Source organism: Glandiceps talaboti, chromosome 11 (assembly GCF_964340395.1).
Source record: "Glandiceps talaboti chromosome 11, keGlaTala1.1, whole genome shotgun sequence".
Taxonomy (NCBI): Eukaryota; Metazoa; Hemichordata; class Enteropneusta; family Spengelidae; genus Glandiceps; species Glandiceps talaboti.
The window spans coordinates 10,730,553-10,786,258 of record NC_135559.1 but is presented as its reverse complement, the minus strand read 5'-3'; the positions used below and the strand labels follow the sequence as shown (position 1 = coordinate 10,786,258).

At 34.8% G+C, this 55,706-nt stretch overlaps 2 protein-coding genes and 1 long non-coding RNA gene across 3 annotated transcripts; 2 read left to right on the top strand and 1 right to left on the bottom strand.

Moving 5' to 3' along the window:
• Positions 1-9,237: 9,237 nt before the first annotated feature.
• Positions 9,238-12,617, top strand: LOC144442011 (fucolectin-6-like). Its single transcript, XM_078131283.1, has 3 exons — positions 9,238-9,250; positions 9,973-10,188; positions 12,376-12,617. The coding sequence occupies exons 1-3, from the start codon at positions 9,238-9,240 to the stop codon at positions 12,615-12,617; spliced, it is 471 nt and encodes a 156-aa protein (XP_077987409.1).
• Positions 12,618-22,882: 10,265 nt separating this feature from the next.
• Positions 22,883-24,362, top strand: LOC144442252 (uncharacterized). The gene is made up of 3 exons (XR_013481622.1): positions 22,883-22,933; positions 23,931-24,001; positions 24,320-24,362. It is a non-coding gene; the product is annotated as an uncharacterized LOC144442252 (long non-coding RNA).
• Positions 24,363-31,145: 6,783 nt separating this feature from the next.
• On the bottom strand, positions 31,146-53,221 carry LOC144442010 (ATP-binding cassette sub-family C member 5-like). Its single transcript, XM_078131282.1, has 22 exons — positions 52,434-53,221; positions 51,484-51,642; positions 50,815-50,962; positions 48,773-49,006; positions 47,869-48,045; positions 45,996-46,143; positions 44,849-45,105; positions 43,474-43,824; positions 41,802-42,071; positions 41,261-41,464; positions 40,421-40,688; positions 39,418-39,602; positions 38,893-39,039; positions 37,992-38,121; positions 36,980-37,262; positions 35,891-36,077; positions 35,029-35,118; positions 34,151-34,340; positions 33,395-33,554; positions 33,024-33,216; positions 32,142-32,306; positions 31,146-31,346 (listed from the first exon to the last, which is right to left on the bottom strand). The coding sequence occupies exons 1-22, from the start codon at positions 53,219-53,221 to the stop codon at positions 31,236-31,238; spliced, it is 4,845 nt and encodes a 1,614-aa protein (XP_077987408.1). The 3' UTR covers positions 31,146-31,235.
• Positions 53,222-55,706: the final 2,485 nt, after the last annotated feature.

Below are 55,706 nucleotides of genomic sequence, written 5' to 3'. Positions count from 1 at the left end.
CTGCCTGTACATGTGTGTGGCTGTATACCAAATTGAAAAAAAAATGTTACATTGCAAATTGAATGTGTATTCAATTTGTCTGTGAAAAAATTACAGAAGAATGACCAAAAATCGAGAACATGACAACTCATTTAATTTATTCAGGTCCGATCGCAAATTGTTGATTTTTTTTTATTAGGATGGCCTTATTTAGTATAAGGCCAAATTTGAGACATTATCAATGATGGAAAATAATATGAGGGAAAATGAAAGTGACTGGTGGGGGCGCTGTTACAATAAATTGTGACATCCGAGCGTGAATCCGATCATGTGCAAGGGTCACACTTTCGATCGCGAAGGTCACGCCATACGATGTTTTCGGCCGTGTGCTTGCTTGGGACTCAGTAAAGGGTAAGGAATTTCATTCCTGGTAATATGCTCCCATTTTTCTGGTTTAATGCGATGAATAGCATTTTGGAGACAGGGTGCGGGTTGAAATGTTCAGAATGAATTTTATGATGTTTATCAGTTCGTCGTTCACAGTTTCCCTCAAGTTTCAGACACATTGTATCCCAAACATGATACATGTGATAGTGCCAGTCTATATAATTTAAACCTGACATATGAGCACATTATTGACAACAGTAGACGCATCTGATAGTCTTCAGGAGTGACTGCAAAAACTTGATGAAATTTGTTGAGATTTAATTAAAAGCAACACAAGCTGTGAACAATAACTGGCTAATTCGACTGGAGGTTCAGAACTGAACTGGGTCAAAGTTCACAGTGAAGTTACCTCAACTAATTACCCCCTCTGGTTGCGCGTTACTAGCACTGCCCTCAACGGTAACATTTGTATTATGATTGAATGCAACTAACTTTCTTTTATATCGAAAAACACAAAGCGGTGGTAACTGCGACGTGGATTCCTTTCCTTGCAAATTAAGATAAGTAACTTATTAATATAAGGGGGCCTTCAGTATTTACAAGAGGGAGGGCCGGAGGAATCAGGGGGTGGGTCACATTTTACAAACCTGTTCTTGGGGGAGGGTCATATTTTGCATTGCAATATTTGGGGGGAGGGTCACATTTTACAATCCGTAGTTTTGTGACCAAATTGACGATTCAATTATTGTCAATCTGTTTTGTATGTTTGAGATGTAAAAGTGAGATGAGCACTAAACATTTACTTTTACGAGTATTTTACATGCCAAAATACAAAAATAAAAATACATATTATTGTAAGAAAATTGTTTAATAAAACTATGCATTTTGTTGAGTGTACAATCTCACCTTATCATTCACACTGTCCGTGAATGTTGTTGTTAAAATATGATTATGATGATGATGATGATGATGATGATGATGATGATGATGATGATGATGATTTAGTTTTGAATGTCATAGAGAACAATGACAGTGATACATGTACAGACTCAAGTAGTAACAGTGAGTTAGATTAGAGTGACACTGATAATGGCAATACTGAAGGCGAAGGTGATGATGATGGCACTGATATCTGGGAACTTTTACAAGTGACCAGATCAGGCAGAGTATGCACAACATGGGAAGCACGTTTTAAATACTAACTAGATTGTGTATGATTATAAGAGAAAGGTCACAAGCCAGGTTTTTTTTACTGTTTCTCACTTTATATGTACAAATATTGCTTCTAATACAGAGTCAAAATCATTTAAATTGTATGTATAAATATAATCGGACTATTGATTAACGTTCAGTATATGCAATTGTCATGGGAGGGTCATGTTTTACAAAATGGGACAAAGGGGAGGGTCATGTTTTTCTTAACAGACCATTTGTGATTTCCTCCGCCCCCTGTAAATACTGAAGGCTCCCTAAACGGGGATGTTCTCATTCACGGATATAAAAAGTCAATCATGTAGTTTGGTCGTTGCATTCTACTCATATTATAGGGCGCACCCTCAACGTGTGAAACAAAGTTAGTGTCATTTAGTCCCTGACAACGATATATTTATTAAGTGATGCATAAATAGGCCATCATGAAGTTTGGTCATTGCATTCTACTCGTTTTATCATCACTAGATCTAGAGGTCGTAACTCAAAGTACGATACACATTTTATCTTCATTCACATCCTTAATTAGTATTAAATAATTTATATCTGGATGATTAGTTTTTTTAAATTGTAATAATGTAGACTAATAAAAATAAACATGAAATATTGATAATATTGTCAAAAATATTAGAGTAAGTGTACGCGAGTACAGCCAAGTGGGTGTACAGGTTAATAGCTATTGAAATAGCCACGACAAGTCATTTAAATTTAATCGTATCTTGTTACATAATGGAAACTATATCAGGTAAACAAATATCCATGTACAGTGTCCTTTTTTCAGGCTGTGATGGATCGACAAAAAACAATAATGGTGTATATTTTGCATCACGATGTCCAGTACATCAGTGTAACAGCTAATAGCACAGATGTTGCATTACAATTCTTTTTCTCCTCCAGTATTTCTTCATGTGGTACTTTCATCAGCATATATCGAAAGCTCTCTTATAAGAAAACACGTGTACGGTCACATACGTTGGTATTCACAAGGAAATGTCGAAGGGGAAGTACACATGTACACTCTTGGGGTGTAATATACGTACCTTGTGATAAGCCGCAGTTGGGACAGGGTACTTTCTGACACCGTACAAATACTGTACCGTACTTTTGAGACTTTACAGCAGGAGATTTCCAGTTCTGTAATGTAGTTTATTACTGGTATGCATTTTCGTGTGTGCTACTCTGTGTATCGCAACACTATAAGCAATATGTTCGAAACTCAACAAAATTGGTTGATCTCAAACAAGGCATTGGTAAGAGTAATTTTCTACAACTCTTTAAGAAGTGTCTTGGTCATTTCGTCATGGTGACAAATAATGCCTAATATCTTATCAAACTTTAGGTACCGTGCCCTGAATCTGGTACAAATACTGAAAGTTTGAAAAGTACCCCCAGAAGAATCTGTACTGTTACAGTACGATAACCTCACACTTCATAACAATATATATGTAATATTATTCTTGCTTGTCGTGCAATTAAATGGTAGCTGTTTTTGCGTTTAAAAGTAATCACAGTACCTTTATCATAATTAGAACACTCTGCTACCCTTTAAAATGAGTACAATGTATTTGCAGAACTTTCTTCCATACATACCATATATACTCACAATCCTCTGCAAATTATGGAACACAACATCCTTGTCTCTAATAGCCTATACAGCGACTCTACATGTGTGCCCAGATCAGAAACGCGTCTTATATTTATAAGCTCTAAGGATATCTGTTTTGACCACTAGACACAGACGAGCTTGTTCTTTGCTAATGAACAAGTAACTTAGCTGAGTAGATTGGGTGTATCCGTTTGCATCGGTGTGAACATGTCACTTCGCAGAGTAGCTTGAGTATATATCATGTATATGTCCATGCGTTTCGGCCAGTGTACTTGTCGATAGGCAAAACATGTATAAAGAACATAAATACAGACAAACACATAGCTATATGGCAGACGCTCGGAGGGCAAAATAGGCAAACATTTTCATTAATACTTTCTTCAGTTTTTACCTAACTCTCACTTCACCGTCCAGTTCTGCAAATTAATCACGCAATATTTCTACCAACAGGTTCCATTGAATTGGTATCTTATACATAAAAACAAACTGCTAACATTAGCATGCATGGAAGGAACAACTTAGAAAGTTAGTTGTTGTAAAAGTACGAGCCTATAAGATTAATCTCTCACGGTTCGGCAATTTCAACACATCTGTGAACTTTATATTCTAAGGGGAGCAATCAAGCTTTAAATGACATCTTAATATCATATATATTTCATCGGTATACATATTCTATAAAATATAAATGAATCAATTCTGAATTACAAGATGTAGTGAACCTTAACTTTCTTAGTGTCCTCAAAATGCATAATCCGTCGTGCTTCAGAAATAGTTTGTTTTGCAAATGTTAATAAAATGCGTGAATAATTTAAAGTTCAGCAAAGACTAGGAGTTCATAACAAGAAAGCTTAAACTGCATGATGGTATTCATACACGTATTGAGATGTGATTGGTTGTTTTCTTCTAGTTATATGCATGGTCATTCCACATTCAAATCATATCTGAAAGGATATTCAGACAGTGTAGGTACTGGACAGGATCAAACTCTGTTTTTTTTTGCACACTGTCACTTGACGGAAACGATTCATGTCGAGAAACGTTATTAGCCCTCACCAGCCAGAAGGGTTTCATCTTAGTTCGAGGAATGCATGGAGAGTTAAAGATGGAGAACCAAGCACAGATGGAACGACTAGAGATTTGTCTCATTCTCCTCCCCCTCCCCAAGAATCTTTGTTCAAAGACTTTGCATCTTCGACTAGTGCTCACGGTATGGCTCACATAGCTGGAGCTTCTACCATTCAGGCACGCTTTATCTGGATTGCTTTGGTTGTTTTGGCATGTGGAGCACTGTGCGTTCAAGTTGGCTTACTCTTCAAACAGTATTCTGAGTATAACATAAATGTTCAGGTGGGTAATATTTTCTAGTATGTGTAACCCTCAAAATGGGGACTTATCGTGAAAGGGTCATAGTTGTGAAGTTCATATATCAATCTGTTAAACCCTCGTTTACTCTTACGAGTCGAGTACATATTGATATCCAAACCTTTCCTTTTGAGAGAATATATTGGTCAGAATATATTGGCCAAACAAGGCTTTAGCACCATTACAGTTATAATTTGTTTTAGCGAAGCTAGCTGAAATGAAGCAAGCGCTGTTGACAAAACATTTCTTTTCGACGCTCGAATTTCCATCTGTATATGTATATATATATATATATATATATATATATATATATATATGTGTGTGTGTGTGTGTGTGTGCGTGTGTGTGTGTGTGTGTGTGTAGTCTAGTTCCTGACGACCGTATTTCAATTTTACACCACATTATCTCCACACATATTATAATGTGTGAAGATAACGTAGTGCAAAAGTATCAATAAGTATCAATATATGATTCCAATATCTCGGATCATACCAAATTATCAAAACATACATAAAGTAACACGTATTTACATTCACTGGCTATACGTAAACGATCAGTAGTCTCACTGGAGGTACTAGAGAGACAAAAACAGACAGTTCACACAGACTCATTCAGTGAGATTTATCTTCTGTATGAGGACTGCATTACTCAATATCACGGGGTTCAAAACGTGTTACATTTACTCTTTTTCTATATCGTAGGTTGCTCTAGTCACAACAAATAAGCTTGAATTTCCATCCGTAGCGGTGTGCAATACTAATAAACTAAGGCGATCTGCCATAAGAGACTCTGAATACATGGAAATGTTACTTATAGAAAATACTCTCGTAATGCCATACTACGGTAAGTATTAGTATTACAGTAGTGGTATAAATTATTTGAGTGAACATTCATAGCAAATGGAGAATAATTTGAGGATGAGATCATGCTATATTATAATGAAATATGAGATTGTTATTGCAACCTTGTAGGAAAATTAATTTGATAATTTACCTGTGAAGTCATCAAATCAAGCAAAAATGTATGGACGTGCACTTTGAAAACTGAAAAAGTAGATGATACACAGAAATATAGAAAATGATACTTGAACTTGAATATTCACCAAATAAATCTATCTTTAAGCACCGATTATTGAAATTCAATGGGTTTGAAAAGACAGTTTTGTAATTATGGATTTTTGTAAACGTTATCTGACATAATGTATTGTCCTGTTATGGGGACTGTTTCAACCGTGTATATTAAAATGCTATGTGAAACTGTCTTTAGTGGCTAGATCGACAGTTCAGTATAGGATAAAAAAAAACCTAACATCTTTTACTTTGGGGAGGGTTTTGAGCCGTTTTAGTACTCGTCCTACAAAATCTATTTTACATTTAATGGATGTTTTGTACACCTAAATATTCCGTTTATACAAATATTCCGTTTAAAAACGTCAAGGTGAGAAATGGAAGAATGTTTGCTATAGTAAATGCATGGAGCCAAAATAAAGTAAAGTGCCAACAAAAGATCTAGAACTATTCGTTACTCACTACATACTGGATTTATATTCATAGCACTACATACTAATTATACTGATTTGAAATTGATTGAGCGGGTTGAAGCAATTTTCAATTTTGGCCAATTTAGTTAGAAGGGGTGGGGGTGGGGAGGGGAGGGGGGAGGCCTAAGTATAACGATTTTTTTTTTATCCTACATTGAATTATTGATCTCGCCCCTTACTCTGCTATCCTACTTATGTTAACTTGGCGAAGTCTGCTTAAACCCTGTAAGTTTAGGGTTTTGAAAAGCAATATTGTATTGGTTCATGGAGAAGGGGTTCGTGAGCGTCTAATTGACTATTGGTATATCTCTGATGTTTTGTGAAGTACTTGTAATAACTAAATAGGCAAAACTACAAATAGGAAATATATGCTCTCTCACCATCAGTATGAAGCCTCTGTTACTCCCAACAACAAGGCTTCAATACGCATTTTGACTCACTAAACAAATTCTTCTCTGGCAAGATTTGGCACATTGATACAAAACACGTACATAACGAGGAATTTCGTAGGACGTAACTAATGTATCAAAAGGCGACATTCAAACTCTTTGTCAGTGCATTAACGCCATTATTTGTATTGTTTTGACTATTTTTATTGGATAGTGCAATGTTTCGGTAAACACATACATCGCAACTAATTCTAGATATTTGTCAAATCATACTACTGGTCAGAACATTGACGTTATTATTTGTATTGTTTTGGCTAGCCCTGAATAGCTACGGATGGCGCCGTGGAGTGCATGGAAGAGTTGTCCCTATTCGATCCGATGATCAATTCTCGTAATCAACGTTTCTTTAGCTTAGGCTGACATCATAGTGTAAATAATGGTTAACATCTTAGAGAAATAATTATTCTACTAATTTCATTTCCATTTCAGTTCCTTGCATAAAGGGAGATTTCCTTTGTGGTAATCATATACATTGCATCAAATCCTATCTTGTTTGTGATGGAGTCAGCAACTGTAATGACATGAGTGATGAAAGAAGTTGTCACTATCGTAAGTAAAAAGAAAACCGGTGTTTGTACAAATTATGTTTGTTCTAAAAAATTGTATCGGTTGGCTTCGGTGTTAAACAGTCTTTGCATGTGCATAGTTGCTGATATTTGTTTATTTTGAAAGTGTCCTCATTGTCAAATCGTTATTTGTGCAATTAAGTGACTTGGTATCTGACTGTTTATTGTTGGAGGTATGCCATTGTTAGAACAGATCTGGATTTAGAGATGGATGGATGGATGGATAGAGGGAGGGAGAGACGGACGGACGGATGGATGGATGGATGTATGGATAGATGGATGGATAGATGGGTGGATGAATGAATGAATAAATGAATGAATGAATGAATGAATGAATGAATGAATGAATGAATGGGTGGATGGCCGTGGATGGGCAGGTAGATACACGGACGGACTGCAGTATGGTTGAGTGGGAGGGTGAATTAGGGATTTGTTGGATGAATGAGTGGGTCAATTCGTGGCCTGACAGACGAATAGATAAAGATAAATTGGATGTAGGTGGGTGGGCGAGGGCCGGGTAGGTTGGCTGTCTTTTCCTTAGTATATACATTTGAAGTTATCAACTTCACTAACATACCAAACGATAACTTATCCTGATTGAAGTGATTAGAATTTCCTACATTTTGTGAGATCCTCTGCATCTAAATCAAAGAACTACGTTCGTCTGGAATGAGAATGGTTAATTAATATTTTCTCCAACTGCAAGTGAACATGAGGTTAACGTTAACAAGTAACTCTACACATCGGTTCAGAACAAACCAAATTATACCTTTACAGCCGACTGTGGTGACAACCAATTTCGATGTCAATCTGGCAGTGAGTTTGGTAGTTGTATCAGAGACACTCTGTTATGTGATAACAACCCAGACTGCTATGATGGCGAAGATGAAGACAACTGTAGTAAGTTTAAATGCCATTATTAAATTATATATAAATGGATTTAAACATTGTTTTTAAAGGAAAAATATATAAAATATTATTGGACTTAGACTGTATTTATACAATGGTTACATTTCATCTTATTCTTGATTATTTGGTCTTATACTCCAACATGTTATTTGGCAAGAAGTAATTTTCACTGCAGAATCCCTGGATTTTCAGTTCATTTGCCCTTCAATTCCGAGTACGTGTACCCTACAAACGATATTTATTTACCAACAGTCAACAAATAATATTTATAACAGAGGGAGAAATGAGAGATATAGTAATTTGTTTGAAGGTAAAATGGGAATTTGTGAAGTTTAATCGATAGATAAAAGACATTTACTGGTGTTCCAATAGTGCATTACCAAGTATCCAATCCACTAATTCCTTCACACACTGGCTCGTCGCTGTGGGCAGTGATAACACGTCTATTTTGATCATAACCAATAGAGTGTCTTGAAACGGAATTCAAGTGTTTGACGACCTTTGAGTGTCTACTTGACATCAACAGATGTGACGGTACTTATGACTGTAGAGACGGAAGTGACGAGAGTTCATGTGGTATGTATGACAACAGATAACCAACACACATATGTGGCTTCACTTAATGTAAAAAGATTAACGCAAAGAAACATGGTATATTTGATTCCATACAATATCACAACGAATCCATCCTTCAATGTATTATAAAAATAAGTTGTATCCACAATCTTAAGTTCAGCGAATAGGTACAACCATTCATCAAGCAACGATGTATGCAATTTATGTGGGGAAAGATTGGTTATCCAATGGACACGTTAAAATTACCGTTTCCGATCTTATACTTCATCGGTGGTAGATATCATGGACTACACATTCATACATGCATATCTTTTTTGTGAGTCGATCGGCTTACTGGTAGAAGGTAGCATTTGTAAACAAATGTATGAAATGTATCACTGGGATTGCATAAGATAAGTTATCAATTCGTTGTTTGTGGCTCATCCATTATAGTTTTACATCCCAAGGACAATTACGAGATACATTATTAGTACACTAATTCTCAGATTCTGATGCTATTACACGTTTAGGAACGATCATATTATATCACTTTGAACTTTAATAACTTTATCTTTTTGTTCTATAAAGATCCCAAGTTAATCAATGTTGCAGCTTGGAAGCCAACCTATCAGACAGGGCAGGATTCCTTAGGCTTCTTGGAATTCCTCTTTCTCGATGCCTCAAGCTGGTATGCAAATGACGAATCTACACTATCATGCGCAATAACACCAAATGAATGGGAACCTTATTGGAAAGTTGACTTGTTGAAACCTCATTTCGTTTATAAGATAAAGATTACACATAGGAAAACAGAAGACCTTCTGGGTAAGTCTTTTAAAATAAATGTTCTCATATCTTAGATCAAAATATAATCATACAACTTTTGCATGCAAGTGAACACATCTTTAAAGTCTATTTTACGAGTGGAAGTAAATATTTTCCGACTAGTAATGTGAACTGACAATCTTGTAAGAAAATTGAATTTAACATAATGTATATGCTTCTTTACGTTACAAATTTGACAATACGTGGAATATATAAATTTATTTTGCATCACCTTTTTCTTTAAACTTGATACCTTTAGGTATACCTCATTTTAAGACACATCTATATGTTATGGCTGAAGAAAACTAGAAATACATGGTATAAAATCAGTTTTAGCAGATTTCTTTTATAACTTATTTCGACAAAATCATCATCATCATCATCATCATCATCATCATCATCATCATCATCATCATCATCATCTTAATCATCATCATCATCATCGTTGTCGTCGTCGGCGGCATCATCATCATTTTCATCATCATCATCATCATCATCATCATCATCATCATCATCATCATCTCCTTCTTCTTCTTCTCCTCTCCTCCTTCTCCTCATCTTCATTTTCCTCTATATACTCTACAGCACGTCTAGTAGGCGCAGAGATTCGTGTTGGTATGGTTGAATACGAAATCACGGAGAATGCTATCTGTGCTAATAATATAGGTGCAGAAACAACCCTAGCTGAATCGTTTACAGTTGTGTGTGACGCTGCTCCCATCACTGGGAGACATGTCTTTATCCAACTCATAGGCCGGTCTGAAGATATGACCTTATGTGAGGTTGAAGTAATGGTAGCAGGTAGGGTCTCGTGTTTGTTTAAGTTTGTTTAACTTACATTGTTAGCTCCAGTTTCTCCAACACCCGTGCATTGCCGGATGTAGGTGGATTATCAGTCTTTATCCGTCATACATCATCCGTTCGTCAACGTTTCATATTGTCTAATTCTGCTATGATTCATCAAACGCTATCGTATTCCAATAAACAACTCTACTTAGCTTAACTTAATGGATAGACAAGTACAAAATGTCAAAGCAAAGTGACAAGTGATTTTAGTGAGAAAATGGAACGTATCAATTGTTCGTTAGGCCCTGAAACTGGTTGTTAGGCATTGAGCGTGGTATATATACTCTCTTTTCAACTCTATTACCTTGCCCCATAAAACACTTAGTGGCCTCTTTAGAATGTTGCCCCGGATTTTATTGGTTTCTGTAATTTATTACCTAGCTCCTATATAACTCTTAGGGGCCTCTTTAAAAAGTTGCCCTGGATTTTATTGGTTTCTATAAAGTAATTAACACGAATGTTATAACTCACTGATCTTTATTTTCATTCCATTAAATATTAAACATTATGAGAAATTAAATAGTGACATTAATGTGCCTACTTCCATCAATGTCTCTCCAATAGATAGATACTTTTATAATGAAATCCTATGCCTCAATGATCAAAAAGACTTTTGTTACTCAAATGTATATATTTTTGATAAAGTTCATCTTATAAAAGCATTCGATCACACAGACTCTATTCAACGAATGTGGAATAATTCATACTTTATTAACTGATGTCATGGTTACCAAGTATTGTCCTCCTTCAAGGACGTGAATTTGATTAATCAACTGAAGTTGTTGGATACTTAAAATTAATAATTAATGTAATATGTGAGACTCGGATTCAAACATATGAAACTTTTGCTCTGTTTTGAAGAAAATGCAAACCAATTCTCAGAAACAATCAAGTAACAAACTTAGTAATACAGCAACATGATTTTTTAGGGGGCAATTTAGGTATTACTTTCAATACGATTAAATCGTTGTCATGGTTACTGTCTCGCTGTAATAAACAAATAGTTGTTTTCATTAACATAATTGTAATAAATGTGTTTTGGAGATGGTTGCTAAAAAACACAGTACTTAAAATTGATTAAACTTTCGATAAGGCCTAATAAAAAATTATGTAGTTCTCATTACGCTCAATTTAGAATAGGTGGGATAGGTAGATATTTCATTTTATTTTATGCTTTTCATGTTTAAGTGTCTAGTTCAGGTTTCCCATTGTTTCCCAAATGGTCTCTGTGTTATTGATCAGATGTACAGCCATTGCAGATTGTAAGAATAGTTTTATATGATCTTTTTTAAGTTGATGTCAGTTTCCGCATCCACTATTTCTCGTCAGACCACAATTTTTGGGGATTTTGTTATTTTTTTCTCAAATACGTAAACAAAATTTAGGGTCGGCAGTGAAAAACTAGGTGGGGTCGGGTAACTGGAACCAAACAATTATTTGTAGTCATATATCATAATCCTAATTGAAACGGTATCTTGCTCATAGCCCGTGTATAAATCCATTAAAATTGCCTGACTTTAAAAGGTTTATGATCAAATATTGTTGATATAACTTTTTTGTTCAAGTGCTCTATGTGTTCAAATATGTATGTATGTATGTATGTATGTATGTATGTATGTATGTATGTATGTATGTATGTATGCACGTATGTACGTATGTACGTATGTATGTATGTATGTATGTATGTATGTATATATGTATGTATGTATGTATGTATGTATGTATGTATGTATGTGTGTATGTATGTATGTGTGTGTGTGTGCGTGCGTGCGTGCGTGCGTGCGTGTATGTATGTATGTATGTATGTATGTATGTATGTATGTATGTATGCACGTATGTATGTATGTATGTATGTATGTATGTATGTATGTATGTATGTATGTATGTACATGTATGTATGCATGCATGCATGCATGCGATGTAAGTATGTAAGTATGTATGTATGTATGTATGTATGTATGTATGTATGTGTGTGTGTGTGTGTGTGTGTGTGTGTGTGTGTGTGTGTGTGTGTGTGTGTGTGTACAACGCCAGGTACACGTACTTGCACAATAATAAATTGACAAGTGAAGACCTCAAATAGGGGTGTATTCTCATCAGACTTGAATTAGTTTTATTTTAATACTTACCTGCTCTACACAGATTCAAAACTATCGAATTTGGTCATTGACAAGAAAGCTACTCAAAGCAGTCATCATGGTGACGGTAGCGCAATTAGAGCCATAGATGGTGACAAGAGTTCAGACTACGCTGATCGTAGCTGTACACATACCGAATTGGAATATGAACCGTGGTGGAAAGTTGACCTAAATGATGAATATCACGTTATCGAAGTTATTATAACAAACAGGGCAGACTGTTGTGGTAAGAAGCTTCAGCATTGATACAGTACTATGTCCGTGTTTTTCCTCAACGATATCTGTTTAGAGAATACAATATACATATAACACGTGGACGAAAAAAGTCCAGAGACGCGTTCACTTTCTGTCTTCTGTCAACACTTACAAATGATTCAAATTGTGTCATTGATGTACTATAAATCTCCATAACTCGTCATACCACAGGTTGACATTTGCTTCTTCAGACAGACTGTAAAAGGGGCCATCTTTTTCCCTCCATAATTTGCATAGCTTTCTTTTTTTTCCCATTAGCTGAACGTCTTAAGGGTGCCGAAGTTCGTGTAGGAAATAACGAAACATTTGAAATGAATTCTGCTTGCGAGGAAAAAGCTAAATCTGCAGCCAGTCTGGTATTCTTGTGTGATTTAAATGGTCGTTACGTGTCCGTACAGTTGGTTAACAAAACTGAATATCTACACATTTGTGAAGTTGAAGTGAATGGCGAAAGTAAGGTTTATTTATTTATTTATTTATTTATTTATTTATTTATTTGTTTATTTCTAATTAATTGATATACGAGCAACTATTTGAAGGCTACTTCGTCAACAAATTTATTAATTAACATATAAACCTCTGTCACATCATATGTATCTAAATAATTAATTAGATGAGGTAACAAAACGTGTAAATTCTTTAACACTGTGATACTTGTTGATAAGTGTGTAAGGCAAACAATCCCACAAATTGTATCTGTTGACGAAATATCTTTGGGGCTAATTCCTTTGTTACACTGGACCATCATAAACCGACAAAAAAACTTCAGTCAGCTATTATAAATGTGACTGGCATTTATAGTGAAACGAGCTGCGATAGGGAAAATATGAAATACAATTTAGTTGACCTTTTCTGCTTATTTAACCATTATAGTAAAAAAACCTCTATCGATCGAATGTATCTTATTCTGTCTGTAGTTATTGTGGAAAGACTGCCTAATATTGCAGTAGGAAAGCCGGCAGTCCAGAGCACTACATCCTACTCTAACAGTGCAGACAGGGCCGTAGATGGGAACGACAACAACGAGCTCGCAGGGGGGAGCTGTATTCACACTACACCAGAAAGTGGTGCATGGTGGCGTGTAGACTTACTCAAAATATACGATGTTTACAAAGTTGTGATTGTCAGGCTCATTGATTGTTGTGGTAAGGAATATAACACCTATTTCGGATATAAGTAAAACAGGGCGCAAACATGATGCCGTGTGCTGTTTTCCTCACACTCTAGTACGTTCTTATACTTTGTGTTGGGAATAGAGTGATATTTATGAGTGCACTGTATGTGTATGTGCTTTTGATTAACCAACAAATAGAGCAACGCATGATTACCAATCACCAATGGGCAACATGCATTACAACATGGATCACAATGAATGACCACTTCTGGGTGGTAGGGGGGGGGATTTTTGTAACCATATTTCAATAGTAAATGTGATGAATTCGGCATTATTCAATTAGGTTTTGTAAATATTGTCCTTTATTTTCATATAACAATGACTAATCCCTACAACTACCAAGGTAACCAACAAGGGGTTGTGGTCCGAGTTGGTTATAAACCAAACGACATCACAGGTAATCTCCAATGTGGCGAGCAGGTTACAAGCGATCAAGTATTTGATCTAAATATTAAATTTGATTGCGTCGTTCCCATCATGGGCAGATATGTTATAGTAAGCAACGAGGCAGATAGAACAGAAGCATTGACTGCGTGTGAAGTGAAGGTGTATGCCAAAGGTACGTAGTACTGTATGAATATTATGTTAACTTCAGGTATATAATTACAACATTTGCCATTGTGGCAAGTCTGCTGTTACAAAAACGTCCAAGGTGACGGTAGAAATGACTTGTGTACATGTATATGGCTTACACAAACAGTTATAATATATTGGCATCAGTCTCTGGGGAGATTTTTTTATCTCGTACATTTATGATAACGTTACATGTTCACAGCAAGAGAGCAGATACATTTCAACAAATAAATGGCGGTATTCTTTCATTCGTTTGCGGTTTTTTTTTTAGAATTCGTCAAGAATATGATGGATGATTTCATGAAGCGACGATGGTTTATAATGTTCGATATCCAGGTTAACATGCAGTTCCCAATCAATCCAAATGATGTCAGAAGTGATATATCACTTTACAAGTGTATGGAGTTATGTAGGAAATTAAAACGTTACGTTTGTAGAGCTTTCCAGTTTCAACAGTCGACGTACACGTGTATGTTGTTCAAAGAAAGTGTTGTCAGTAGTAATATAACGTTGAGGCGTGTAAAGGGAATAGACTACTATCAGCGTTTGAGAGAGTCTGGTAGGTATACGCGTACGGTTGTGATTTTCTATAATTCACAGCCTCATATATGTAACTGTATGTAAAGAGATCGTAAGAAATAAATGTTAAAACAGTCAGATATTGTATTTCGTGAAATGACGTTGTACAATATTTACATTATATAATTGTATTACATTATTTATTAAAAGATGATATTTTCACAAACTTTAGGTTTGGAAGAGCTATTTCAAGATGTCACAATTATGGCATACATTTGGCGCGATTACCAAGAAACACTTAACAATTTCACCAGTATTCACTGTTGCCTCATGACACTTAGCTGACTTGTATATGTATTAAGTTAACAATGAATATTCATGACTCCAAACTGCGTATTACCTTCACATAAATAGCCATGGATACTATGGAATTTGGTATAGCTTAGCAATCACGCGATATTTATATGATGTGTAATCATGAAATAACTCTCCAGAACCCAAACTTTATGAAACTACATTTCCTGGAGTGGCTTTCCCTTTTAAGACTATTCCCCGTAAGAAATGGATATTATTGTCTGTAGAGTGGCAATTTTACGACGCTTACATAGTCTTCCGAAAATGTTGTTAAAGGATGTTTGCACACACTGTTTTGTAATTGTCTTGAAAGCTTACTAATAGGTATTTTGAAATATTCTAGTTAAAGTTAACAGATTTGCCTCCTCACACAGGGAAATGTTCTTATTTTGTAAAAGATATCTAATAGTCTTGGAAAACATTGTTTTCAACGCAGAGTTCTCCATAACTGTGTAGTTCCCTAGGATTTTACTTGTTTACATTAAGAGTTTTATTTAACCTTACAGTGATCATTCCACCTGACAACAACACGTCCTGTCCAGAGAACTTTAGCAGGTGCACTTCTGGTGAATGTGTGCACTTTTACAGAATATGTGATACTGTTGAAGATTGTGACGATGGGATGGATGAGTTAGACTGTCTGAATTATTATTACAGGAACGGTACGTTAACACAGGTTTTGTATGCATATACATGTATAATAACAAAGTGTTTGCAATACTCGTGTGTGTGTGTGTGTGTGTGTGTGTGTGTGTGTGTGTGTTTTAATTTAGATATGAGGCAAAGCATGGACAAAGTCTCTTTATTTAGTCAATAAAGAGAGGTACAGGGGGAAGAGAGAAAAATAGCTAGGGAAAGAAGAAAACAAGTTTTATATCACCACAAAAATCAATGAGTCATATCACACAAAATAAGTTTTATTTCACCACAAAAAAATCATCGATCACATACATGCTCGCTGATCCCTGTGGTATGTATGTATGTATGTATGTATGTATGTATTTATTTATTTATTCATTCGCGCGCGCGCGTGTGTATGTGTGTGTGTGTTTGTGGGTGGATAGACTGACGGACAGCCAGGCAGGCAGGCCTATGGACGCATGTATGTAATAATGTGCATAACACGAGTATGATTATGTGCGCCTTAAACATTACCATTAAATTTCTTTCAATGATTCTTTCGGCACCCGTTTACATGTATGAAATATATGTACCTACGTTTTCTTTCAGACTCTGAGAGCGTGACCGACTTCTTTTCACCAGGATGGTATGATCCCTATCTGTCCATCACAGACGAAAGATGGCGCTATGACTACTTTCGAGACAACCTTTTCAGAGATTTTGGTTATGGGCGTGTCAAAGGGGAAGATCCGCCGGACTGGCTACGGTTCAAAACATTCAGTATGACTCCCGATTACGATATGATTGGCCCTATTTTCAAACTGAGCCCTGAGAGAGTAGCTGAGTTGGGACACCAAGCTAAAGATTTCATCTTGTTGTGTTCTTATCAAGGAGAAGAATGTGATCCGAGGTATCAAACCAAGCAAATACACTTGTTGCTTCATACTCTGTCTGTCTGTCTGTCTGTCTGTCTGTCTGTCTGTCTGTCTGTCTGTCTGTCTGTCTGTCTGTCTGTCTGTCTGTCTGTCTGTCTGTCTGTCTGTCTGTCAACATAAAATGTGTCCATGGTAACCGTCAATCATTCAATACTTACACGTTGTAGGGTGTGGGTATATGTTTGAATGCTCTAGAGTAGTAGTATGTATATAAATGCAATATTTTGTTTCTTGCATACTATATGTTTAAAATTATATGATATAATCATATCTGAACCTTGAACTCAAGAGGTTTGTAAGTTATTTAGACTGGTACGTGTACATTCTAATATTCCCTCCCCCCAAAAAAACAACAAAAACAAAAACAAAACAAAAACCCCAAAGTATATTACAATTTTGGCAAAATGAATACACGTTGGCATACAACTATACGTATGTCACGTACTAAAACCGGTAATTTAAATTCGGAATTATTATTAATTGCATTAACTTGTACAGTTATTGTGTTTAAGTATGTTAGATACAATCCGCAAGTGTAAATACACTATATTATTCCATTTGTTTTATTTTTCATTAAGTCTTATTTCACATTATATTTTCATTTTATTTTAATAATTTTATTTTAATTTGTGTTTACTTTATTTTACTTTCCCATCAATATCCTCCATAAGGCAGCCACTTACAGATAGTTAAAAGTTACACATAGTTAATATGGCTATATACGGGTATTTAAGTGAAGTTACAGACATGTTAGAGACATATGAGAGATTTGATACATTTTGTCTTATACCTATCTTTTGTTTTTATTCCTAACAGCAAAGACTTCACAGTGTACCAAGACGAAATCTATGGCAATTGTTTTTACTTTAATCACGGAGGAAACAGTACCAGTAACATTCTTTATTCGAATGGAAGCGGGAAAAAACACGGTAATATATGCATGCAACTAAAGAGAACTATTTTTACCTCACATAAGGGGATGTATAAAATGGCGATGTCATTGTGTCCGTCTGTGTGTCCATCCGTCTGTCTGTTTGTCTGTCTGTCCGCCCGTCTCTCTGTGCTTGTATCTGTCTGTGTCATAATTTTCTTAAAAGTGACTGGCTCAATTATAATGAAATGTGGTACATTCAATGTAATGGGGTAATGGCTAGAACCGATTACCTTTGGAGCCAGATCTGTTCATGTTAATTAGGTCAATTAGCATATCAATGAAATCGACTGATGGAGCAATATCTTAAGACTGCATGCTTCAATGTCAATATAATTTAGTACATACGTTAAACATAACAAAGTACACATGTCCTATAAAGTTTGTTGATGTAGCTTATACTTTTAATGAATAATTTACATGATTAATGATTTTCAGTAATTAGGTTATATCTTAAGAATTCGTAGGAATGAGGTGGGAAAATCAAAGAAAATATTGTGTTAGCATATCAAAAGTAAATCGCCAGAGTGTAAATAGAGATTGTTTAGTATATTTATCTTTTTTGCTCACTGTTATTATATTGGTACTCGTTTGAGGTTTACGGTGACACTATTTAGAATGGACTGAGTACATTGTATTGGTTAATGGTGACCATAGTAAAGTGTCCATAGCTTATACTTTTAATGAATAATTTACATGATTAATGATTTTCAGTAATTAGGCTATATCTTAAGCATTCTTAGGAATGAGGTGGGAAAATCAAAGAAAATATTGTGTTAGCATATCAAAAGTAAATCGCCAGAGTGTAAATAGAGATTGTTTAGTATATTTATCTTTTTTGCTCACTGTTATTATATTGGTACTCGTTTGAGGTTTACGGTGACACTATTTAGAATGGACTGAGTACATTGTATTGGTTAATGGTGACCATAGTAAAGTGTCCATATGGATAAGGATTTGGTATTTCTTTCGTATTTTTAATTTATAAAACAATTTTATCATGGCTTCCTACTTGTAAAATCAAACAGAACAACATATGCAAAGTCCTTGTTTGTAACTCAGTGAATTACAAAAGCATGAAAAATGTCTAAAATCTTTGTTATTGAACGTACAATAACAAACTGTTTACACATTTTACACAAATCCTCATCCATATGACCACTTTAAGTACTCAAGTCCTAAATGGAAAATCTTTAACATACATAGACTAATACACATTTATTGCCGTTCGAAATTAGAAATACATTTTTTAAAGCCAAAATATAATAAACAATCATTTCTAATAAATTCTTTTGTCATATTTGCTTCAAAGGCCTGTCTCTGACATTGTTCACTGAACAAAATGAATACCTAAGTTTGTATGGAAGAGATTCCGCCGCTGTTGTAGACATCACACCTAGACATTCCAGGTCCTATCCAACTGAACACGGCTTTTATGCTAAAACGGGAACCAAGACATCGGTAGCACTCGTGACAGTAAGTGAAATCTTACTCTTATCTCGTGAATGTATGTTACATAAATGTCAGTGGCATGTTATCAAACACATTGAAATAAAGTCATTGTGTACCATAAAACAACGTCTTTGTCTCTCTCTCTTTCTCTCTCTGTACATATGTGTGTATCTGAACGTGTGTATACACGTGTGTGTGTGTATGTATGTATGTATGTATGTATGTATGTATGTATGTATGTATGTATTTATTTATTTATTCATTTATTTATTCATGTATGTATGTATGTATGTATGTATGTATGTATGTATGTATGTATGTATGTATGTATGTATGTGCGTGCGTGCGTGAGTGAGTTATTACTTGTTTGCCATTGTGAGTAATTACTACTTACATAACATGTCAGTGTATACACTTATCTGAGTATGTGCTTGGGTGTTTCCTTTATCATTTTATGTCTTACAATTAAAATAACTAAACCCACAAAAAAGTCGTCTGACTCCTCAAAAATCTTATCAACAGTGCTATATCTTATGTTAGTAAGATTTTTGTTAGGCAAGACGATATTTTGTTTCATGTTTCATGTTTCGTGATTATAAAGAAATAAAAAATGTATAATGGCATTCAGAAATATCAATATATATTTCAGAACCAAGTAACTCGCGAAAAGCCACCATATGGACAGTGTAGAGATAAAACTACAATAGACCATGAAACACAGCTTTACGAACAGGATACAGAGCAGGAATACTCAGCAATCGTAAGTCAATATTTATCAAGATTTCGAAATGTAGTTTAATTAGTATTGATACCCTCTGGTATATAAAGAATGTAAGTTATCAATTTCATCTATAACTGACAAAAAATGTTGAAATCGACATTATAAGTAACATGTAAGAATTGTGGTTCTTCAGATGTAAGTTTTAAGTGGGGTATGCTTTGTGCATAACAATATATTCTCACTTTGATATAATAATATAATGTGTGTTTTATTGTTATATATTTTTATACTTTTATTGTTATATACTATTATTGTTACATTGTTATACTAGTACATATATAAAGAAATGTACATTGATATATAGAGACTTGGGAGTGTAGACCGCTGTGATATTAATCTTTAGGCCCGGGTATGGGTTTTAGGGCCGAGGTAGTACAGTGGAAGGTCCCAACATTATGAAGGGGGTGGGGGTTAAGTAAAACCAAGTGGCAAAACCCGGTCTGCAAAACGTTTTTCATACCCCGTGTAGTAATATGGAAACATCACGTAAACCACATAGTCACATCAATTGACAGTGAAATAATATGTTATTCGCAAAAACATAAAATTAGTGAAAAAAATAACAAATCCAAATAGCAGCGAATGCATGGAAAGCGATGGGCGCGCCATTTGACATATTTGGGCAAAGCATGTGCACGGGCGTGATACGGAAAATTATTGCATGGGTTCAATGCGCAATACAGGTTATATGATAAAACAATATACATGTATAGCAATAATCTGTCAACTAGATTAAAATATAATAGCTACGCCAAGAGAAATCGTGATAAAGCTGAGAAGTAAATTACTAGTAATTTGAAGTAATGTCCAGTTTAACAAAACTTAGCTATCAATGAAAAACACACACAAGTGTTGATATAATGTGTTCATGGAACTCGCAACATTACCATATATAGATGTATTTAACTTGATAATTTCTCTATTTATTGTTGCAAACCTAAATGACTGATAACAACAACTTCTTTCCCTCGTTAGGCATGTCGTAAAGATTGTTTACAGCGTGCATTATTGAAGTACTGTGAATGTTCAGACGCCACCAATATCCCATTTCCTCCTTGTAGAATATTGAACGTAACTCAAGGTAACATTTGTCCCCTTTACAATTACTTACACACCATGCTATAGTCAGTCTGAATTAACCTTAACTCAGTATAAAGGTTAATAAAACTTACTATCAAAATCAACCATCATCAATTTGTGTTAGTCATGCAGCATATGTCAGTCATAATTGACATATTCATACACAAGTTCTCTTTCTTCCACTTTGATTGAGAAACAGATATGTTTCGACCAAATCACTTGTCCTTCAGTGTCTAACTAGATCTAACAGAATGATCCAAGTTTGCTGGAGGTGTTGAGTAACCACAGTTAACGTTGTGAAAAGGTTAGCTTCACTATATATAAATTCAGGCATGACAGTACTTCTCAGTTATGTACATCTAACTGTCCACCTTCTGTGTTGATGTTACTGTAGATGTTGAAGTATCACTCATCAATATTTACAAGTATAAAGGTGTCTGGTTGTTTATTTTTTTCGATTAGATGCCTCAAGTACTAAAAACATTCTTGCTATCAATATTTCATAACTAAAACGATTGGCCATTATGTCGGTATTGTTGCAATATTGTGTTAAAGATGTATGACTAACATGCATTTCGTTTTCCTTTTATTTCCTTTCAGCTGTTTGCTATAACCTCATACACTACTTTTATCAGTCAGACATGTTCGATTGCGACTGTCCCCCAGCTTGCAAGTAAGTTGATACGAACAACATGTGTTCCTAGGATCCTAGTTATGACTAAAACAGAGTATACATTTTGTTGTTGTTGTTGTTGTTGTTGTTGTTGTTGTTGTATTTAAATATAAATGCAATTACACAAATCGATTATGTTACATATATTTTAGTACAAGTTAAACCGATCATCACTAATCAGATACTGCAGATGAGACGTAATTGATAGTAAGGGGTTACTACAGTAGAACATTCACCGGGGGCCTAGCCAATCTTTTCAAAAACTCCGAAATAGTTTATATGTTATAGAATATTTACCATGGCATTTGCAGTCAATATTACGTTGTATCTACAGTCTGTACTGTGTAACATCATTATAATATAGAAAGTGGTCAACGTTTTTTCATTATCTATGCCACTTAAATAATAGCGGGACGTCATCAAAATTGTACAATGCATTGATGATAACTATATGTAGTACAGGCAGGCCCTTACAATGTAACACTCAAAGACTTTGTTGATTAAGTGAAGGCGTTGTTTTGAATGATAAGTTTTTCTCATCAGAAATATTGGCTCTGGTACCTTGATTGATTATCACTTGATCACAAATTACAACAATGTTCGACCAACTGTATCTCTTAGCTTGTCTCAAGCTGTCTAAAACTACCTACTAGCAGCAAGTTTCTCTATTGATCACAGTGTAATCTTTCACTCCTTGATGTTTAATTATTAAAGTTGCAATATTGTATTGTGTTGTAGTTGCTAATTTAACATTAAATGTTAGAATTGTTTGTTTTGAGTGAAGTTAGCGAGTGTATGTGAGTCATATTATGTGTAGTGACTAGCCAGTCTTGGTCTTATTAACAATTCGTTTCAATTAAACATCAAGGAGTGAAGATTACACTGTGATCAGAAAGAGAAAACTAGAGAAAGTTGCTGCTAGTAGGTAGTTTTAGTACAGCTTGGGACAGACTTAAGAGATACTGTTGGTCGAACATCGTAGTACGTTGCAAATACTCACATACAAGCAGGCTCTAACTAGTATGTGGTGTTCTCAGTGGCAATATTTGAATCACTATTATACTTTAGACAGTCGACACTGGTATATTCATCACATGCCAACTATTATAACGTTACAGAAAATAACCATTTTATTTTGATTTCATGTTATTTCTAGGGAACGCTCGTACAGCATGACCATTTCACAGTCACATTGGCCTTCTGATGTATACCTGGTAAGTATAGTAATGCATTACCATACTAGATAATTTGAACTAAGGCTGGTGGTGAATTTGTTTGTTTGTGAAACTCCGACAGCAAACTCTACAATATTTTGCCTCTATGTCAATATTTGTCCAAGTGCATATTTTGTTCATCTGTCACGAATGTGTAATTACTGTGTTCGGATTCAGACATAACACTGTATAATATACATGTCGACAAACGCCTGGTTAGAGAAATGAATGGGTGTCAAGACAATAGGTACACTAATATCAAATTAAAGTTTAGTGTTTTTTGTTTTATTTCCATGACGCTCATAATTATGCATGACCTATTGTTATCTTAGGAAGTTTATCTCCTGTGCGTGACTTATTGTAATTTAATTCTTGTAACGACCATAGCGTCGCAGCTAGGTTTGAGGACTTCGATTTTGACCGCGGAGCTGTGAACATCTGCCTCTCCTGACTTTGGAGTGAGCCGTGAGGCTTTGATAAATAAAGACTATGTACAATATCATTATATCTAACAAGACAGTTTCAAACATCAGCTAAGGAAATGTGAGTGATAATCGGTGGATGAGAAGTGACAAAGCCCTTGGGTATAGAATCTTGTCATGTAGGCAATAACAGTTTGCTCATCATTGGAACACTACAGAGCCAAGGACGTGGATGGGAGTTGTCGTGATGTAGCGTATAAACCCACATTTGGCTTGCATGTGATATAATTTATCACATTTATAGTTTGAATAAGTATAATTTGCGGATGGTAAGCTTATAGGTTTTAATGAATGAAATGCACCAATTGAAATAAACGTACTACTCAAACTAGACGCTACTGTTAACGTTGTTGTAAATACAATATCTGTAATGTGTATATCCATGCCACTATTTGTGTAGATGCCATCTTGACTTGAATTGTTGATAAGTCTTTGTAAAGTACTCAAGATTTGTAAATTTTCGTACTTTTTAAAACTTGTTGCTAAAATAATAATTAACCATCCTTGTTTTATAGGAAAATCTCCTAAACCTGATCAATACCAAGAATCGTAAAACTAGAATACTGAATGATATGCAGTCAGCAAGGTAGGGTAAACTTTCACTTACTGTTGTAAAGAGAGAGAGAGAGAGAATACTATACAAAATTTTAGGTCTCTGGGTTAAGATGTTTTTTGAAGTCCTTCACCTTATATCTCCTAATTCTTGCATCTTGTGGTTCATAACTTATCGTAATTGGCTGTAGACACAACGGGACAATTGAAGCTTTACCATCTTTCAATACCAGTGCACGTATTTCAATTCAAACGGTCGGTTTTCAAAACCACGATTTTACACTAGTTTTTTGAATATCTTGATATGGCAAAAGGGACTTAGAGACTTATTGTTAATATTATCTTTCAATAGGACCAATTTAATACAGCTTGATATTTATTTCGAAACTCTGAACTATGGACACACATCAGAGCATCCAGCCTACCAGGTAAAAAAACAACTTTGACTTCAATATTCATTTTCTACGTGATATGAAAATACGTTATTTGGGCCGATGGCCTTGAACTACGAAATAAAGAGACCATTATGTATTATGAAAATACGACTTACAACATATATATTTGTGATGTTTTTTCAGTCAGGTGTTTGTACTTGGGTAATCTTCCCTCTTCTGTTAATTGTTTATTCTAAGAAGCGAGTTATCATGTCTGTGTCTATATCTCTAGAAATCCATCTCTACAACATCGTTGGCTTACATACACAACCTTACATATTAGGCCAGCATGTTATAATTTCCTGCCTTTTCTTTTTAATCATATAGTGGCAAGACCTACTCAGTGATATCGGTGGAACTCTTGGATTGTACATTGGTTTGTCGCTGATAACAGTTTGCGAAATTGTAAGATTTTTTGTGGAGCTTGGAAGAAGGGTTACAAGGAAGAGAAACTAGCTAGTGTTGTGGAACAAATACATAGTAAAATCCTTCTTCTATATAGCACACAAAGCTCCAACCTGCATCCGCGACCTTCTGCGAAGTTAAACATCGACGCGTGCTATAGTCGATTTTCCGGTTCCAAGATGCATTGCACGAGAGGACGTCGCTTATGTTGTCGTTTTGTCCTTATTACGTTCGAACTAACATTTTCGTCAAGAAATGGTGGAAAGACATGTTGACGTCTTTGATTTTATAGAACAAGGACTAAAAACGCCATCATTGACAGACAGTGATTTTACAGGTGAACCCAGGGTACTGTCAGGTGACAACCCCCCCCCCCCCCAGTAGCGCATGCAAACCCCTTAGCGGGTACACAGTACATGGCATTGTATGGAGAGACGCGCAATGCATCTTGGAACCGACATGTCAACTAGCTAACAAGAGACTCCAGCTTTCAGAACAATGTTGAAGACATGCGGTAGCCTCGCATTTTCAAACTGCGCGTCTAGACTTTGAAAATTGTTATCATTGGATATACGGCAATCGTCAAATCTGAACACTTTCAAGTATATTAAATGTCATTGTGTGGATTGACCTTTTTAGGTACATTGAACAATAAGAGACTAATAGATGTTTTTCGTAGGATTAAAATAGAATAGATTAAAATAGATTAGAAATTGATACTTAGTACTTGCCCACAGACAACAATGCATATTGTGTTCGCCAAAGCACCGATTTCAGTTTAAACACACGCACTTGTGTGAATATTAATTATTATGTTTTTAAGAATTTTGCTAAATACTATTTAAATAGTGGTAATATTAAGTGGATTTCTATTTATGGTTAACTATATACTACTGTGTAGTATTATTGTACATTTGTCTGTTTGGTTGTGTGTTGTCTATGATAGCGTTTTATTTGTATATTGGGATTTCTGAGATGCCAGAAGGAAATTTTCCATTATATGTTGAAATTTTAATGGACAATAAAGGCTTTGAATTGAATTGAATTGAATATATCACAATTTTAATCAACTGCCCTAAATGCTTAAGCCTTTATAAGGCTAGTAAAAACTAAGAAAAATAGTTGTACCTCTTAAGTTACCATAGTGAAGATGAAGTAATAAGCAATATTTTATATAATATCAACATACACATTAAATCAAATTAAATTAAACCAAATACCATACCATAGATAGTTGTGTGTTTATGCATTACATGTATATAATCTTTCTAGTTAACGAGTACAAAACTCCAAAGTTGTCTATGTTTACACCTAGTGCAATCATAATATTATTCATAAATAAAGATTGAATAAATAATGAATAAAGATTCACTTCAAATGTTGTTCATGAGTAGAATTAGTTCTATATTTACCAAGCTGATCAAACCTCACAAAGTAGCTGACTCATATACAAAGTAGAATTCAGTTAATACTTACCAGCACTCAGGGGTTAAAACTGTATGTAAACTAAGCTAAGCTAGACACAAACTAAAACCGTTGCTGTGGAATATAGTAGATTACACAGATGGAGGATAGCCCTGCTTTGATGTGTAAATATAATCGCCCTGTAATCAAGATAATATAAGCAATGAATGAGATTAAATTTGCAGGGCCAGTAGGATAGATTGTAATTCGTCTATTCTCTTAATTAATATCATTATGTAATTTGAAATATTTTGTCTTTAAAATGTGAAGTGTCATTCATAATTTCTTTGCAACGAAATATTTGAAACATTAAAGTGTGTACAATGCAAGATGTTGGCTTACTTTAAAGGGCTATATAGATTACATTTGGGTATTTATTTTGAAATTTTAATTTATAAAAGAACTTTATTAGGTTTTTCTACTTGAAAACACAATGTGAAATAATATATACCAAGTCCTTGTTTGTAACTCAATAAATTGTGTAAAAAGTTATTATACATACAATAACAAACTTGTTACACATTTTAAAATGCTTGTGCAATGTATTGGGTTACAAACAAGGACTTGGTATATGTTATTTCATAATGTTTTTCAAGTATTAAAATACTTGTTTTATAAATTAAAAATCCAAAATACCCAATTCTCATGCATTTGGCCACTTTAACTGTAACAGTTGGATTTCACACATCAATTGAACTATAATAGATTTTTCGCTAAGTACATGTTAACTGAATTTACATATGTATTTACATGTACTATAAATGAAATCCTTGTATGTTGCCATGGAAAACTGACAAAAAAATAAAAACCACTTATTTAACATCATGACGTTTGAATATGCAATTTTTTCCTTCATTTTTGTTACCTCTTGATTATTGAGTATTATTTTATTAAAATAATTTTCATTGTCTTCACTCTCTCCGGACAGGCAGCTTATCAATTTTCCGGTTTCAGATTGTTTAGGGTGAAAGCACATACATCCCCATCCCTTGCTCACTCACAATGACAGACTGAGTTACATTGCCATAACATCTGAGAAGAGTAAAATAATATTCAGTGTCCATCAAATACTTAATATACATGTCTGCTGACTCCATTACAGCAACAATTCACCTCTGTTAATGAAAACGAAAAACTGTCTCAATTTGGCGTTTCTTGGTAATGGCGTGAATTCTATGTGATGATAAATCATTAAATGACTTTTGGGAGCCCAAAGTTTATGAAAATACATTTTTATTTCCTGGAGTGAGTGGCGTTCCCCTTTTAAGAGTGATCACAGATATCTCCCCAACACCAGTCTTCCTTATTGATTGTATCTCCTAATTCTTGCATCTTGTTGTTCATAACGTATCATAATTGGCTGTAATTGTTTATTTGATTTAGTTCAGTTCAAAAACTGGAAATATAGATAAAATTTATTACACGATCAATCAATCAAACAGTTTTCAGTCCTAACATATTATCATCGTACTAACTGAGGTAGTTTCAGAGATCAACTAAACACGCTTGCACATAAAATCAGTATACCGGTAAAACATTTATGAACATCACATATCATATTTATTAAGGTATATAAAACCATTTTATATTTTAAGTAGATATATATAATATATATAAGATGTATAAACATTAAATTGTCTATCCATAAAACAGCCCATTTCACAAGCAAGTTTGTAACATCATGACATCCATAACTATGCACACTATAGTCCCTGACATTTGTAATAGGTTTGGTTGAAATTGAGTTATGGCAGTAAGAGATGTGGTTGTCTACAGATAGATGAACAAACATGGGCACTGCGTCATTCATATAGCCCCCTCTGGGCTATACCCATTGGGGCTAATAATTACCTACAGTGTGCACACCTCACAATCCAACATATTTAAATGTACTTTTACAACACAGAAACATATAAATATCACGCATCAAGGAATATTTTGCTATAAAGAAACACACCTTTCAGCCTTTTCACAAAGTTTTACACGAAATCTATATAATTTACATATAATATTCATAACATTACTGCACCGTTTCACGTAGCTTTTTGATGCAACATTTACAGTTTCATTGTTTTTTTTTGTATATATAAATTATAACAGAAATGCAATTGGTGCATGAATGAGCAAAGTCATATTATAGCAAATTGTAAGTAATCAAGACTACTATGTAAACATCAATACAGTAATACTGTATATACAAAATTTCCGAATTCTTGGTACTCCCAAACAGCATTTTACATCATTCCAAATAGTCAATATTGAACAAAGAGGTCAATTACTCTCAAGCCCACCCATAGTAATGCATGTGTAGTGAGCAGAACAGAAATAAATGGGTTGATAAAGAAATTGAATATTTGTTATATTTTTGCAATGCACCTTGGTGTTAAAATTATATTTCGAGTACCAAGAATTTATAATATGTATTTCATTAGTATAACAATCATTGGATAAGATACGATAAGAATATATTATACTGTATACAATATTTCTATAGAAAACAAGTTAACAAAGCTATTTATTTGTCATGCTACAGAACAAAGGCTTGAAAACATAACAACCTTTAAATGTAAATATTATGAAGTTAATGTTGTATTCAGAATCTGAGTGAAGGTCATGGCGAAACAGTACCTGATGCTGACGTCGTAGATGTGAAGTGGGGGTCATTTTCTATACTTTTGATGGTATGTATTTCTTAATTGAATGATTATTCTCAGATGTTACCAAATATTTCAGTTCTGATCCTGAAAAGATGCCCTACTGACACACTGAAAAGAATGTGCATGGCCCTGAATCACTACTGTTTGTAACCATGTATCTATCCCTCCTCAAAAAGTTTCTGATACTGTACTTGTACACATAAAGCTGTATGTTCAAGGTGAATAATTCTCAATACCAGCAATACAATTCTACCACCTAGGTTTTTTTTTTGAGTTGACACCACAACTTCCACTCCACACATGCAAGTTGATCATTTTGTTCAATTTTGACCCTGAAACATATTGAGGTAAAATGCTATTACAGGCACCAAGAATTATACCTTCTTTAAAAGTGAAATAAATTGGCTGCTTTGTATTATATTTTACTTGCTAAAATAAAACATACATTTTTATCTTTACTGACTTAAAAGCTCTGTACCAAATATAATAACACCTGATTTTCACAAAATTAAAGCCTCTTTTACATTTTCTTTGGCAAACAAGAATGTAAATTGTCAACAATGTATAATGCTAGATTGTTTAAGTTTCATACACTTTAATATTACAAACAGCAATTAACAGTAATACTAAACAAGAAATTTTAGAATACTATGAAAAACTAAGTTACATATTGAAATATTTATAAATACAAAATGAAAAATACTGAAACAGAATGATGGAGTTCTTGAAGCCTCTTTCTATGCTAGACAGTTGAATATTGTAAATAATGACTCTGGTAAGGAAAATTAAAAATCTCTTTAGTTCAACAAATTGAGTTGTCAATAATGTGCTCATATATCAGGATATCATAACTACAATATGATGCAAAGCTATGGAAGGTGGGAGCTATGGTAGGTGAACAGCTATGAACGGTGGGAGCTCAGCTTTAATATAGGTAGGTGGGAGCTCAGCAATGGTAGGTGAACAACTTAAGCAGGTCAGAGCCCAGCTTTCATATATTGGGTAGGTGGGAGCTAAGCAAAGGTAGGTGTTTGAACAACTTTGGTTGGTGAGAGCCCAGCTTGGGTAGGTGGGAGCTAATTATCAATAATTTGGAGGTCAGCAATGGTAGGTGAACAGCCATTAAAGGTGGGAGCTCAGCAAAGGTAGGTGAACAAGTAAGCAGGTGAGAGCCCAGCTTTAATATAGGTAGGTGGGAGCTAAGCAAAGGTTGGTGAACAACTCTGGTTGGTCACAGCCAAGCTTGGGTAAGTGGGAGCTAAGCACTAGTAGTTGAGAGTTCACCAATGGTAAGTGAAAGCAAGCTTTACTAGGTGGGCACTGTGGCATCGAATTTTTATACACATGGTATACATATCGCAGTTTCAAAAAAGTGTGGCACCAAATTTTCATATGCACAGTATATAAACTATTATATTGTATAGTCTCTGAAAAGACCGACAACCACTTTTCATACACATGGTATAAATACTACTGCATAGTCTCTGAAAAGAGTAGCACCCAATTTTCAGATGCATGGTACATAAACTATACCGACCCGTGTAGTTTATGAAAGGGGTGACACCCAGTCTTCATACGGAAGGTATATTAACTATACCGTGTAATCTCTGAAAAGAGTGACCCCCAATTCTCATATGCATGGTATATAAACTATATTGCATGTTATGAAAAGAGTGGACCCCAATTTTCATATGCATGGTATATACACTATATTGTATATGCTATGAAAAGAGTGGACCCCAATTTTCATATGCATGGTATATACACAATATTGTATATGCTATGAAAAGAGTGGCCCCCAATTCTCATATGCATGGTATATTAATTATATTGCATATGCTATGAAAACAGTGAACCCCAATTTTCATATGCATGGTATATACACAATATTGTATATGCTATGAAAAGAGTGACCCCCAATTTTCATATGCATGGTATATAAACTATATTGCATATGCTATGAAAAGAGTGAACCCCAATTTTCATATGCATGGTATATACACTATATTGCATATGCTATGAAAAGAGTGACCCCCAATTTTCATACCCACAGTATATAAACTACTATATTGTCTAGTTTCTGAAAAGACTGACACCCAATTTTAATACACAAAGGTATCAAATGTATTGTGTAATTTCATAATTTTTAAGTTTTCAACTTTACTTTACCAAGTATTCACAGACGATAATATTATTTCAACTTTGCATTTTGCCTTAAACAAGTGACAGTGTACACGTAATTGGCACATCAGGAAGTAATCAAATTCAAATGTCTATCACATAGAGTTCCTTGAGAATCTTCATCACATCACAGGAAATCATGTGCCTCTGATTTCATCTTCTCAGCAGCAGCCATCATAGCACTAAATCTGGATTCTGGATTTGCGAGTAATTTTGATGGTGTCTCAAACTCAGCAACCTGTAAGTTCAACAGAAGTCAAGCAATTAGTTTGATATTCTTGAGCAGTACTGAATTCAAAAACCAAAAATGAAACACGAATGCACAAAATACATCATCTCATCTCATGCATAAATAAAATATTCAATACTGCACATTTGTAATAAAGTTACAGAAAATGCTACAGAAGTGCTAAACAATTGGTTTTGGGGATGTGGGGATAATGCAATGAGCCATACAGTTTACAAATATTGCATATAAATTATATCATTTGAACTGTAATTTTCCTACTCAAGGATTGTTTTTGACTCTAAATATTATATACAGAACTTTCCTTTCCATTGTCTGTATCATGTTAAACTATACCCCCTTATCACCCCATCCCCCAGGCAGAATGATGTCATACAGTACACAATTATGCTGACTGTACATTTGGTAATCATAAGGGCAGTGCCCCTATACACTAAGGGCAAGTTTGGTTAGTCAAAAAATGGAAGTCCCGAATCCCTCCCGGGTGCATTTTGATTTCAATGTGGGTTTGCTTTCCATCTTCCATAACTTATGTCCTATTACATGTACATGTCTAAGAATAGTCAAATATAGGGTATACCCCATTCCTCCATCTCCTTGATCGTCATACAGTTACATTATATTCTAAAGGTACATTTGGCTCTCAATGTAAGTTACCTAAAGTTTCCATATCTTCCAAAAGCAATTTACCATGTCATATGTCTTGGCATAGTCACATAAGGGTACCCCTCTCATCCCACCAATTCCTACATATTCATACATTTGTTTGCTCTTAATGCAATTTACCTTTCCATCTTCCATCACCAATACCCTATCACATGCCAGAACAGTATTTAATCTGTGTGCTATTGTTAACATAGTACAATCTTTGAAGGAATCACGGATGGTATTCTGAATAAGAGAATCGGTTTCTGTATCAATGGCTGCTGTAGCTTCATCCAGCATCAAGATCTGAAAAAATAAAAATCATAAGATTCCATTAGTCACTACTGTTACATTTTTGTATGTACATTGCCAAAGTGAACAATAGCTATGCCAGACAGACAAACAAACAAACAAACGAACAAACGAACGAACGAACAAACGAACGAATGAACGGACGGACGGACGAGAAAACCTGGTTCACAAATCAAGTAGTGTGGTAACCAGTTTTACTCCTTAAAATGTGATTGATATTACTGACCAATACAAATGCACATGATCAAATGCTTTCTAAACACAGTCACACAGCCACCGCTTGATGCCTATAGTACTACTGAACGTTATCAGTTCAGTTGTGCTAAAAAAAACTCTGATAATTTTCAGTAGTATACATAAGATTTAATGAGCCATGAATGTGCGAAAAAGTGTACCTTTAATGTGAATATATAATACATTTCATAGGGGTCAAAGATAAACACAAAGGGGCATCATGGCTTATACATTTATGTAAACTAGCTATACAAGGTGAATGACAATAGGTGTTCCCAAAGGTAATGCACACTGAAGCTCACTCTGTGTAAAACTTGATCAAGTTTTCCAACCTTAAATTTGAATAACTAGTTAACTGAGTCCATTTGATTGGAAATGGGTATAGCTATTGAGCAGCATATGCTGGGTAGAATTGAATATATAATATACAATATTCCTAGGATTGAGGCAAATACTTTTTATACATGATATTCTTACCTTACTGTTTCTGAGCAGTGCTCTTGCCATACATATCAACTGTCTTTCACCAACTGAAAAGTTCTCTCCATTCTCAACAACTGGTGCTTCTAACTGTTTATCTAAGGCACTAATGGTATTCTTCATATAAGCTTTCTCCAAAGCACTCCACAGACTATCGTCAGAATGCTCATTAAAGGGATCTAGGTTATACCTGCAAGAAAAAATGGTTACACTCAAAATACTAATATGGAAAGTATACTATCGGCAAACTTCGATACAAACTATGAACCAATATCTTGACATACGCTATCAATAGACTTGATTGTAATTAGACTCATAGTAGGGTGGAGTCTATTTTCTGGATTTGAATATATATAAATCCCACCCACCTTACAGTTCCAACGAATAGAACAGGGTCTTGTGGGATGATTGACAGTTTTGATCTGAGGTCTTGTAATCCAATCTTGCCTATGTCTATACCATCAATTTCAATATTTCCTTCAGCAGCTTCTACCAACCGGAATAAAGTTATTCCAAGGGAAGATTTACCTATAACAAAAAAAAACAAAATAAAAGAAATAATCATAATTATTTTATGATTTATCTTACTATTTCTGGAAAGGAAATCAGCTACAATATCCACACACTGTAAAATACATTTACTTTATTTTCAAGGTATTTTCAATCAAAAGAGAACTTGACTGTTTTAGTTTACCTGGACCAAATTTTCACTTATTTAGAAAGGTATGCATGGTATCTTTGGGTAAAAGTATTATAACAATATTTTAGTTTAGTGGAAACCACACCAACAAAATTACTTAAAATAAATTCAAATAGAAAATTTTGTATTTCAGTCTGGTATAAGGAATTCTGGATTAAATAAACAGTGGGGGTTAAGCACAATGTAATAATAATGTTGCACTTTTTCAGGTTTTACAAATGACCCTTTCAAAGAAGTAACCTCATTTAAAGTTGTGTTTACTCATTAACATGTATGTATCACTTGTCAGCTTTTTTTGTGGTGATTTCAAATCACAGACCATATTTCTATGCCAGCAGAGTTGGTTGTTTGAGCTTATAACATTGTCAGATAGTCAAGCTTCTGGACTATATAATTTCATAAAATAAGGTATCCAAACACTTACCTGACCCAGTTCTTCCAACTATACCAACTTTTTCCATCGGTTTGATATCTATTTTAATTCCCTTCAGAACCAATGGTAACCCATCCCTGTATCTCATTTTGACATCCTGGTACTTCACATGACCCTCATTTGGCCAATCAGCAGGAGGTTCATGATCTTTGACCTTTGCAGGAGCTTCTTCTTCTAAATTCTACAATACAGGAAATGAATGGAGTCAGTACAGGAAATGAATGGAGTCAGTGTGGGTACTCAGATGTATTTGCCATGATTGTGTTTGAAGTGTTTTATGATGCATTTTCACTAACTACACTGAAAGTACGACTGCAGTGACCACTACAAGCATTCATGTGAATGCCCCAAGTACACTCTTCTTGCAATCATGCATCATGGGTTCTGTCATACATTATACCAAAAGAAAATACAAAATATATACTCTGGGTATTCTATGACATGACAATATGTGTCTACGTCATGACAGCATACGTTTACGCCATTGCTTCTGCTGTGTTAGAAATATGAGTCAAAGTGCTCAAAATTGCCAATACTTTCCCAGATTTTTCTGTATTACTGGCGATGGTATAATTATATTATTCCCCAATATTTTTCTTCATTCAGCCCATAAATGCTTATGACTTGTCACTACTCTTCTCACGACTCGTAGTGACAAGGACCCCTCAGGCCACTCAAATTTTCCTCAGCTGAACAAAGGCCAGATATTGTGAATAATGTCTAGTTATATTATTCCCCAATATTTTTCTTCATTCAGCCCATAAATGCTCATGACTTGTCACTACTATTCTCACGACTCGTAGTGACAAGGACCCCTCAGGCCACTCAAATTTTCCTCAGCTGAACGAAGGTGAATAATATCTAGTTACCTCACAATAGTGTGTTAGTCTCTCAACAGAAGTGAATCGTGCTTCTGCTTCAGCACCCATGCTCACACAAAGATTTAACAACCCAGCAATCTGTAGTAAAATAAATGGAAGTCAAATTTAATATTAAATACATATTACAATGAAATTATCAATTGTTACTGTCATTTAAGCCTTTAAGTTTTGCGAAAATGACTGTTCATGGACTCTGGGATCATATTTAGTAATGAAATTTCGACTCACAGTCAAAATATTTCTTGGAAGTAAATCCCAAATTTTTGCCGACGTCTTTTCAGCATCGTCGGGGGTGTATTATTTTAAGTTTTGTTTCTTCACCAAAAAAATCCAATTTGCAAACATAGGATCACATCACTTCTTTGACTAAACATTCATTAAAAAATCAAAGTGATCCACACAGAATGTTTACATGTATTTAAGTCTTCACATCAAGAGTAACATTAACTCGTAAAGAACAAATCTAATGGAAGAGTTACAATTCACCTTATGAACATTACTCCGAAATATCAAAATAACCCAACCAAAATCATACAGTGCAATAGGCCATTTCAGACTGCAAACAGGAAATTGAGAATGATACAGTGCCCTCGCACAAACTGGGGGTATCATCACCTCACAGTATCACTTCATAAGAGCATTGTCCCTTAGTATTCTGGAGAAATGTAAATCAGGGAAGTTTTTCATATTGTTCAGACATTGAGGAAAGTAGCAGTGCTCTATGATTAACCGAGTAACCTATACCAAGTATACCCCCAAGGTACACATAGACAGGAAGTAGAGCGCCACCATGGCAAATTTTGGAAAGGTTTATAGGAAACCAATATATCAACAGTATAACACAACAAACCTGTATAGTGTAAGAGAGGGCTAATCCAGCTAGTGCAGGAGACATATCACCATATGTAAGTACGGATATCAGTGCTGTAACTGTAGTCACGGTCATAGTTAGAAAATCCAGTCTGGTTTGAATCCATCGACCACACATCACGGAATACATGAATGGTACTGAATTATCTTCAATAAGGTGGCCAAACCTGTTGGAAAAAGAAGCCAAGAAAGAGATACATGTAACTTTCACGAATACAATATAATAATAGTTTTTGACCATAACACATTGCTGTATACAAAGAATGAAATTCAACATGGGTATTCTTTGATCATATTCATTTTATAATAAGCAGTGCAATGGATCTCACAAGGAACAAACTGTGTGAAGGACAAGGCTTTTACACTTGTATATCGTAAACTCCATCACATGACATTTTCTATACATTTGTCACCATATAAACTATGACTTTGGCAGTTATACACACATACAAAATAATGCATCATCTAACTGTAAGGCCAAACAAATAATTATTTGGTTTCTGGTGACTCATGATGAAAGTTTATGAAAATACCTCTAAGTCAGTATCATGTCTATTTCCTTAATTGGTGTTCTGCTTTAAAGTCCCAGTACAGATTAAGATTAAAGTTTACATTTGAAAAACTTCAAACTTTTGAACTTTTGGTTTTGTATTTGATCACCCTTTTTCTCTACTTATGCAGTTTTCATTACTCATGAACACTTTAACTTTCTTTCTTTTTCAATGTTTTAGTTTCAATAATTCAGTTTTTTATCTATGGTTTTATCTTTTTTCTTTTGAATATGGTGTGATTTTGAACTTTTTGCATTTGCTATGCTTTTACTGCAGAATTCTTCTCTTGTTTTTTTACTATATTGTATTGCTGTAAAGTATCTCTGAGCAGACTGTGTCTGGATTTATAGGGCTCTATACATTTAGTATTAATTATTATTAAAAACATTTGACTGGCAACGCTACAGAAAAATTTTGGTCCTGATCAAAAGCATGAAATCCTATGCAATCCTAAAGGCTCTGCTGATAGGATAGCACTAATGTGAGAACCTGGGATTGAAACCCTGATATTATCTCACCTGTTTACAAAAACAGTTTCTCTACGATAAGCATGAATGGTGGAGAGTCCTTGGATGGTGGATGTCAGTAAGGACACCCATGGAGAACGGCTCACGTTGTCCAAACGTTTACACTCACGAATACCAGCTCGGAAAAACTTCAAACACAGAATGAACAGGATTACTAGAAAAGCCATCACAATTAGAAACCATGGAAAAACTGCACAAATTGTACCAAAGGCAAATAGTACGTAGACAAAATTCTGTAAAGACATGTCCAATGTAAGTGGTAACCAGACATCAACTGTAAGATGAGAAATAAGACAGATAGAAATACATCATTATAAATGATAAATAAAGATATAAAGATGAAACAATACCTTTTCTTGAAAACTGCTAGCCAGTAATGCTACCCATATGGCTGGTAATATAAGGGGTGGGGGGGGGGGGTGATTAGAAAATTGCATGTGTGTGTATACATATAATACATACATACCTACCTACGTACATACATACATACATACATACATACATACATACATACATACATATATATATATATATATATACATATATATATATATATACACACACACACACACACACATTACTATTAAAGGCCGAATAAAAAATGTTGTTTGGTTCTGGTTACCTAACCCAACCTAGTATTTCACATCGACCCAAAAAAGCTTTTTACGTATTCGAGAAAATAAATGATAAAATCGCAAAAATCGTCAAGTCAAGCAAAAAATAATGGATGCAGAAAATGACATAATTTTAAAAAGACAATATAAAACTGTTCTTCCAATCTGTAATGGCTGTACATCTGATGAGAAGAACCCAATAACACAGAGACCATATGAAAAACAACGAAAAACCTGACCTGGACACTCACATAGGAATAAAAAACAAATTTGAAATATAAATCTACCTACCCCATCTATTCTAAAATTGAATGTAATCAGAACCATACAATTGTTTACACCTAACATAATAACATAGACTGCAACAAAGTTAGGTTTACTTTACTTACTTTCATCCATATCTTTTGAAAACCTGTTGATAATTCGTCCCGTTGGAGTAGTGTCAAAAAATTTCATCGGACTGCGGAAGATTCTGACAAAGACAGTGTCATGGAGAGCAGATGATGCTACCAGGCATACCTGAAGATGACAAATATTTGTACTAAAACATCCTGGTATTCAGTATTTCATGAAGATTCTACCAAAATTTACACAAATATATTTATTTGCTGATAATGTAATTTATTTAAAGGGGAACACTATTAACAGAAAAACAAACATATACTTTGGGAATTTGAGAATTCTTCATGATTTAACATCACATAATTATATAATTTTGTACAACTGCCAAGAAACACCAAATTAAACTACTTTTCACCTACATTGTTCTTGCAGTGGTCTAGTATTCATATGTATGATGAAAATTACAATTGGGGCAAATCATGTATTAATGTTTTACTGCGTGTTACGTGTTGTGTTCCCAAGTCAAGAGAAACAGAACCATTACAATTTGTGCGATAACTGATGTAGATGGACAGTTCTCTGAAGTTTACTAATTCTGTGACTTAGGCTCCAGGACCACAACAGATAAATCTAACTTTTATAGTATCTTGGACAAAATTTGTTTGGTCATTATGATAGTTAAAGCAGATATGACATATACTGTACAGAAGACTTGGCTGAGTTGTGATGGGGTATATGCCCATAAAATGGTGAATAAGGATGTGCTGCTCAAATGTGTCTCACTTTTCGGTGTAAAAACATCCTTAGAAATGGATAAATGTTTGGAACTTGGGCAGTATACAGCATTATCCCCACCCAGCCTGAAGAAAAGTTAAAAACATTTATGAAGATTAACACTATTGTTGAAAATGTTTCAGTTTGATTTGATTAAAACTTGTAGAGTCCTACCTTCATGAAGCTGATTGATCTGACAAAACTCAATAACAGCACTACAAGTATAGTTAGACCATAAATCATTGCATAAAAATCCACCTTAGGGTTGTCTAACATGCTATCACTGATTACTGTTGTATTACCAATGGTGATGGTGGTGTTCTGACCAAAAGAGAGAAGACGCAAAGAATATGAATGTTAACTAATGTATCATTTAAAAGTATGTTGGGCAAAAGCATAAAATAACAAAGAATTCCGCACTTATATGAAGTTACTGGAGGTACAGATTTCATCAGTAGAAATAACATCTCCCCCTGTATTACAATATCCATTTGAAATATGCTTTTCAAAAACTTACTAACTTCAGGTGAAAATAACTGATGGTTGATTTTACTTTAAGACAATTTGGTGAATCCAAATTTCTTACTGTAACATCATTTCAAAAGGACCTGTAACAAGTTGTCCAGGGACTTACTTGAGTTTGAAACTTTATGAATGAGTGCACACATTTATCAAGTTGTCTCAAAACAATAAACTCACCCCACTGCCTTCAGCAATCCAATAACTGAGCCACCAATTATTGAATGTCAGAGTTGCCACAAACACAACAAACACTAGAGCAATCAAGGTGAGCAGTAAGTAACCACCTCCAGCTTTTATGTAGGCATTATATGTGGAGGCTTTCACTGCCCCAGTCTCCATTTCTTCAACTTTAATCAGCTTACCTGAAATTTATAGATGGAAACACAAAGTTTAACTTTTTGACCTGTGAGGGCGCACCACAAGATGAAATTCTTTTGGCAGAGGACAAAACTGGGAGAATTTAAAATGAAAATAAATTTGCCTATGTTTGATAATTTTTTTATGTAGCTTTTGTCCAAATATTGGACAGTTATTGTATTGTTTTAAAATGCTTTTATAGTTGTTCTATAGGGCAGTATTCAGATCAGACTTTTTTATTATTTATTTGTTTTTTCTATTTTTGCTCACGCTTAAAGAGTTCACAATGATTTGTGAAGGTGAAACCCTTGTATGGGACTGGCACCTTCCAGTACACTTAACATGCTTTATCATCGCTTACATTTACAATACACTTCTTTCAATATTCAAGAGTTGCCTGTCATATATAGTGATTTGTCATGAGTTCCTCTCTTTTAAACACTAAAAGATAATCGCACTTTTAAACAAAAATATCAGATAAATCTCCCTATCACAACCCACATGGCTTGTTACATAACACAGAACACCAGAGTGAGTTCAAACTCTTCAGTAAAGTTGTTAGTTTATTGCATGGATGGATGGATGTGTGTGTGTGTGTGTGTGTGTGTCTAATGTAACGTGTGTAATTCCTGTAGTAGACTAGCAAGCAGTTTCAGCTTATCAACAATCTGTTACAATTAAACACCACAAGGAAGGGGCGCCACGGGTCATTGCATATTTTCAGAATGGCTTGAGACAGGTTGTGAAAGGTCATTGCAAGTATTTTTAGAACGGCACGAGACTCGGTATTGCTTTAGTCATACAATATAAAATGTTTTCTAACCATCATCTATAATAGCTTCTTCAGATTCTTCACTTCTAAGACTGGTCTTTGATCCATTTGATATTGTACTTGATTGTCTACTAAGTTGTCTTTGAAATTCCACTGCTTCCTTTTCCTCCTCCTCTTCTTCATCCTTCTCATGCTCAGCATGGAATGTTTTTATCAGTCCTGCATACTCTTTGTCATCTGTCATCAATTCTGTGTGTGTTCCATATTCCTCGATGTTACCTTCTTTCATCAGTATAACTTTATCACACTGATTCAAGTACTGGAATTAAAGTCATTACAGTTAGTATCGTTAAAAATACATATTGTCAAACTGACACCAGACATAATATCACTGATGACAATATTTCACTTGCATGCAATACCCTCCATAAATCTAGCCTGTTTTCGGCACTGCTGAGATACATCGTTAGCTGGTCATACCTCCCTAGCCCTCGCATCGACAGCCTGTTTACGGAGCTGTTGAGATACACGGTTAGCTGGTTGTACCTCTTTAGCCCTCGTATCAAAAGCTTGTCTTGACTACATGTCAAACAGTTAATGTAGCCACATCCCCAAAAGTCGTTATCCACCACCCTGTAGATTTAAATTTACATATTAACCATATGTAAATAATATGTAAATTAACGCATGGCCACTTCAAGTTTTGCCTCACGTCATCATGTAATGTGTATATTTACTTACTGATTCATCTAAAAAAAATGACAGTCAAACTAGTTGTCATGGTAGAAAGGACTGCACATTGTGAATGACCAAGCAAGGTATTGGATGAAGTTGACAACCTGTCAGACCAATGATATTTGATATTACCAAACTAATTTAACTTGTACATACCTGCAGTTGATGAGTTACAAACACAATTGTCTTCTCTTTCAGTGCCTCCTTGAGATAATGTTGAAATATGTGTTGTCCTACATGGGTATCAACAGCACTTAGAGGATCATCTAACAGATAGATATCACAATCAGCATACAGAGCTCTGGCTAGACTTACTCTCTGTTTCTGACCACCACTGAGGTTGATACCCTTCTCACCAATCTATGAGAATCAAGCAGAAACAACATGTTGTATATGACTGAACCCAATAACACTGTGACACGAGTACAAGTGTGACACACTATGGGTATTTCTATTGAGTGATCACAGTATTCTCCATACTTGTACTTTCACGGATACGAATGCAAAAAGCCGTGAGTAACCAAGCTGGCATTATTATGTCCTGGGGTTAAGTGTTATGTTTATATATCCCAAAAAAATTTGCAAAAAAAGTAGCAAAAATATAGCAAAAAGGACACTGACATCTGTTCTGTGAGAACTCAGGGCATTTGTGAAATAAATGCAACTGAATATTCTACATGTTTAATAGTCCACTCACCTCAGTTGTGTCTCCATGGGGTAACATATCAATATCTTGTTGAAGACATGCTGCTTGTACAACACTGTTGTACTTCTCTGCATCAAAGGCTTTATCAAACAGGATATTGTCTCTTAGAGTGGCATTGAATACCCATGCTTGTTGTGCTACATATGCTAAGGATCCATCAACTGCAACTTCACCTTCCACAACTCTCATTTGACTAAGGATGGCAGATATCAGCGAACTTTTACCACTTCCAACAGAACCACATATACCGAGTAATTCCCCCTATAAAAAATATCGAAATCGAGTTAAAAAGCATCTGCTTTTACGAATGAAGAGTAAAACCTTTGCTATTCCTTTGTTCAACCCATCCTCAATTAAATTCAAAGAAAAAATATACTGCCAATGATAATGTGCACAACTGAAGTCCAATGTCAAACATACACATGCAGTGAGAGATACATATTTCAAACATAAAAATACACCTACAGGATGATCGAACATCCCATGGACTTTGACCAAATTATTATGTAACATTATATGACCATACCTCATAGACTTCAACTCTAACAGACTTACTTTTTTGATAGAAAATCAAACAATTTGTCATCTAGACACCCAAAGTAATGTCTCCACCAAATCTCAAGGCAATCAGTCAGACAGTTTTGACTTTGCCATTCACACACACACACACTTCTCTATTATTTAGAGATCCCTACAGCCCTACTGACAACTGACCTACTTAACAGTTCAGTTGTGCTAAAAATCAGGTCTCAACATGCATGCAAACCTTTTGAAATTAGTCAAAATGACATCAAAATGAACCCATTTTAGAATCCAATATGGCTCAACCTCAAATAAATCATTTTCAATTGACTAAACTTAAACCTGGTATTAAGACATATCTGATCTTGTCATGTATACTATCATATTTTTTCTTTCTAATGTAAGTTTCAGTCTTTGTTGACACTGTAAATATATTTAATGTATATCTAATGTATATAAGATGGCAAAATTTACTGCTTTCATTTAACAAGTGTATGTATTCAGGGCCAGAGACTCGATTAGTTCCACTAGAACTACCTCTCTGGTCCTCACCAATCATGTACATGTACATTTATTCTTGGTGAAATAAACTTATTATTATTATTATATATTCAAAAAATGAGGAAATCCCTACCATGCAATCAACCATTCTAACAATGCTAGAAGACTATGTAATGTCATACATAGAAGGCATGTATCCACATAATCGCAGTCTAGAATACTTTAATCAGGGTCTTTAGTTTGTATATAAACTCAGCATGTGCATGGCCTATCATGTGATGATCACATGCTCACCATGATGGATTCTTTGCATTAGAAGTTCAAGTGCAACTTTCCCTGACTTGGTGAGCCAGCAAGTCGGGTGTCATAAAAATTGTTTGCATCTCTAAAGCTATTTGCAATGTCACTGATAATGGGTCAGTAAAACTGATAACAACTGATATGACATTAGGGGCTTCACACTTAGATATTGAGCTTAGCTTTGCCTGATGTGTTATGTAATAGTGCTTTATCACATTTGTAAATATTGCCAACAAACTTTATTCAGTGATAAGAAAGAGAAGAAACCCCACTTCCTAGCTAATGGCTTGATTCTGTAATGCGTGGCATCAATTAATAATATTAACTATTAATTCTTTACCTTGGTCACAACCACATCAATATCAAACAGAGTTTTCACAATTGTTTCCTCTTTGTTGACATCTTCAGGTCTGACATCTTGATTTTCTGTTGTCTTATACACACCACTCTGTCCCCCTGTTATAGCATCTCCGTTAGCATCTTTTTTGTTTAGAGTTTTTTCCTTATTTCCCGTTCTTTTCCTTTTTCTAACTTTTCCAGTTTCATTGACATTTTCTTCTTTCTCTTCGTTCTTTTTGTCATCATTTTTTTCTTTATCCCATGCAAATGTCCCGTTGTTGATAACAATTGCATGGTTTTTGTTAGTTGGGGTTTTTGATGTTGGTTCCAGTTCCTCCATCAGGAGAAGTTGCTGAAATTGAAAAATTGTGTGTCAACTGTGAACAGGACTTCATAACACTGTGTATGTTGTAGGGGTCATTGTTTTTCAAAAACTTAACTAGCATGTGGTTTACTTACCTTTCAATCTCTGTTTGATTTCATCTGATATACTTTTTCACCAGTTTGTGGTTTACTTACCTTTCAATCTCTGTTTGATTTTATCTGATATACTTTTATTGTACAAACTTAGCTAATTTGCCTTCATTTTCAAAACATTTTATGTTTTCCTTTATTTTGCTGTTAGTGACCAGTTGCCACACCCATGTGTTACTTCCGTAAATTCTTCAGGAACCCCAGTAACATTAATATTATTTCTTATCATTGGAGGTGTCAATTGAGCACTTCGTCATTTTTCACTGAATGCTCGATTTAAACTTTCTACACAGAGCTTCACACTAAGTTTGTCTTTTCATACAAAGTGCTCATCAATAACTTTTCTATGCACTTTGTCAATTTCATACATACCTGTTTTAAAGTGGTGTACATCTCAGAAATATACCTTATCTGTGTTTTACAAAATGTATAAACAGGATATTGAAATGCTGACGACACATCAACAGTTTGTTTACTAGTGTTTACATGAAATAAATAGCATCACAGTCGTCTTGTACAAAAAAATACCAAATGGTGGTTAGGCCTACAAAAAATAATTGTTTGGTTCCGGTTACCCACCTAAACTTTTTTTTATGAATTCGAGAAAAAAAAAATAAAATCGCAAAAACTGTGAAGTCTCATGGGAAATAGTGGCTGGGGAACTGGTATCGATTTAAAAAAAAATATAAATCTGTTCTTCCAATCTGTAATGCCAGTATATCTGATAGGAATAAATAACACTAACAGAGAGACCATTTGGAAAACAATGGAAAACTTGAACTAGACACTCACACATGAAATTTTTTTTTCATAAATTGAGCGTAATCGGAACCACACAACGTTTTTTTTTTTATTAGACCTCACTATGATGCACAGAATAATACAAAATGGTGATAATATACCTTAATTCTTTTCTGAGCTACATTAGTTTCCGCTAGTACTTTGATAACCCAAGGAACCACAGCGATTACAACTCTAAGAGTATTAAACACAGAAACCAATGTGAAAGCAGTAGAAGCCGTCAGATTATGACCAGTCTGTAACAGAACAGTGATAGTCAGGACAGTGGCGATGTTTGCCACAATTGGACCCAATGATATGCCAACACTTTGAACATATGCAGCTTTCTCAAGAAACTTTCTCTCTTCTACACGAATACCTGTAATAAAAAGGAATATTGGATTGACATTACTTTGCCATCAAAATCTGATAGAGTAAAAGTAAAAAGCCCAGGAATAATCTCACTGATATCGTGCCAAGAATGAGAGTAATCCAGGAAAATAAACATGCGACTAGAGGGCATTCTGATAAACGTTTAGTGTCTCACTTCAGATAATGCATATGTGTATTCCAAGTTCTTGATCTCGTGAAGATGTCAGATTATATCAACATCATGCACTGCAAACATAATGTAGTCTAGTCAGTAGGGCGTCCTCTATGGTGTGTTTTGTAACTTCCATCTCACTGATCTGATCATTTTCCTGTTAACAATTTCTAATCTACATACTCTAAGTAATAGTCTGTATTCAGACACAGATTATACTTTGATATATTCCTTAAAAAATTCTGAAATATGTTTTATTTATATTCTAATTTGTGCACATACATAACCTATAATATACAATCTAATAGTCAGCATGTACAATGCACAAGAACGCGTGCTACTCATTCACTGAGGATTCCAACACATAAAACATAATCTAGCATCTGTACTATCTCCTCAAATACCCCCTTGTGGTTAACCAGGCATCTGAGTTAGACATTCCATAAATGAGGGCGCATATAAATGAAAGTCCAGTGAGTTAGAACAGTCATCTTGACTTCATGGAATGTCCAACGCACATCATGTTTAATTCTATTAATTTTAGCAACAATAGTATTTAAAGATAAATTACAAAAAAAAGTTGATAGTCCATCGAAGTATTCCCCATTAAATACCACCCCAGTTTTCACTTTTAAGTTGTTTACATATTACACATATACCGCACACTTCACAGCTGTGACAATAAAAGGTAACTTCAACTCAAAAATATATTAAATGTATGTTACCTTCTACTGTTTTTGAGAAGGGTATTTCCCAGGCATACATCTTAATAAGCTTCACACAGTTTAAAATTTCATTCATCAGACGAATTCTCCTGTCAGTCACTTTGATACATTTGGCACGAATCTTCTGGGACCACACTCCTGCTGCTGCCTACAAGAAATTGTCAAGAAATCATACTCACTTTCATATACAATGATGATTGGCCAACTGTGTTGACCAATCTGTCTCAAAGCTGTACTAAAACTACCTCCTAGCAGCAAGTTTCTCTATTGAACACAGTGTAATCTTTCACTCCTGCTGTGGTTCAAATCTTGCCGAAGGAGTTTAGTCACTCATAAACAAATGGCAGTGATGGGGCTCGAACCTACAAGCTGCAAATTCCAAGCTGGCCACTCTAACCATTGGTGTGTTATATGACTCCACATGATGGCAAATGGTTAGCATGGCTAGCTTGGAATCTGCTGGTTGCAGGTTAAAGTACCGTCGCTGCTGTTTGTTTCAGAACACTTCAGCAAATAAGATCTTATTTGTTGAAAAGTTCTGTGAAGAAGTTTAAACTGAAAATTACCATAATTATTATTCAGTTATTGTATTAGGCCCAATAAAAAAATTGTGTGGTTCCAATTACGCTCAATTTTAGAATAGGTGGGGTACATAGATTTTTTATTTTATTTTATTATATATTTTCATTCATGTGTGAGTGTCTACTTCAGGTTTTCCATTATTTTCCAAATGGTCTCTGTGTTTTTATTTCTTCCCATCAGATGTACAGCCATTACAGATTGGAAGAACAGTTTTATTTTGTCAGTTTCCACATCCACTATTTCTCATAAGACTTCCCAACTTTTTGCAAATTTTATTATTTTTTTCTCAAAAAAGTAATAAAAAGTTTAGGGTCGGCAGTGAAAAACTAGGTGGGTGTCAGGTAACCGGAACCAAAGAATTCCTTTTTCCAACTAGACCCTACAGCATTGTGTGATCCATCGTAGTCATTCCTGACTTCTAGGAGCAACAATTTATTCTCAATGAGTTGTTCTGATTTTTTGGAATTTATTGAGTTGCAAACAGAGACTTGGTCTATTTTTAACGATATATTTTACTGTAGAAAAGCACAGTAATGTTATTTTCTAACATTGAATCCAAAATAGATGCCCATTTCTCATTTTAAAATTATAATAATAAAAAAAGTTAAGGTTACGATTGTTTGAGAATGTGTCGAGATTTTTGGCATCGTTTTCTTTTTTGTGATCCTCTCAGCCCTACCACAAAGGTCACTGTCACCTTGCCAATAACTGGCCTTCCCAATTAAACTTCAATTGTCAAAGATAAACCAATTACTTTAGAAAACAGTAATTTTAGGCATTAAAATCTGAGTATTAAGTTTCTTAAGTACAAAGCACTGCGGTTGATCAATCATATTAATAATTCTCTACTTAACATTTGCAAAATTTATATTTCCTGGTCGTAATTTATAACCTAATTGCATTTAAAAACTATTTGACCTGAGTGAAATTAATTATATACAAACATATTTAAGCACAAATGCTTAATATATCAATATATCTTATTATCGCAGAAATGTATATATACATGTACTACATTTTTACATCATTGGTTCTACAATATTCATCAAAATTCAGAATCATAGGTATTTTTCCCAGTTTTTCTTAAATTAAGCTGGCACAAATAAAATCATATTTTTTTCCAATAATTTTCTTCATTCTGCCGGAAAATACTTGTGACATAGAGGTTTGGTCATGTGTTGAAAATATGCAGTAAGACGCCCTTATGTGACTAATATATTTCCCTTAGCAGGATGTAGAAAAATATCAAGAAACTATTATCATAATGTCCAATTTCCATCTATGACCTTACCTGTAGAGGCCAGAACACAAAGAAAGCTGACAACGACCCAAGTAAAGCAGCTGGTCCAACCAATACTGATGAGTAGATAACAACAAAAATTCCAAGAAGAAGTGTAGAATTCAATATGGGCACAAACATCATTAGTTCCATGTATCGCTGGGCATCATTGGTACACAAATTGACCAGCTGAAAACAATAAAGATCAAAAGATTACTGTAACACAATTTCACAATATTGTATTAAATTGTCTTGTATTGTGTTTTGTACCAACATGGAAAAGATACATTTACAGCCATGCAATAATTTACATTATAATAATACATCACTTTCATACACCCATCTGTGATTGGCTTAGATCAAGTCACATGGTATTAACTAGATTCCATTGTTACCTAAATTTGCATACAGCAGATATTACTTACTTTCTATGTCTTAAAACAATTTCAACATGGGAGCTAAGATGACGATATTGGCATGTAATGTGTTATAAAACACTTATTGTCCGATCAATTTGAGCATGATCATTATGATGCCACATTACATGCCATGCTGCTATGCAGTGTGCCCTCTAATGATACTATATTAGCTAAATTTTGTTGTTGTGAGGCAAAATGAAAAAAAACTGTCATTTCTTGTGAGTCACCACATAGTAAGAGATACGAGAACACCAAATTTTGGTGTGTCACTAGAAATTGTGTGCATCAGTGGCCCATCCAAGTGGCTTAGAAGGCACACTGCTGCTATGTTACAATTATTTCCGTCGCCTTGGCTATCAGTCCTCGGGGTAATTAGACATCAGATGTTGCCAACTGGCCATGTTGATAATTTTCAGGGACAACTTCTGTCTGTGTACATATATTCCATACTGTGGCTATTAGGACTGTTCAACAATACAAGTTTAATAACTACTAACCTCCCCTACTGTTTTATCCTGTAAACTTCTTAGTCGTATCATCTTTCTGTAAATCATTGTAATGACTGCAGTTCGTAAACGTACACCTGACCGGGCAGCAAGAGCAAAATATGCTGCACTACTTAATATACGCATTGTTTCTGATCCTAGCAAGGCTAACACAAGTAGTAAACCATATGTGAGATCTTCCTCTGGCTGCTCCAAATATTCAAGTATGGCACGAATGATAACACCCTGTAGATAAACAATATAAAGTTTTTGTTGCTATTCTTTTGTAACATGTGTAAAAGTGGTTCTGTTGCTCAGCTCTTCCACTATGAAGTTTTGTTTTAGTAAAGTAACAAAGTGGTTAGTGGTTTCATATGATGACTCACACACACACTATAGAACATATTTCACACAGAAAGTTGGTAAAATATTGTACTTTATAGTCAAAATTTTACAAGAATTCTATTTTTACCCATAATTTTGAATAATAACCCAATCAATTTGTCTTGTACAAACTTATATTGCCTCATCCCAAGACACATACACAACAAATTTCAACTCAACTGACTCAGTAGTTTTGGAGAAGATTTTAACACATTTTTACCAAAAATTCTGTTTTTAGACCTAATTTGCGTAATAATGACCCAATCAACCTGTCTTGAACAAACTTATATCTGCTCATCAAATGAGATTTACACAAGAAATGTTAACTCAATTGGCTGAATAGTTTTGGAGAAGATTTTTGAATCATTTTTACCCAAAATTCTATTTTTAGACCTAATTTGCAGATTAATGACCTGGTCAATTTGTCTTGAGCAAACTTATATATGCTCATCCCTAGACACCCACACTACAAATTTCAACTCAATTGGCTCGGTAGTTTTGGAGAAGATATTTTGAAACATTTTTACCAAAAATTCTATTTTTAGACCTAATTTGCATATTAATGACCCAGTCAACTTGTCTTGAAAAAATTTATATCTGCTCCTCCCAAGACACCCACACAACAAATTTCAATTCAATTGACCATGTAGGTTTGGAGAAGATTTTTGAAGCATTTTTACAAACAATTCTATTTTAGACCTAATTTGCATATTTATCTCCCAGTCAAATTCTCATGAACAAAACTAGACCTGGGCATTTTAAGACACCTTCACACCAAATTTAAGCTCAATTGGCCGAGTAGTTTCAGGGAAGAAGATTGAAATACAAAAAGTTGATGGACGGATGGATGACAAATGGATGGACGGACAACGGTCGAAGGTCAGGCATCAACCTACCCCTATAGCTCTGCTGACTGTCTTTGACAGCGGGCTAAAACTATAATATATTCTGGGGGTAAATACATAAAAAATTCAGGAGACAAATTAATCATTTTTCTTTTCAAAAATTATTTTCTTAACTTTGTTTTTTCAGGAGACAAATTAATCATTTTTCTTTTCAAAAATTATTTTCTTAACTTTTGTTTTTATATTGATGGAGAGTTCAATGAACTTTTGAACATGTAGGGAATAGATTTAAAGGCCAGGGATTCAATCCCAGGTTCTCACATTAGTGTTCCTTTATCAGTAGAACCAAGGATTATTACATAATGCATGGGATCATTGTGTTCTTGACCAACTTTTTCTATAGTGCTATCTTTGTCAGATAACTGTTTTTCACACCTGAATTTAATTCATAATCCAAAGTTGGCCTTCCAGGTTAACAGTATATCATACAAAATGTATCTCTTTGTTTTGACTGATAATTGTGGTATCTATGATGTCGTTTAAATTTCATGTAATGTTTTCCAGCAGATCCCTGTAGAAAAATGGCAGAGCCCATGTGTAAATAAGTGCACTAGCTTCTATGTTCTTTGCAATATTTCAAATACGAGTATTAAAGAGAACCAAAGTGTTATGTTAATAATACCCAAAATCACATACAAGTTGATAAAAGTAATCAATAGAAGCATACAAAAGGCAGAAATAAGCCTAACTGGACCATCCCTTGAAAGAGATTAAAGAATAGGCACCACCTTATAATACATCAATTCAAGCTATAGATATACTTACGGCAGTAAGAATCATACCAATGGGAAAAAATAAATGTGTTAAGACAGCCATTACTAATCTGAATCTCATAAGTCGTATGCAGGCTTTATTGAATGATGCTTTCTCTACACCATCTCTCTCTACAATATCATTCCAATGTCTTTCCAACCTGTAACAACAATGCAGACAATGGCTCTGTAGCACAACTGTTGGTATCAATACATGAGCTCTGGGGAAGTCCTATCCCCAAGCCTTTGAAACTGGCATATGTCAAAGTACTCTGAAAAGTCAGGCTATCGGTTGGTCTGCTTATGACCGTTTTGAGCATATTATATATGCGGAAACAACGAATGGCTCTTTCACACCAATAGTACACAGAGGCCACCATGGCAGGAATTATGGTATTTTCTTAAACTTTTTTGGAGAATCATTCATGATTTTGTATCATGTGTACATATAATTTATAAAGCATGACTGCCAACAAACACTTGAAGTTGAAATTTGTTCCTCATTCTTTTTTCAGTGTCAACCTTGCCATGGACATGAAATTTTAGTACGACACATTTTCAAAGATTTTTGAAAAAAAGACAGAAATTAATAAAAAAAGAACCAATAGAATTGTACATTTGAAGACTTCCTATTGGGAGTATGCTGTCATCAATATGGTTTCAAAAAACATGTAAGACCTACCTTATAGCATTTACCAGGGCAGCATCTTTGGGTGAACAGGGCAAGATTTTATCCATAGTAAGTTTATTCTTGTAACCTAGGTATACAATTCTGTTAATCCAATTAACTGTGATATAGGAGAAGAAACCAACTTGATCCAATGGACTTCTTGACTTGTCACTGTAATATTACAACAAAATTAGCACCAATGGCATTATAGCATGACTGTATAGTTTATGTGTTAATATTTTAAATGTTCTTGACATAACCTCCCTGTTACCTTTCAAATGCATGCCATCATTTTGGTTGGTGCTATGGGTGTGATCGTGTTGCTAGGCAGGTGTGTTGATTTTTTGAATGTTTATCCACTTGCCTATCCATCCATGTTGTTATCTTTGCAAAATACACCATCATTTGGATGGTGCTATGGGGTGTGATCTTGTTCCTAGGCATACATTTGATCATTTTTTTGAACTTATACATACATGCCTACACATCCCTGTTGTTATCTTTGCAATATACACCATCATTTGATGGTTACTATGGGTGTTGTCTGGTTGCTAGGCATATTTGAAAATGTATATTCACTTTCATACTTTGTTATCTTTGTCATATGTATTGTTGGCATCTGGCAGTTGCTAGAGCATGGTTATGGTTTCTAGGGCCACTTGTAACAATGTGTCTTGAAGAATACCTGCAGAATAAGATCTAGAAAAAATATCCCCTCAAAATTTCAACCCCATCCACCGAGTAGTTTTCGAGATAAAAGATTTAAATCAACATTCTCATTTTTACACCTAACTGTGCAGGGGAGTTACTTTAAAGACTTCCAAAGCTTGGCATACCTAACTGTGCAGAGCAGTTACTTTATAGACTTCCAAAGCTTGACACATTCTCAATATTCTCCCTCAACAGCACCTACGACCCGATAAAGATGAAATACATCTACAAGTGAGTCTTTCTCTACTTACACTTTTGATCTGATAGGAATAAGCATTTTCATAGTGTCACTATATTTGCTACCAGCTTTTTTCTTGTCCTTGGTAATCTTTAACTCATCATCCCCTTCATCAAGTGAAACTGCAGTAAATCCAGAATTGCTGGCGTTTATTTGCCCTTTCTCCTGTGAAGGTAGAAATCCCACTTTTACACTATCAAGTCCTTCTTCTTGAGAGCTGAGATGTCCATTCATGTCTTCCCTGTCTTTTTTATCAGGAGTGTGTACATCACTTGACACTGGTGGTTTCTCCTGGTTAGTCCTGGTGTCTGTCTTTCCGACTAATGGTCTGGAGTCATCAATAGATGGGAAATCTTCCTCGATTTCACCTTTACTCTCTGATGTTGAAATGGATCTAACATCGCTAGCATGATCAGTCTCAATGTCTGACTTACCAACTAAAGGTTTCAAGTCATCAACAGAAGGGAAATCCTCTTCAATTTCACCTTTACTCTCTGATGTCGAAGTAGATCTGACATCACTTATCTCTTCAGGTTCAATTTCTACTGGTTCAGAATCATCTTTATTTTTGTCATCCGTGTTACTCACATCATTGTCTATTCCAGTGTCATCATCATTAGTACGTTTCTCCTCACTGTCACTCTGTTTGGTATGAATGTCATCACCATTCACAACTTCTCCATGTAAAGACCCGCTGTTTTGATCAGTGTCGGTGATGTTATCTTCAGCACTGAAGCCCTTAGCTCCTTCTACTAAAGGTTCATCAACTTCATTGACCAAACTTCCATTTGTGTCTGCCATCTCTTATTTTGAATATTTCACACTCATATAGCATCACCTATATTACAGAATTAGATAAGAAAATTAGCATAATCATATGTAGGACAGTTTACGATAAACAAACATTCACTAAAATCTGCATATACATGTACATGTGGGGATGATGTTCTAAAACTGGTTTTAGTATCTACACAATATGTGACACAAAACTATAGACCTATCTAAATTTTAAGGTATAGTAACTTTTAGCAATGACAGAGGAATTTGCCCCTCATGTGTTTAAACCTGTGACATAGTCAAGCACTCAAAAACATTGTACATGCACTCCATTTTGTCTACTTCTAAAAGCTATCACATATTTAATTTTTATGATTTTGACAAAGTACTTCAACTAACAGACTAATATCATAAATCTATCACGTTGATAAACTTTTGACCTGTCCTATAACAAGTATTAGGAAAGTCAGCAAATGCTGAGTCATAGAATTTACAACTGTTTGAACTGCTGATTGCAAGGAGTGGTTTGTATTGTGAATCTTAAGTTGTTGAACTCTCCTAAGATAACTTTTCAGAAGGTAAACCAACCCTGAGTCATACAATACACAGATGTTTGAACTGCTGATTGCAAGGAGTGGTTTGTAATGTGAACCTTAAGTTGTTGAACTCTCCTAAGATAACTTTTAGGAAGGTAAACCAACTCTGAGTCATACAATACACAGATGTTTGAACTGCTGATTGCAAGGAGTGGTTTGTATTGTGAATCTTAAGTTGTTGAACTCTCCTAAGATAACTTTTAGGAAGGTAAACCAACTCTGAGTCATACAATACACAGATGTTTGAACTGCTGACTGAAAGGAGTGGTTTGTAATGTGAAGCTTGTTGAAAGATATAAATAACTGTGAGTATGGCTGGTCAAAAAAAGGATTGGTGTACTTTGTACACAGTTAATCTCAAGAGCACTACCACACACAGTACTTAGTTATTCACATTGTATAGATTAACTGTCATAAACCATATTCCATCCAGACTCCTAGGTCTTGCCAGGGTCTTGCTTTAAGAAATTCTCAACTAGACAATACAATGTGACATCTCAGCCAAATATTACATGGTAAACGGTCCAATGGATTTTGACTTTATAGTCTCTTAGACACACTTTTAAGTCAATTGTACCACACACGTGTGGGGGTCAGTGCAAACAGACACACACACACACACAAACACACACACACACACAGCCTAACAGACACTCTACCATGATATAAGCACTACTCAGTGATTCTTAATTAATACAGCTGTGCTAAAAATGGCAGCTGTTACCTGTACTTGCATATATACAGGGATTATATTTTAATAATTTACTAAAACATACTGTCTAATCCTATATTGTATGCCCAATTTCCACACAAGACAGCTTAATATTATAGTTATCAAATAACACAGGATTGTAATTACTAGTTGAATTTGCATGACTTTAATAAGTGTTTGAGTTTTGACTATATGTATTGCATTGTAATATGTTACCACAGAAACCTAATCCAATTAATTAACTTTAATTAAACTGGACAAGTCTCAATGAGCAGGTCAAAGTATTCCTTAGCTATAATCATGTATTGCCAAGACTACAAACACATTATCCAATCCATATTTTTATTAGTCAAGTCAATTATTAAAACAAAAGGAGAATAAAGTATGAGGATTTGGAATGTTAAATGTGGCACAAGCTGTACATTTTTTAATCAAGTGAAAAACCTATATTAAACTATATACTTATGTAGAACAGTATGGATAACTTGTACATCCTCCTCAACCACCCCCCCCCCCACCCCCCACCCCCACCACCACCACCACCACCATACATATAACAAATACATACATGTGCCAAGTTGATACGAGGGCCAGGACGTATGACCAGCTCACGATGTATCTCGACAGTGCAGTGAACTGGCTAACATGTTGGGAATGGGGGGATATCAAATGTTGGCATGTATTAATTGGTGTGCGTCATGGCAGTGACACAGCACATTTTGAGGGCACACTGACCTTTAGTGCATGCAAGGTTTCCTTGAAGTGTACTTTTACTCTCAAAAAGTCACTTTAAATGTTGTTTGTTTGTCCCAAACAATAGGTTCATCTTTCATGCATTCTTTGTTTAAAATGTTAACATTAGACTTACTTTCATTGTATCATATTTGTACAGTGTATGAAATTGCCTAGAAAACAAAGCATTGCCTCTCTGGTAAAATTACACTGGATGACCCAATACACATACATGATGTTGGAATTCTCATAAAATGTTCTCAGACTACTGATTTTCAATGCAGAATTTGTTTTGAAGTGGCCTATAAATCATAATATCAGAAAGAAGGAAAAATCTTAAAATTTACCATTTCATATACAATAATGTAAGAACAAATTGGAAAGTGAACGCCTCTGTGTAAATACTTGTGACCTTAGGTGTAGAGTTGTCACTACCGGTACTCATATATCAACTCACACTAACAAGGGG

Excerpts from the sequence above, each read along its gene's own strand:
- LOC144442011 (XM_078131283.1), top strand. Across the intron at positions 10,189-12,375 it reads GGTTGAAGTAATGGTAGCAG|ATTCAAAACTATCGAATTTG; the intron begins GTAGGGTCTCGT and ends TGCTCTACACAG.
- LOC144442010 (XM_078131282.1), bottom strand. The coding sequence starts at position 53,221 with ATGGCAGACACAAATGGAAGTTTGGTCAATGAAGTTGATGAACCTTTA. Across the intron at positions 51,643-52,433 it reads ATTCCTATCAGATCAAAAGT|TGACAAGTCAAGAAGTCCAT; the intron begins GTAAGTAGAGAA and ends GTAATATTACAG. Across the intron at positions 37,263-37,991 it reads TTCAAAAGATATGGATGAAA|TTGATGTCTGGTTACCACTT; the intron begins GTAAGTAAAGTA and ends CTCATCTTACAG.